We start from the raw sequence: 72,089 nt of genomic DNA, 5'->3' as shown, positions 1-72,089 counted from the left end.
CTGCTCAGGGGCCGGTACGACGGAGGTGAGCACCGCGGCCACGCGTAACTATAGCCCATGTACCAAACTTTACCTTACCTTACCTTACCTTACCTAACCTAACCTAACCTAACCTAACCTAACCTAACCATACCTTACCTTACCTTAGCCCTCCGTTCCTCGGTGTGCCAACTCTCACCACGCCGCTGTAAGATAAGCTAATAGATTGCCTGTCACATTCACCTTTAATATGACGAACTAATACACTGTTACATACATACTGATAATAACACACTCCCTTGCCCTTCCCTTAGCCCTTTACTCTTAAGCGGCCCATACACGCTCAAATTTTTTGTCAAATTTTTTGATGTCAAATTATTTGACGGTTTGACGTTCGCCCTACACGTTCAAACTTCTCATCAAATTTTCAGTTTGCTCCCGAGTGTCATCATGGATGCATATACAGCGTTGGCTCTTGGCTTAGCATTGAAGAGCACACAGAAACGAAAGAGACGAAAGTGGGCCCAGCAATGGTATCTGTGTCGTGAACGATTTGGCCATGTTCCTTTATTAAATGAATTAAGAATTAGTGAACCTGATGTTTTCAAGAACTTTCTTCGCATGGATGGAGAATCATTTGACAAACTATTAGATCTTGTGAGACCATACATAACCAAAGAAAACACAGTTATGCGTAGTGCGATATCACCATTTGAAAGACTCTCAATAACTCTCCGCTTCTTGGCTACTGGTAACACATTCGAAGACCTGAAATTCCTGAGTGCCATTTCTCCTCAAGCCATTGGTGGTATCGTTATAGATACTTGCAACGCCATTAACACATGCTTGCAGTCGTACATAAAGGTAAGATGCTGATTTTTCCAATGCATTTTTATTAGTGAACTAAATTATGAATAACAATAATGAAATGAAATTTTATATAAACATATTCTTGTGCGAGAAGAATGTTAACAAACTGAAAAGATTCAGAAGAATATAGGCCTACTAAGTAAACATAAATAAATAATTCATAAATAAACAATATATATTCAAATGTACCTCATTCTGACAAAAATATGTAAAGCAAAAAAAAACATTCATTACTCGTATAAGTAAATTAGTGTGAATGATAACAAAATGAAAAGATTCAGAAGACTATACTAAATAAACGTAAATACATAATTCTTAAATGAACAATATATGTTCAAATGTACCTCATTCTGACAAAAATATATAATGCAAAAATAAAACATTCATTACTCGTATAAAAAAGTAAATTAGTGTGAATGATAACAAAATGAAAAGATTCAGAAGACTATACTAAATAAACGTAAATACATAATTCTTAAATGAACAATATATGTTCAAATGTACCTCATTCTGACAAAAATATATAATGCAAAAATAAAACATTCATTACTCGTATAAAGTAAATTAGTGTGAATGATAACAAAATGAAAAGATTCAGAAGACTATACTAAATAAACGTAAATACATAATTCTTAAATGAACAATATATGTTCAAATGTACCTCATTCTGACAAAAATATATAATGCAAAAATAAAACATTCATTACTCGTATAAAGTAAATTAGTGTGAATGATAACAAAATGAAAAGATTCAGAAGAATATACTAAATAAACGTAAATACATAATTCTTAAATGAACAATATATGTTCAAATGTACCTCATTCTGACAAAAATATATAATGCAAAAATAAAACATTCATTACTCGTATAAAGTAAATTAGTGTCTTTTGGATCATTCATATGAATTTTACCTATGCATTTGGGTTAAAGTTACCAAAATATTTTCCTTCATAAATTGTTCCATCTACAGCATTACCGAATTATCCGTCACCGAACTGTGTGACATAGGTGTACAGTTCCTTGCAGCCATGTTTGGGTATTGTTGTGGTACAGCATCTCTATAATCACTGTGATGAACCATCGTACTGCTGAAGGGTGGGTTGGAATTAGACCCATAGGGACTTGGTGCATATTCACTGGTATCACTACTTGGTGTCCAACATCGAGTTTGTTGTGGGATGGGATTTATCTGCACAGACTGTCGATGCAGGTTTCCACAAAGTCCCTCGAAGATAATATCGTTTATTCCCTTCTTTGCAAGTAACAATTGCTTAGGATCCATTTTAGATAAATCATTGGCCCAAGCTTTAGCCAATGTGAGAAATTCATTTTCAGGTTTCTGAAGATGTTCACATGCTAGGCCTATCAGTTCGTCTTGGCGATTAGAAAACTTTGCCAATTTCTTACGCTTTGCAGGTTGAGCTGGAACAGTGTGTAGGTTCGTACTTTCATCTACCCTTTCTTGTATGGCTGTGCCTTCCTGGTCATCGCCAATCTGAAATATTAAAAAATCATTTTATTTTTATTTTCCAGATGCCGCAAACTGCTGAAGAATGGAAAGAATTGAGCAACGATTTCAATAAACATTGGAATATACCACATTGTATAGGGGCATTAGACGGCAAACACGTCTCAATTAAAAAACCAATTGGCTCTGGATCATTTTACTATAACTATAAGAAACATTGCAGTATCGTACTGCTAGCAGTTGTCAATGCCAAATACGAATTTATAATGGTCGATGCAGGAATGAACGGACGTGTTTCAGATGGAGGTGTAATGAGCCATACCAAATTTGGTTCTTTGATGGAACATGGCGAACTACAGCTACCAGGAGCCGAACCGTTGCATGAAGGAGACTCTATTGATGTGCCTTACTTTTTCGTGGCCGACGATGCTTTTGCAATGAATGAAAATCTTCTTAAACCCTACAGTGTAATGGGAAACGACTTTTTGGACCAGGAAAGAAGGGTTTTCAATTATCGTTTAAGCAGGGGACGACGCATAGTTGAAAATGTGTTCGGAATACTTGTTTCAAGATTCGGTGTATTCCAGAGGCCAATGTTGCTTTCACCAGAAAAAGCAACGACTGTCACATTAACATGTTGCTATCTACATAACTTTTTAAGGAAACAATCAAGCGGATACATGGCTCCGGGAAGCGTGGATTGGGAGGACAATGTCACACATGAGCTGCATAGTGGGGAATGGCGTTCTAAACAGAGAGAACTAGCAGCCCTACGTCCCATATTCAGCAGGAATTCGTCAGAAAAAGCAAAGTTTACTCGAGATACTATGAAGCACTATTTTTCCACCCTCGGATCGGTTCCTTGGCAGTAAAAAATGGTTTCATAGAAGCAAGCAAAGGGGAAGCAATGTAATTTTTTTTTTATTGATTATTTGTTTCTTTTCACAATTATATAATGTGACATTGACTAATTCTTAGTAAGCTATTAGACAAGAAAGAGTTTATATACTATACAAACATGGTAATAGCTATTAATTTTCTATATCTTTTCCTTAATTGATTAGGGCTTTTGTTTTTGAGTAGCCTACTTTATTTTTTTTCTTATTTTGCGGAGATTTTTTAGTAGCCTAATTATTTTTTCCTTATTATGCGGTGATTTTTTTAATAACTTATTTTATTTTTGTCTTCAAGTGAGCGCTTTTATTTTTTTCAGTTAGGTTATATACTTAGAAGCAAGCAAAGGGGAAGCAATGTAATTTTTTTTATTGATTATTTGTTTCTTTTCACAATTATATAATGTGACATTGACCTAATTTTACTTTTAGATGCAAATAGACATGAATAACTATGAAATTTGTTTAAATATCTAATCATGTTGGATAAGCTGTGCAACTGTCATTGAATGCAGCTAAATACAGTATGCTTAAAATTTCACTTACCTCTTCATTTTGTCCCTCTTCACTCGATTGTATTGTGCTTCGTGAAGAAGCCGGTGTTTCCGTGTCAATCAGGAAAAAAAGAGCATCAAAACACCATAATGACGGCTCATAAATTTCTTCTGCTCCTGCTCCAGATCTGCTTGAGTCTTTGAATTTTTTTAATTCTTTTCGGAAGCTCGTCCGCAGTGAGTTGATTTTCTTCTTCAGCTCCTCCTTCGTCCCTTCCGGATAATAATCACGGAATTTCTGTAACAGAGTCTCATAACCCATTTCTTTTTTATTTCTGTCACTATAGCAGTCACTTTTAACGTTCCAAAGTTGTGGTAAACTTCTATATACATCAATAAGCTCAAGAAGAAATTTCTTTTCCTGTTTCGATGGAGCCATGATGACGATGAGCCGTGCACGTCCTCCTCTGATTATGTCCAATCACTAACTAATTTGCGCAAACTATTGCTAGCTGCCACACACGCACAAATTATTTGATGTCAAATCAAAAAATATCTACTGAAATCAGATGATTAAAAGATTTGACATCAAACCTTTTAGGCCATCAAATTATGCCACACACGATCAAATTCATGTCAAATAATTTGACATCAAAAAATTTGACAAAAAATTTGAGCGTGTATGGGCCGCTTTAGCCTTGCCTTAGCCCTTCGCTCCTCGGTGTGACAACTCGCCCGTCACGCCACTGTTATGACGGCCGTGTGTGTCGAGCAAACTCCCGGCAAACACACGGTAAGCCCAAGTGGCCATTATGTGGAAGCCATTCCTCCCGCACCAGCCTCACCGACACCCACACGCCTCCCGCCGTGACCCCGAGGCTGGGTGTGCGCCGATCACAGTGCCGGCGGTGTCGTGAGGTGTCGGGGAGCTTCATTAGGCATGTGCTTTGGTGAGGGAGACGTAAAGGGGCTTAGATTTGCACTCGTGTATCAGATGCTATTCGTGGCTCTTTCCACATTAACATTAAAGGTGAACATGCTTAACATTTTAGTTTTGGTTCTTGACCCGTCGGCTGCGATTGGCACGGATATGACTTTCACCGGTGGCCTGGTAACATATAGTCCCAGTTCTTTCTCTGCCTCTGTGGTGGATAGTGGAGTGTTTTCCATGTGGTATTGGTGTACTGGATATCCCCTCCCAAGGTGCATGACTTTACATTTTTCTTCATTGAATTGTAGCAGCCACTTTTTGTTCAATCCCTGTAGCATGGTGATGTCTTCTGGTAGAAAATCCGCATCCTAGGAGTTAAGTTGTCTCGCGAGTAAAGTGATGGTGGTTTTGGTGATGATGCGAAGATGGCACGTAAGAAACATTGATTTACACGTACCAGATTCCAGTGGCGTTAATTTTCAGTATCAATAAGAGTGAATAAGAGAGCAGGTCGTGTTATGCATGCGAAGAACTGCTAACAGATAGATAATGGAAGTAACAGAATGGCAACCTAGAAATTATAGAAGTCAGGGGAGACGGAGGACCAGGTGAAGGGGTGGAATTAGAGCATTTACCGGAGCACGATGAGAGAGAGAGAGAGAGAGAGAGAGAGAGAGAGAGAAGATAAAGAAGAAAAAGAAGAAAGGAAATATAAAAACAACGATGAAGAAAAGGAGGTGGAAGAAGAAAAAGGAGAAGAAGATGAAGGAGAAAATGAACAAGAATAAGAAGAAAAAGAGAGTGAGAGAGAGAGAACCTTTACCCTGAAGTAAACTACCAGTGACCGAAGAAAATGAAGATGATGAACGAAAAAGATGAGAAAGAAACATTGGCAGCAGCAACGGCGGCGTGTGTGAATCGAGCCCGAGCCATGAATCACAGTTATTGGCCCTAATGAACATTGATACAGCCGCTACAGGAAACAAGCGTCGCCCGTGATGGATGTGGTTGTGGCCCCGAGCATGCATTGTGTGACGTTGTTTTAGCTTCTCGCGTGAGGCTTGGGAAGGGAAGGAGAGAGAGAGAGAGAGAGAGAGAGAGAGAGAGAGAGATGCAAGGAGGAAAGATGTGGAGAAATGAAGAAAGGAAGGCAGGAAGGAGAAAGAGATGAAGAAGTATAAGATGAAGAGGAGAGGGAAAAAGATGCAAGAGGAAGGAAAGATATGTAGAAATGAAGAAAAGGAAGAACACTGAGGAGGAGAAAAAGGCAGAAACGAAAAGAAAAAAGATGAAGAGGATGAGGAAGAGGAGAGATAGAGAGATGCAAGGAAAATGAAAGATATGTAGAAATGAAGAAAAGGAAGAACGCTAAGGAGAGAAAGATAGGAAGAAAGAGGAAAGAGATGAAGAAGAAAAGAATTAGGAAGAGGAGAGGGAGAGAGATGCAAGAAGAAGGAAAGCCATGGAGAAGTGAAGAGAAGATAAGAGAGGGAGGGGGGAGAGAGTGGCAGGAAGGAAGGAAGAGAGAAAGGGTGGCTGGCTCTCCTCCTCCTCCAGAAACCTGTCTCTTATTTCCTCACCTTGATTTTCCACGTTATAAAATGGAGACTCATTTAGTCATCCATTTTCTCTGTATTTTTTGGGAGGGTCAGTTTTCGTTTTCTTTCATATTCCTTTCTATTTAAATTTAACTCTCTCTCTCTCTCTCTCTCTCTCTCTCTCTCTCTCTCTCTCTCTCTCTCTCTCTCTCTCTCTCTCTCTCTCTCTCTCTCTCTCTCTCTCTCTCTCTCTCTCTCTCTCTCTCTCTCTCTCTCTTCAATAAATATCGTGTAAACCGTAGAGGCGGTGGCGTCGCCCTTTATGTCAAAAGCTATTTGCAACCCACTGACAAAACAACGGGAAACAGTAACGTTGAACATTTGTGCGTGCGAGTAAACATTGCAAAAGTCAATTTAAATATATGTCACCTACAGACCCCCCGGGCAATCATTCGATGACGACATTGAAATGTACAGCGTCTTAAGGCAGTCACTTAATAACAACGACTCACTGATACTAGGAGACTTTAACCTCCCCCATATCGACTGGGCGACACTGTCAGGTACAGAAGGCGAGTCACATAGAATGATAGAATTTCTAGAAGAAAATTATCTCAGCCAAATGGTTTCTGAGCCAACTCGACCAAATAATATACTCGACCTTGTTATAACGACCCAAGATAACCTAGTCAGTAGTGTCACGGTAGGATAACACCTCGGTTCTTGCGATCATAAATTAGTGCGCGTCGACATTAGAGCTCAATCATCAGTGACTGAAAATAAAATAAAGGTGCCCAATTTCAAAAGAGCTAACTTCGTAGAAATCCGACAAAAACTAACAGAAATACAACTATCAGATGACGGCAACGTAGATGAAGCCTGGCTAAGCCTTAAAAATCACTTACTCACTCAGCAGAACACATTCGTCCCCTCGTGCGAGAAGCGAATTAACACTAATAAAAGCCCACCGTGGTTTAATAGCGAAATTAAACAATCAGTCAATGAGAGAAAATTGTTTTACAGGTTAAAGAAAGAAGAAAGCACGCCCGAAAACATTAGACTCTATAATGATGCCAGGCGACGAGTAAAAAGACTAGTAGGTCAGGCAAAGCGTAGATATGAAGAAAATATTGCAGCCAACTGTATAAATAATCCGAAATCTTTCTCCAGTTACATAAACAACAGAAAGGCGATCAAAAGTGGTATTGGACCTTTAACAAACAGCGACGGTGCACTAGTGACTGACAGCCAACACATTGCAAACCTCTTAAACAATTACTTTTCCTCGGTGTTTAATACTAACAGTCTTCCTCTCGCTACCAACAACACCAGTACTATTGTAAATCTCGAGCATGCATTGCCTAATTTTGAAATAACAACCGATGAAGTCCTTAAAGCTCTCCATTCACTTAAAACAAATAAAAGTCCCGGACCCGACAAAGTATATCCTATACTGCTTAAAGAAACAAAGAGCGAAATACTCTCCTCCCTCACTACCGTATTCAATATGTCCTTGCGACAAGGCATCGGATTGGAAAAAGGCTAACGTGACACCGATTTTTAAGAAAGGAGACAAAAAAATACCAGGTAACTACCGACCCATTAGTCTAACTTCAATTGTAGGTAAGCTACTCGAGAGCATAATTAGAGACAAAATTGTGAGTTACCTCGAAAGCCACTCATTAATTGGGGATTCACAACATGGCTTCCGTAACAAAAGATTCTGCCTGTCAAACCTATTGACCTTTTATAACGATCTCTTCTCAATTTATGACGTAACCAAATCATTGGACGTAGTCTATCTTGATTTCCAGAAAGCGTTTGATAAAGTCCCACATCATAAATTACTTTATAAATTAAAGCAAATAGGCATTGACGGTCAAGTAAACCAATGGATCGCGAATTGGTTGAGCAACAGACAACAAAGAGTAGTGATTGACGGATTTAACTCAGAGTGGGCGCCGGTCACTAGTGGCGTCCCTCAGGGCTCGGTTCTTGGCCCAGTGCTCTTCATTATTTACATCAACGACGTGGATGTTGGACTCAATAATCGCATTAGTAAATTTGCAGACGACACAAAGATTGGTAACTCGGTTCTCACTGACGAAGACAGGCAAAGCCTCCAAGAGGATTTGCACAAAATTTCAGCTTGGTCGGATAAATGGGAGATGCCCTTTAACGTAGACAAGTGCCAGGTCCTTCAAGTTGGAACCAAAAATAAAAAGTTCGATTACGAAATACGCGGCGTTAAACTCACAAGTGTTCAATGCGTTAAGGACCTGGGGATTAAAATCGCGTCAAACCTCAAATTCTCACATCAATGCATCGATGCAGCGAATAAAGCGAACAGAATGTTGGGCTTCATTAAAAGAAACTTTTTATTCAAAAATAAAGATGTAATACTTCCGCTCTACAATAGTTTAGTCAGACCCCACTTGGAATATGCGGTACAGTTTTGGTCTCCCCACCATGCAAAGGACATTGCTAAACTAGAAGGTGTTCAGCGTCGAGCAACAAAAATGATCCCTTCCTTGCGCAACAAATCCTACGAAGAAAGGCTTTCCACCCTTAACATGTTCTCTCTTGAGAAACGTCGCCTCCTAGGAAAACTGATCGAATGTTTTAAAATACTTAATGGTTTCACCAACGTTGTAGTGCGAGAATGGAATAAGCTCCCACCATCAGTGGTCCAGTGTAACACGATTGACTCCTTTAAAAACAAGCTCGACCGTCACTTCCTTGAACTTAATATTAACTAGAGTAGAAAAGCAACGTTTTGGAGCCATCTGATTAATGTAATATCACTTAGGTTTAAGGACAGACCACCTAGTCTGGACCATGGGGTCTGTGTGGTCTGATTTTCTATGTAAATCTCTCTCTCTCTCTCTCTCTCTCTCTCTCTCTCTCTCTCTCTCTCTCTCTCTCTCTCTCTCTCTCTCACACACACACACACACACACACACAGCGTATATGAGTAATATTTTGCGTTGGTTGTGGCAGCAAACACTTATAAATTTCCACGTCCTATGAGGTTCGCATTGTCCTGTTTCAGTGTAGACCAAAGCAGAATCAGAATATAAATGGACGTCACTGTTCCGTCTCCTAACAGGTCACAACAAAACCAGCACACGAAGATACACAGCGAGCAAGTCTTGTCGAGCCGGTGTGTGCACGCAAAACAAGGCAGGCAGCCACACCCTCACCTGCACGAGTGTGGCCGCGGGGTGGGCATGAGCCTTAAGCAGCGAGCCCTCGTCCTGTGCTTCCCTCCGTGCCTCCGTGCTGAACAAAGGCAGGGAAGGCAAGTCGTGTTGCCGCAGCGGTGAGTGCTTGCCGCTCACAACACGGCGGCGGCGAGTGAGCGGCTTACTGCTCCGGCCCAGCGTCCTCGTGCCGGGAAGTGTTGGCGGAGGGCGTCAGTGTTTGCCTCGGTGGGGAAACGGCCGCGGGATGCCAGCCACGCGGAGAGCTGGACCCATAATCCCAAACGTCTCGACGCCTTAGTATATCTATTCAAAGAGGCTCTCGTAGAAGTTGCATGTGTGGTTTCATATCTCTGGGGGTAGTTATGCAAAGTTTCTACGCCATGAACAGGTAAAACACGCTTGAGAACCCGATGTATCTTATAATTGGGCTTTAAAAATTATTATATCAAAGAGTCCGAGGCGGTTGAGAATACGAGCCCTGGACCGCAAAACTCAGCTTCACAGGGCCGTCCTCTTAAGCATGCCAGAGCCCAAGTACACATATTTGACAAGGTTTTCGTAGCAGCTGTGTGCCTTTCCAGAGGTAGTTTTATGGCTGGTGGTAGTTTGACCCTTCTTCTGTACCATGAACCTAAAAAACACTCATTAGAACCCGACTGATCATTTTGGCCTTTTGAAATAGATGATGTGAGGGGTGAAAGCATCGGACAATACCGGTCATAGAGTTAGAAATACTAGGATATAAGACGTGGTGTTTGCGTTTAAGGTTTTAGATTAATGGAAAACGAAGAACATTTTGTGGAGAGATATTCATTCGATCTTGAGTGGGAGAGGCTGAGGTTAGGGGGTACGTATGATACTTATTGAGGTTGTCATTCTATATAGACGGAAATAGTAAATGGAAAAGATTGCGGAGTTACATTTACTGGTTTCGTTGTCAGAGATACGTATGATTCTTACTGTGGTTGTCATTCTATATAGACGGACACAGTAAATGGAAAAGATTGCTGAGTTACATTTACCCGTTTTGTTGTCAGAGATACGTATGATACTTAGTGAGGCAATCATCCTCTATAGGCGGACACAGTAAATAGGGAAAGAGAGCTGAGGTACTTGACCCGCATCGTTGTCCAAGGCATGTGTCCTGTACGCTGCTTGTGTAGCATAAAACATTTTAAATATAATTTACTGCCTGTCACCAATGGCACGATTAACTTTGTTACCTACTGAATAATTAATATTTTCACCCGGTATGCATCGTTATTTAAATGCTACACTGTTCACCTCTAACTCTCGTAGACATTGTTTGTACAGGCCGGCCACTGCCCCGCTAGGCCTCTTGTGCCCAGCCTGGAACTGAATTACGAGTGCTGAACTTTTTTGTCGCGCTGTGCATTGCCAGGCCGGAGAGTATTGCAATAGTGGATAAAATCGCTGTATTATTATTGCTATTAGTATTAAAAATTACGTTTTCATTAATTTATTACTCCTATTGTGTGTGTGTGTGTGTGTGTGTGTGTGTGTGTGTGTGTGTGTGTGTGTGTGTGTGTGTGCTTGATTGCATGCGTTATGAAGATCCTTCCTGTGTAATTATTGGGACAGCATAAAATGGATAACTTTTCAAGAGGTGACCCAAAACTTAGCGTTCGTTAAGCACAAGGCCGCGAATGTGATCAGCGCGGCGATAAAACTATTTATAAATTTGCACAAATGACGAAGTTGCCTTGTAACCAGACTGACAAAACCTTGCAGCGTCACTTCGCCCCGTGTCAAGAGCCCTGGAGTGGCGGCACACGCTCGGGCGGCCGCGGACAGAATGGATCCCTGTCCCTTTTTAGACTGCGGTACAATAGATTCATTCAGAAAACAAATACACACTCACTTGTCACCACAACACACCAACACTAACAATTACACTTGATTCACTTCCCTCCCCTGCACACTCGGCTCCCCCGTCCCCCCAACAGCCAACAAATATGCGTGTTATGCACCTGTACGGATGCCCTGCTCATTATTGTCCAAATCCAGATCCAGATCCATTAGTTGATAAGAAACCAGCCGGGCTGTCATTAAGGTCGCACGCCACGCACGCCAGTCTAGGCCGTACGCACAGCAGCAGGAGAGCCCCCTTGGGTGTGCGGGGCGTCGGCGGGCCACTAGCGGGAGGGGCCGCGGCCACCCTGCCCAGCGGGGTCATTGGGAGCTAAAAGCAGCGGAAATCATGCACCATTGGCCACTGTCCGCTCGAGCTCCCGCGGCCCACCCAGCTGGCGTCTTCAGGGCCGAGCCTCGAGGGCTAAGTTGTCTCAAGAGAAAACCAAGACAGCGGCTTCGCAGGACTCCTCCGTCTTCCACAAAAGATAATTTTTGGAGCTCAATTTTCCTGTGCGTGGTATTAATGATGCCTCGCCGGTAAACTGACGCCTCTGATTAATGGTTTGCTGCCCAACTTTTATGCTCAGGTAACAGGAAGCGGCGGCAGCTTTTTCGTGTCGTACTCAACACGGAGGCATCGCACGGCACACATTGCTGCACCGCAGTCATAATACAAATTTCACATTATCGTTTTACAAGCTTTCCAGGAACCTGTTTTGCATTTGCATCGTGTTCTGTGGTCAATTAGCGTCGTGACGGGTCGGTTCGGCGCCGCGGCAGCTCGCATGGCTGTGGCAGAGGGCGCCGATAAGTTACCTTCGTGCCGGCGGCCGCAGACCCACACACTGCCACGGCCCGTTGTGCTGTGGCCAAAGTGTGGCAGTTGTTGTAAGGCGTGTGTCGTTCCAGGGAGTTTTTGGGTCACATTCTTAAACATTTCGTCGCCCAAACACATACATTTTACAAGGGTTTCGCAGGAGTCGTGGGCTTTTCTAGGGGTAGTTATATGAGTCTGGTGCTAGTTTGACAAAGCCTGTGTACCATGAACGTGAAAAAACGCTCATGTGGACGCGTCTTACCTCTTTTTTGGCATAAGAAGTAAATTATGTAAGAGGTGGAAGCGTCTAAGAATGCTCACATATGTTCAGGAATATAATCGTTCATGTTTGACTCATTTATCATCATGAGTGTTAGCAATATAACTTTGATGATCGATGCCTTAGATTGACACGTAAATAAACAGTTCCTGTGCAGTCTTTGTGAAGTTAGTGATGATCTTTATATATATTGCAAGAAGACACTTTGACTCACGTATAGCGTCAGAGCACTTTGTTCCTCGCCTAACCCGCCCGCGTATTTCCCTTCTCTGCACGGGTATGTGGCGCCCGCTCTTGAACAGGGCTTGTTAGGTTAGGTTAGGTTAAGTCAAGTTAAGTTAGGTTAAGTTAAGTTAGGTGTAGGTAGGATGTCTTAGGGTAATTTTGAGTGGGAATTACAATGAGAGTTTTTTCCAGAACATCCCGTGGTTAGTTTCGAAGGTACAGCCGAGCGTCTTCACTCAGGAACCACACACCCTTAGAGAGATTGGGAAGGTGCCGCCCGCCCAGTCCGCCTCGCGTGACGGCGCCGCGGCTCGGGTGATAGTTATTCAGGACTCGTGCGAACCAAAAGCAAAGTTCGGTCGCTGCAAATAATAAGTTGTGATTCTCGAACTGACCGCTTTTAGTCCCCCTGTCTCCCCCGCCCCGGCCCCTCTCGCCCCAACTCCTCTCTGCCCTCTCCAATCCCCTTTCGCCCCAACCTCCCTAGCCCCAACCCCTCTCTGCCCCGCCCCAACCCCCATTTCTGTAACCTGATTCAATGAGCGAAGAGTTTGATAAAATGGACCTGTCTCTATCATGCGGAGTTTCTCTTGTGGCAACTCAGTACTATTTTTTTTTTTTATATGAGCAGTTTTTAGCAGGTTTCTTTTTTTATATTTTTTCCCTTGAGCTGCTTCCCTTACTGTACGAAGAATTAGTTAACCCGGTGCCAAACTACCCACGTCAACTGAAGTGCCCTGTGTCTCGAGGTCAAGGGTACTCCCCCACCACAGGCTCAAAGGACCAACGGAACGGAGATGAGCACCGCCGCCACGCGCAGCTATAGCGTGTGCACCGCCTTTTACATGAGTGTATTCGTAAAACTTCACCTCAACAAACATTATATTTTCTGCACATGTTTTAGCCAACGTCTCTCCTTGCTGTCCTCCGCCTCTGTACAGCGTCGTGACTCCGGCTTGTGTCTGCCCTGCCTTGACTTTTTCAAGGAGTGTATTCGTAAATGAGTGTATTTTTTATTTTTATTTATTTACACCGTTACACAATAAGGGAGTACTACATAATGAATTAAGTTCACATATCACTATAGGCCAAAGACAGCTTCATTACAACTGCCTATCTTAAGGCCTGCCCTTAAAAACATTATTCTCTCTGCACGAGTTTTAGCCAGCGTCTCTTTTGCTTGGAGTCCTTCGCCTTTCTACTTAGCGAGAAGGTCCGGCGAGTTAACGCGTCGCTGGCTGTGTCGTGCATGTGAGGTGGAGGCGGAGGCGGAGGAGCGGGGGGGAGGGAGGGAGAGAGGGACGGAACAAGGGGGCCAGGAAGTGACACAGGCGGCCGGGAAGCGACTTAATTACAGGTCCTCCTCGGAGCGAAGGTCTGGCCCAGGGCGCCGCCACGCTAACGATGCTGTCACACTGCCGCGGGCAAAAATACCCCCGTCTCATTCTGCTAATTAGGCAAGAATGGAGCGGGTGGTGAAGGCCGTGAAATATGAGGCTGATTATTATTAACGACGCCCATTGCTTGGTGTTGTTGCTGTCCCCTGAGTAAAAGGAAGGTAGAGAGGTTAAGGAAGGAGGCTCAGTACATGTTGATTATCACTGTTCATCTTTCTCAGAGGTATAATAAGTAAGTAAAGTGAAGTTTGGGGCGTACGTTATAGCTGCGCGTTGCCTCGGTGTTCATCTCCTTACCCTTAATCGTCCTCAGAGGTGTGGTATCCACGTGTTTGGAGTAAGCTGGTTGGTCCTCTAAGCCCCGAGGTGTAAGGAACCATTCTTTAAGGGGCTATTACACTGGCCAAATTTTCCGTGGATCTTCAGTCAAACCACGATATCCGCTGGCGTGGTTTTCATTTGTTTCTTGTTATTGCTGCTGCAGATGATGGTGAGTGATACCGTCGTCCTTCAGCCTCGAGAGATCGCGGACACGTCAGAAAAACACCGGAAATACGAGATCAACGCCAGCAGAAATCGTGGTTTGACTGAAGATCCTCGGAAAATCTGCCCAGTGTAATACCCCTTTTATTCATCCTGGCTCGAGTGTGAAGGCCAGGCGTGTGTTATAGTGGTGAGGGCTGACTCGTCCTCTATTCATCAGTGGGTTATGAAAGCTTTGTTGTGTGCGATTAATTTATAAGGATCTGGGCCCATATTCTCAAACGTTTCGACACCTTAGTACATCTAGTTAAAAGGCTCTATAGTAAAATTTATAGGGATTTTTATGGGTGGTTTCAGGACTCTGGAGGTAGTTTTGCGAGGTTTCTGTGCCATAAACGGGAAAACACTTATGAGGAACTGTCTTAGCTTCTTCTTGGCCTTCAAAAGTATTAGTATTAAGAGCCTGAAGCGTTTGAGAATACGAGTCCTGATTAGTCAGTGGCTCTTTGGAACGATGAAGGGAAGGGAAGGAAGGAGTGAGGAACCAGAAATGGAGGAAAGAACAAAGAGCTAAACAGGAGGAAGAAGGAAGAATGAGGAGATTAACAAGGGAAATTTTGAGTGCGTGAAAGAGCCTAGCGTAGCGTCGGGTTTTAGGTGTAATCCCGCGGGTACAGACGAGGTGTACCAAGTTGGACCGCTTGATGCACCGCCTGCTTACAACTCGCACCACAGTAAACACCGGCCCGAGGAGCTTCAGTAAATGCATGTGTCTTTGTGAATAGCGTGTGTGTATGGGGGGGGGGGGGGGGGGCTGTATGTGTGTGTGTGTGTGTGTGTGTGTGTGTGTGTGTCTGTGTGGATTAATTTTTGTGTAGTTTTTGTATATGTTGGGAGTTTTTTTATGATATTCACAATTTGATGTTAAACTTGTAATGTATTTTGTGTAATGGTTTTACACACACACCAGCAAAACATACAGGCGGTAGGCAGCGCTGACAGCTCTTTCGTCGACCCTTCCGTGGCCCATCTCACTAAACTGCGCCCGTAGAAACGCTGCCCTTAATTAAACTCGCCCACACGGCATTTTTTTAGCTCTTTTTTGTGTGTGAGTGCTGTGTTGATACCCACGGCGTGTCTGTCTATGTGTGTGTGTGTGTGTCTGTCTGTCTGTCTGTCTGTCTGTCTGTCTGTCTGTGTCTGTCTGTCTGTCTGTCTGTCTGTCGCTCGCTCGCTCGCTCGCTCGCTCTCTCTCTCTCTCTCTCTCTCTCTCTCTCTCTCTCTCTCTCTCTCTCTCTCTCTCTCTCTCTCTCTCTCTCTCTCTCTCTCTCTCTCTCTCTCTCTTTCTCTCTCTCTCTGGAAGCGTCTGAAAATACCGACCCTGGCATATCCACTGCGTCTCTCCCTCCGCAAGCCGCCCAAGGGTCTGTCCGCCGCCCGCCGCCCACCACCTTTGTTCCTAATCAAATCCTTCCACCGCCACTCAGGGAAGATTTCCTGTAAGTGGCAGCTCTAAAAAATTTGCAGTTTTCTTCAAAGCGGAGCAGAAACTAATCCTATTATAAGATTAAGGTATTATAGGTCTTTTTTTGTCTGGTAATGAAGCTCATCGTGTTTTTTTCTCTCTTTTCAGGTAAATGATGATTCAACTTATAAGATCCTGGAGCAGTTTGGCGTTAGTGAAGGTAAATATTACTTAGAGTTTGCGAGATTGCTTTTGAAAGGGTGTGCATGAAAATTAAACTACGAACACTGGGCGTTTCGACACCTTAGTACATCTAGTTAAAAGGGCTCTTGTAGAGGTTGTAGGAATTTTTATGGGTGGTTTCAATTCCTTGGTTGTAGATTTCCAAGGTTTGTGCCATGAATGGGGAAAACACTTATGAGAACCTGTTTTGTCTTCTCTGGGGCCTTGAAAAATAGTAGTGACAAAAGCCCGAAGCGTTTGAGGGTACGAGTCCTGGTCTATAGCGACGCGTAGGTTTACTACACACCAACACATAAATGCTGCCTACACAGTACAACATTCACACACACGCATATACACACAAACATGTTTCCTAGGTGTCTCGTTTGTGCCCATGACCTGTGTATGTTTTTGTGAATAAAGTAACCCTGACGGATATTGACTTTCTGGTCGTATTTTAAAACATTTCGTCGCCCAAGTTCACATATTTGACAAGGCTTTCGTAGGTGTTGTGGGCATTTCCAGAGGTAGTTTCATGACCCTGGTAGTAGTTTGACCCTTCCTCTGTAGCATGAGCCTAAAGAAACACTCATTAGAACCCGATTGATCCCCTCTTTGACCTTTAGAAATAACTGATGTGAGAAGCGAAAGTGTCTTGTAATACCAGCCTCTCTATCCGTGAACCAATTAGCGCTTAGAACACTCACTGCCGCCAACAGGTCCGTATTCTGAAGCGTATCCGTCTCCCTTTTCGACTACTTCCCAAGGCCACTGAGAAGACTGACCGGGTTTTCATGGGTGTTTTTTTCCGTTTTAAGATCCATAAGCCGCGTAAAACTATCCCCAGCATCACGAAACAGTCCATGAATACAGACATCGGCGGGAGTTCTTTTTCGAATTGTTATCCGCCACTGCAACAACCTTCCTTCACCAGTAGACAGTGTGAAAAAGATGATTAACTAAATGAAAATCGCACCGATCTTTATCCCAGCAACTTCTACTACGTGAGGCTTTTCAAACAGGGGAACTGAGGCGCTGATATGTGTGGAAATACTGGGTGCAGTGTTTTGTATAGCGCTGGCTCAGGACAAACACGAGGAGGAGGAGGAGGTGGGAAATGAGAAGGAGGAGGGGAGGGCTGGGTGCGGAATGAGGAGGACAAGTAGGAGAAGAAAAGGTTAAACCCGAAACATTAAACGGAGGAGGAGGGAAGGCACTCGTTTTGACCATATTCCCGCCACGCTCGGCTCAAGTGTCCCCGTCTGTTCCCGCCACCGAGGAGACTGCAGGAGCTGTATTCTCAGACGCTTCCACCCCGCACACCAACTACTTTCAAAGGTCAAAAAGGAGATTAAGTGGGTTCTCATGAGTGTTTTTTAGGTTCATGGTACAGAAAAAGGGTCAAACTACCACCAGGGCCATTAAACTATCCCTGGAAATACCCAAAACTCCTATGAAAGCTTTGTCAAGTATGTGTGTTGGCCGCCGAAAGGTTTGAGAATATGGCCCAGGACGTATTTTGTTGACAGTTCACGATTTTGCTTGTGAAAGGATGTACATGTGTGAACTGTACGAACGCTGGTCTCTATAATTACCACAGAATGCCGTGTTGACTACAGTGTTGGCTGACTAATTGCCTGATGCTGTGTTGTCATAAGTTCATTAATTCATGTACCTGTTTTTCACTTTGATGGAACACTGAGCAGCAGCTGAGTGAGTAGTGTGTTCCATCGTTCTCTGTCGTGGTGGATGTAGTGTTATGACGGATATATAGCGACGTCTTGGAGATGGTACGACAGCCTTAAATTAAACGGGAAGACCAAAGGAGATTAAGAAAAGGAGGAAAAGGGATCAAGGTTAAAAATGATAGAAAGAGAGCAAAAAAAAAAAGATAAGCAGGAGAAAATTGAGGAAAAGGAATAGAGTAAGAAAATGATGTGAAGAAAAATATTAAGATAAGGAGAAGAAAGGGGAAGAGAAGGATAAGAGTGTAAAAAAGCAAATAGAAATAAAGAGAAAGAAAAGAAAGAAAATTAGGAAAAGGGGGAAGGTCCATCCTCCAGAAGCCTTGACATCATAAAAGAGAGAGAGAGAGAGAGAGAGAGAGAGAGAGAGAGAGAGAGAGAGAGAGAGAGAGAGAGAGAGAGAGAGAGAGAGAGAGAGAGAGAGAGAGAGAGAGAGCACCGTGAATGGGGTATACCCGGAAGAGTACAAATATCAGTAGTTATACAAAGTCTCTTACTCTGCCGCATTCAAGACACAGATAATCAAAAGGATAAAGATTGGGGAGCAGCGACGTAGCGATCTTTTTTTTTTCTGTATCCTCTTATTTTGGCCCTTGAGCTTTCTGTCTTCTGTGTTGAAAAAAATAAAATAAAAATAAAACTGCCAAGTCCTTACCTCATCGATTTCCATTTTTTTTTAGCAAACTCTTTATCATTGTTAGCTACCATTTTTTTTTAATTTTTTTTTTAGTAGACACTTTTCTTCGTTTTATTTATTGGCTGCAGAGGGGGAGGGGGGAACCATTATAATCCAAATTCTTCCTATTACTCTGTCCTGCCTCCTCCCTCCCTCCCTCTTCTTGCCTCCCTGCCCCCGTCCTTCCCTTCCAGCTCAAGGTCGGACCGGAACTTAGGACTACACAATGAAAAAAAAAATTGTGGCAGGAAAACGTGTAGGTGGAACTGACCATGACTGATGACGGACTAGATAAGTAAACAAATAAATAAGATGAACAAATAAGATAAACAAATAAAGGATATAGAGATAGAACTTATTTTTATTTATGCGGATTTTTTATTTATTTATCTACTTTTGCCCTTGAGCTGCTTCCTTAACTGCAATAAGAAAAAAACGATGGATAGATAAACATAATGATAGATAGCCATGCAGATAAATAGATAAAGAGTCAGACAAATACATGTTCGATCGTTAGATCCAATAGTACCCTTGTATAGTACCCTTAGTTAGATAGGTAGTTAGATAGGTAGTTTAATAGTTAGACAGTTTGAATTAGTTAGTTCGTTAATTTTACTGTATTCTGTATTTGTTTATTTATTTATTTATTTGGATTATTTTTTTTATTTTTTATTTTGGTGTTTTTCTTTTTCTTTTTTGTTTCTTTTTCCTTTTCTTTTCTTTATCTTTTTCTTTGTTTTCTTGCTGTTGTTTTTCTTTCTTGATGTTCTTTTATTTCATATCATCCTCTTGTTGATGTTCGTTGGTCTGGGTGAGCCGCTTTCCTCCCAGAAGAGACCCACCCATAATTTTGGTGATGTTAGTTAGGGGCCGAAAGGTGGATGATGTTTCTTATATTTTTCTTCTCTTGATGTGTTTTTCTTCTTGTTTTTCTTTTCCGATGTTTTTTTCTGTTCTTTTTCTTCTTATTTCTTTTCTTCGTGTTTTTTAATGTTCTTTTATTTCATATCATCCTCTTGTTGATGTTCTTCGTTGGTCTGGGTGAGCCGCTTTCCTCCCAGAAGAGACCCACCCATAATTTTGGTGATGTTAGTTTGGGGCCGAATGGTGGATGATGTTTCTTTGTATGTTACTTTTCTTGACGTTGTTCTGTTATTGTTGTTAATTTTCTCTTGCGATGTTTTTTTCTCTTTTTCCCATTTTTTTGGTGTTCCTTTCTATATCATCCCTTTTTGATGTTCTTTGGTCTGGATGAGCCTCTTTCTCCCCAGAAAAGACTCACCCATAATTTTGAAGATGTTAGGGCCTGAAGGTGGATGATTTGTGTTTTTTATTTTATTTTCTTGATGTTTTGTTACTATATTTTCCTTTTTCTGGTGTTCCTTTTTATTTTCCTTTTCTTTGGTGTTCCCATCACGTGGATTGTCTACGACATCTAACGAGCACCACAAGCCCCGGTTTATTGTTCGGAGTTTGCTCTCCTAGGCAGACTGCCTACCACGGCTGACGAGCTCCACCTGCCCGGGTTTATTGTTCGGAGTTTGCTCTCCTAGGCAGACTGCCTACCACGGCTGACGAGCTCCACCTGCCCGGGTTTATTGTTCGGAGTTTGCTCTCCTAGGTGTATTACCTATGACGGCTCACGAGCCCAACCTGCCCGGGTTTATTGTTCGGAGTTTGCTCTCCTAGGTGTATTACCTATGACGGCTCACGAGCCCAACCTGCCCGGGTTTATTGTTCGGAGTTTGCTCTCAACGGTGAATTGCCTACCACGGCTAACGAACCTCACCTGCCCGGGTTTGTAATCGGAGTTTGCTCTCCTAGGTGAACTGCTTTCGCTAACGACCTCCACCTGCCCGGGTTTGCAATCGGAGTTTGCTCTCCTAGATGAATTGCTTTCGCTAACGACCTCCACCTGCCCGGGTTTGTAATCGGAGTTTGCTCTCCTAGGTGAACTGCTCACGCTAACGACCTCCACCTGCCCGGTTTTGTAATCGGAGTTTGCTCTCCTAGATGAACTGCTTTCGCTAACGACCTCCACCTGCCCGGGTTTATTGTTCGGAGTTTGCTCTCCTAGGTGAATTGCCTACCACGGCTAACGAGCCCCACCTGCCCGGGTTTATTGTTCGGAGTTTGCTCTCCTAGGTGTATTACCTATGACGGCTCACGAGCCCAACCTGCCCGGGTTTATTGTTCGGAGTTTGCTCTCCTAGGTGAATTGCCTACCACGGCTAACGAGCCCCACCTGCCCGGCGTTGTAGCCGAAAGATCTCCGGCACCTCCGTCGGGGTCCCGATGGACGCCGAGGCGCCCTACCTGGAGCCCTTCAGTTCTGCCATGCTCGCCTGGTAGACCTTGGGCTCGCTGGCGCTCCACCCCCCCGCCGATTCGAATAGGGCGGATGCAAGAACTCGCTTCTTAAAACTACCAGACTGGATTATAAAATTAATCATAAATGCCGTGAAGGCGCCGGTCACCGCGTTTATCGGTTCTTGGATGAAGGACCGATGGGCCTCGGGGACGCGCACAAGCATCATAAGGAGTCCTCGACGCGCCTTCCGGCGCAGCATCCTTTTCCCTTTTCTTTCTTACTTCCAATTTTTCTTTTCAATTATATTTTCTTTCTCTGATTGACTGATTGATTGATTTTACATAGTAAGAATTGGTTCACCAATTAACGTCTTTCAGGTCCATTGCATTCACACATCTGCTGAGGGAGAACACCAGTGAGCGTGTTGACTCACGAGGACGGCCCACTAAAGTTTCCTAAGATTTGTATTGGGCTGCCACTTCTCTTTAGTCGTCTGTTCCTCTATTTTTCTCTTCTTTATTTCATTCTATTTCTGCCTTTCTTTCATCCTTGCTCTCTATACATATATTTCTTTCAAACTTCTTCATCAGCCCCCTTTCCTTTCCATTCTCCCTCCCCTTCATCTCCCTCCATCCCTTTCATCCCCCTCGCCTCCCGCCCTTTGCTCTTTTTCTGTTATCATCACGACAGCTGTTTAACTTCTCTGCGGGGACTTTTTTTTTATGTTCGTGGATGTGACATGCTTCCCGGGGCGTCCATGTTGTTGCACAGCACCCTAGAATATTTTTGGCGAAGTGCTTCAAATTTTTGAAGCTTTTTGCATCACGCCAGTACCTCAGTGGATTGACATCAAAAGTCAAAACACCTTCTTCTAGGTACGTTTCAAGCTCTGCCTTCACCACTGTAGTGTCATTTGTTGATGCACTTGCCATCATTTGCCCAGCTGGAGGCATGTAGGCAAAAAGACGAGGTCGTGTTGCACTCATGCCAGCCGAAAAGACGAAAGGCACACTCTCTTGAAATGTTTTCTTCTTCAAGGTCGACTGAGTTGACTCGGAAATAATTAGGTCCACAATCTTGGAAACCTTTTCCTTTTGCATTTTCTTACATGGCATCCATGCCAGCTTAAACCTGGGGCCCATGACAGCTGCGGCAATGACATCAGTCCGCTCAAGAAATGGATGCAACCTCTTTTTGATAAGTGACTGTATTGCATATGCCAAGTTAAAGCAGTAGATCGGTTTACTGTCTCTCTCGTCGTCTTCACTCACATCTCATCCCCTACGCCTCCCATTTCCGTGACGTCACACATTTTTGCGGGCGGATCCTTCTTCCGAGCCACCCATCCCTCAGTAACTCCCTAAATCCTCTCCTACTCCTCCCCCATGGGACCTGAAGTTAATTTCCTCCTTACTCCCCACCCTTAATTTTTTTTGCTCCTCCGCCTTCAACCTTAATGTTCTCCTTACTCCGCTTTCCCCGTGATCTGACGTTAATCCTTTCCTCCTTCGCCTTCAACCTTCATCTGTTTCCTCCTCCGCCTTAACGCGGCTTAACATTATTTCTTTTTCTATTTCCTTAACAGTATTTATCCTCCTCAAATGGCTTTGACTCGAAATATAAATACAAATACAAAATACTTTTTTTCTGGGTGCCAAAATACAAATACAAAATACTTTTTTTTCTGGGTGCCAAAATACAAATACAAAATACTTTTTTTTCTGGATGTCAAAATACAAATACAAATACAAAATACTTTTTTCTTGGTGCCAAAATACAAATACAAATACAAAATACTTTTTTCTCTGGATGTCAAAATACAAATACAAATACATTAAAATTGTATTTAAATACAATTGAAATACAAATACAATTGTATTTGATCCACCCCTGATTGTGGCGGGGGTCTACATTAGTGCTTTTCCTCCCGTCCACATCTTGCCCTCCCTCGACCCTCTCCTCCTCGCCTCTTCCACCCTCCAAGTCTCGGCCGCCGGGAGTGGATTTCAGCGCCCCGTTTCGAGCACCCTTTTCTGGAGACTCCCGCCGCCTGGTCCGCCCTTGTATCCGCCTGCTGGGCCCGGCAGCATATATTCACTCTGTATACTCCACTCGCACTCCTGCGAGAACGGTAGGCAGACGACTTTAGGTAAGGGGTGACTCCAACAAACTTGCTGCGCGCTGTGATTCTCGCCGTTCTTAGAGGTTAAGGGGTGACTCCAACAAACTTGCTGCGCGCTGTGATTTTCGGCGTTCTTAGACATATCACCTGTGTGTGTGTGTGCGCTCGCCGTTATTTGTGTGTGAATGCACGTATCCGTCGTGTGCGTTGTGTCATGCTGTATAGTGTAGTTATTTTTTCTCAAGGTAAATATTTAACGTGAAAGGGCTATATATAAGAATTTATCATGTTTTATTTCTTTATCATGCTAAGAATAGGTATATCTATGTGTCTGTCTGACTCTGCGTCTCTGTCTGATCGTGTAGTAATTTTTTCTCAAGGTAGATATAATATAATGTGAAAGGCTTTATATATGCACTCATCATGTTTATTTTTCTTCTTCATGGTAAGTATATGACCCCTCTCTCTCTCTCTCTCTCTCTCTCTCTCTCTCTCTCTCTCTCTCTCTCTCTCTCTCTCTCTCTCTCTCTCTCTCTCTCTCTCTCTCTCTCTCTCTCTCTCTCTCTCTCTCTCTCTCTCTCTCTCTCTCTTCTGCGAACTACTGCATTAGTTTCTTCACTCATTATATATATATATATATATATATATATATATATATATATATATATATATATATATATATATATATATATATATATATATAATGGGGGTGGAATTAATGAATTTTTCTTAAACCAGTTGAACATATATTATTTCACACACAGTAACTTACTTATGGTCAAAAGAATACGTACTATTGTCTCAGTGGCCAGTTCCATGCGACTTTGCATTGGCTACGTTGTCGGCAATGTTAGCTGACAAATTTCGTGGCCGTTTGGTTTTGCGGTCTTTTGCAACACCACTGGCTCGGCGTCCTTTTCCAAGAGGTGCTGCTCCTCTTGGTTTGCCTGGCCCTCGCCGTGAAACCGAGCTTGGCTGGCACGGAATTTTTCCTCGGCCAGCTCCATTAGTGCATAGACCGCTACCTACACTGTACAGTATGCTATTGAGCATGTTTGTACTCTTTACCATGTTCAGTCTCTTTATGGCTGTTTTGAGGGCTGAGCCAGTGTTTTCATCCCCGTATTTATCATTTAGAGTTTGAAGAGTTGCCATGAATTCATTCAATTATCCACTCCGATTATTAGAACTCTTCACTTTACGATCCAACATTGGCTGGTCGTGCATAGCACTAAGCTCTGCAGCTGTAGAAATGGAGTCATTTTCCAACAGTGGTTGGTCATACATACATTCTGCAGCTGCAGAGGTGGAGTAATTTTCTTTATGCACTTTTTTTGGTGTTTCCAGCAATCCCTCGAAAAAACTTGCTGGAGATGTTTTTTCCTCGCCCACTGCCACAGACGCCAGCCATCGCCTGTTTTCACTTGTGGCAGTGAAAACTTGGGGCAGAACTACCATGCTGTGCTCTGCACACGCGGCTTGATGTTTGCGGAGCGAGCCAGTCTGTCCCACAACGCACTCACAAAAGCCAGTTTGCATGTCCAATTTGTATTGAACTGAAGCCTTAGACTGACTTGCTACTTGAAATTTTCCTCCTCCTAGGGGGGTTACTGCATCCAGGGAAAGTGTGCCCATACTGATGTTCTTCACTTTCCGTCTCCCTAGTGCAACGTCTACCAGTCTTTTTTTCATGTAGCCGTTGAATATTTCGGCCATGAAAACAATAAGTTGCACAAGGTTGTATGCCTTGCATCTGAAATAATGAAACAAAATATGATATACACACACACACACACACACACACACACACACACACATTGCAAACTAATTCATAAACCACAGTCGACATGTATTCATTAATACTTCCTTCAATGATAGTCTTACATAAATGAAACTAATGTATTTGTTTTAGGAAATCAATAATTGCATTTAAGCTATGTGCATGCTTTTCCAGCAGTCATTTGACCTGGGGATAAATTGTAATACCCCACGTATACAAAATGCAATATTGAAAATAATTGTCTCCCTTAAATGCTTACCTGTTAAGAACAACTTCCTTTATGATGCACATGGTTGCCTCGCAGAGATTGTTCGTATGGTGACCCCGTAGCATTGCACCTTCCCTGAACGCAATGGCCCACTCTTCCCTCCTATCCATTAATGATTGTAGATAGCTGAAAAGCGAAGAAAGAATAATATCAATAGCTTAATACACCAATACACCAAAATGTATAAGTTCATTGTAGGTAACAATTGCTACTGCATAGTTTTCTGAATAGATAGTGATGCTTGTGGTATCTATGATAATTATTATTATAGTTGTTGTTAGTGTTATTAATGAGACGCCTGCTGCTACTATAGTATAGTATACGCTACTACTGCTACTACTACTACTACTACTACTACTACTACTACTACTTATTAGTAATATTAGTATTAGTAATATAATGACGTTGAGAGGTATGATGATATGCTCATGTGCTTTTCTTTTAAAAAAAACTTTTGTAGCGAATGAGATTAATAGAATTTAACAATACCTGCTGAAGTTGGTGTACCTCTGTGAAAGAGGATTAGCTTTGAACTCTTGCCAAGCTTTGAAGAAATCACCCTTCGATGATGCATATACCAGTGACTTCACGGTAGCCATCATCTCCTGGCGATCCTCCTTTTTTATGGCATGTTTGGAGTCTAGTAGCCATCGCCACACTTGCTGGAGTACGTGAAAAACACACAAAAACTGTCGAGCTGCAGGCCAGGTTGCTGCCAAGGCTCCTTTCATAGCGCTGCAGTTGTCGGTCATGAACGTTTCTGGTGACTGTGTCCCATAGAACGCATTTTCTCCGACAGCTAGTTTTACCATACGAAAGCCTGTAATGAGAAAAAAAAGCGGTTACAGAAGTATACGAATCTCTCTCTCTCTCTCTCTCTCTCTCTCTCTCTCTCTCTCTCTCTCTCTCTCTCTCTCTCTCTCTCTCTCTCTCTCTCTCTCTCTCTCTCTCTCTCTCTCTCTCTCTCTCTCTCTCTCTCTCTCGCAAAACACACACACACACACACACACACACACACACACACAACGGGATAATACAGGTGCTCGGTAATTGTGTTAGGCTGAACAATAGACAAGGAAACATCACGCTATACATTTGATAAACATGCTCTCACCTTTCGTAAGCATTGCTGCATCTAGGGAAGATGTAAACAGCAGAGCAAGAGGAGCAGCTCCTGCTGGTCCAGCGCAGAGGAAGGGTATCACAGATGTATTGAGCTGATCAACACATCCTGTGCCATCCACGAAGACGATTTCTCCAGCCTCTCTGAACTGAGTGTGCACTCTCCTCATGAAAGGAGTTACCAGCACCACAGAAAAGCGACTTTCTTCTATGTCCTGTATTATTGTCACTTCTGGGTTGTTTGCGGCATATTTGCTAATGCAATCTGCCATGGATAAGTTATCAAGTCCCCCATGTTGTTCATTGATCCATCGTTGCCTCATGTGATGTAGAGCTCGGACCGATGGGTTGATTGCATGATTTGCCTGGCCATATAGATCATCACACAGCCCCAACTTTAGTACATGATGTCTTGATGCTTGAGGTACTGACATTCCTGCAAATTGTACAAGGGAAATGTCAATATTATGCACTGGCGCACACACACACACACACACCTCGATAGTTCAGACACCTCTCGATAGCTCAGTGGAAGCGGATCGGCCTTGCGTCTCGCAGAGCCGTGTTCAATTCCCGCAAACCCAAGTGGGATTTTTCGCTGACACTGCGAGGGGTTACTGTCCCCTGGGTAAGGGATGGGGTGTGTGGTGGTCTCGAACTTATCAAATCAGATCGGAAATAATGAGCTCTGAGCTCGTATCTGTAAGGTAACGTCTGGCTGTCGTCAGAGGCTGCAGCCAAATGAAAAACACACACACACACACACACACACACACACACATATATATATATATATATATATATATATATATATATATATATATATATATATATATATATATATATATATATATATATATATATATATATATATATATATATATATATATATATATATATATATATATATATATATATATATATATATATATATATTAGTACAGTTATATAATAACACAATTACCTTGCTCAAAATACTTGATGAAAGTTTCTTTTGTTTCGGGAAGAATCCTAAGTTGGTTGAGGGCTTCTGCAGACTGAAGAGAGTGGTTGTGAAGACCCTTTAGCGTTACAAAGCATGGATACTTTTCCATCAGTCTGTCTTTTTTCACTTTGTCTTTCGTCGTCAGCCGGATGTAGACATTCAAAGTCACAGGACACCTGTAATTACGTATAATAAATATCAAGGCTATTATAGGGAGAAATCGCGTTTAGAATCATGTTTTCTATCTAGAAGAAGCATTCGTGACTGGAACTGTGAGCTGTCCCCCTTCTCTCTCTCTCTCTCTCTCTCTCTCTCTCTCTCTCTCTCTCTCTCTCTCTCTCTCTCTCTCTCTCTCTCTCTCTCTCTCTCTCTCTCTCTCTCTCTCTCTCTCTCTCTCTCTCTCTCTCGCGCGCGCGCGCGCGAAATTGCCGAACTGTAGGGGTAGCTTACTTATTACGAAAAGCAATAGTTGGGTTTTATTTCTGGTGATCTTGTTCCCAACACCCGAGTGCAGGTCATTTGGTATACAGGGGCAATCTGACAGAACGGCAAAGAGTATCTATCTCAAATCACAGCTGAACTAAATATTTGTTTACTACGACTATTCCATAACCCGAATGTATAGCCATGCGGCATGGACATATAACTATCTCAATTCCATAGAACTGACACTGAGACAGAAACACATGGTTTGACAGATATCCGCCATTTTGGAGGCGGTAATTTGACAGTTCTACCGCCTCCGCCCACTATCTCCAATGCTACACTTACGACTACAGACGAATTTAGTACTTGGATCCGACACACTTACACCCACCCACACACACACACACACACACACACACACACACACCTCTCGATAGCTCAGTGGGAGAGCATCGGCTTCGCGTCTCGCTGAGCCGTGTTCAAAACCCGCATGACCCAGGTGGGATTTTTCGCTGACAATGCGAGGGGTTACTGTCCCCCTTGGGTAAGGGGATGGGGTGTGTGGTGGTGGTCTAAGACTTATCCAAAGATCGGAAATAATGAGCTCTGAGCTCGTTCTGTAGAGTAATGTTTGGCTGTCTCGTCAGAGGCTGCAGCAGACAACGGTGAATTACACACACACACACACACACACATTCCGTAATAGTGATATATAACCTTTAGTGCTGGTACCCTCTCGGGGTCTGATAGCATTTCTCGTACCCTCTTTCAGACTAACAGGAGTGAGACTCACCAGTGAAAGAAATCCAACTTTCAGAAAAAAATATATTTCCTTGAATCAAAATCTAGGCATTGTTACTGAAAGAAATCCAACTTACAAAAAATACTAGATTTCCCTTAATCTAAATCCAGGTTTTGCTACTAAGCCCATTCTTTTTCATAATGTCCCAACATGACAATAACAAAACCAGCTCCATTCAACGGTGAGAAAAGTAAACGTTAAGTTATGAAAAGAAACAACAGAATTTGGAGTGAGGACACCAAACAGAAAACAATGTAGTGTAGTGGTACGGAAATAACATCAGTGTATGGGATTAAAAGGTTAACAATATGAATATGTTATAGGTGTACTCCAGGATATTTAACACTACTGAGTGTGCACGCACTCAGTGGAGAGAAAGAAGGGAGGGGTACACTGCCATTGCTATAAGTAATGTACACGTTTGCCTAGGAGAGATGTCAGATGCTATTTAAAAGTTTTCCAGCATGTTTCGTTAATTAAGAACTACTGTTGTAAAGGGTGATGCATTTAGCGGTCGCGAGTCCAGCACATATGATCAAATCTGAGTGCATCTCTCTCTCGCGTCAGGGTCAAAATCGCGTCAAACCTCAAATTCTCACAGCAATGCATCGATGCAGCAAATAAAGCGAACAGAATGTTGGGCTTCATTAAAAGAAACTTTTTATTTAAGAATAAAGATGTAATACTCCCGCTCTACAACAGTTTAGTCAGACCCCACTTGGAATATGCGGTACAGTTTTGGTCTCCCCACCATGCAAAGGATATTGCTAAATTAGAAGGTGTTCAGCGTCGGGCAACGAAAATTATCCCTTCCTTGCGCAACAAATCCTACGAAGAAAGGCTTTCTACCCTTAACATGTTCTCTCTTGAGAAACGTCGCCTCCGAGGAAAACTGATCGAATGTTTTAAAATACTTAATGGTTTCACGAATGTAGACAGATCAACATTGTTTATGATCGATGACACTTTGCGCACGAGGAACAATGGCGTAAAACTCAGATGTAGACAAGTAAATTCAGACTGCACCAAATTTTTCTTCACCAACGTTGTAGTGCGAGAATGGAATAAGCTCCCATCATCAGTGGTCCAGTGTAACACGATTGACTCCTTCAAAAATAAGCTCGACCGTCACTTCCTTCAACTTAATATCAACTAGAGTAGAAATGCAACGTTTTGGAGTCTTCTGATTAATGTAAAATCACTTAGGTTTAAGGACAGACCACCAAGTCTGGACCATGGGGTCTGTGTGGTCTGATTTTCTATGTATGTAAATCTCTCTCTCTCTCTCTCTCTCTCTCTCTCTCTCTCTCTCTCTCTCTCTCTCTCTCTCTCTCTCTCTCTGTGTGTGTGTGTGTGTGTGTGTGTGTGTGTGCCAGCGAATGCGTTTCTCTCTCTCTCTCTCTCTCTCTCTCTCTCTCTCTCTCTCTCTCTCTCTCTCTCTCTCTCTCTCTCTCTCTCTCTCTCTCTCTCTCTCTCTCTCTCTCTCTCTGTGTGTGTGTGTGTGTGTGTGTGTGTGTGTGTGTGTGTGTGTCTGTCTGTCTGTCGAGACAGCCAAAGGGTGCAGCAGATCCGAGGTGTGTGTGTGTGTGTGTGTGTGTGTGTGTGTGTGTGTGTGTGTCTGTGTCTGTCTGTCTGTCGAGACAGCCAAAGGGTGCAGCAGATCCGAGGTGTGTGTGTGTGTGTGTGTGTGTGTGTGTCTGTCTGTCTGTCTGTCTGTCTGTCTGTCTGTCTGTCTGTCTGTCTCTCTCTCTCTCTCTCTCTCTCTCTCTCTCTCTCTCTCTCTCTCTCTCTCTCTCTCTCTCTCTCTCTCTCTCTCTCTCTCTCTCTCTCACACACACACACAAAGAGGTTTGACCACATTTCGTAGTATAACGTCTGGTTGCCTGGAATACAGGAAGAAATGGCACCGGAAAAAATGCCACAGGGAATTATGGCGCACACACACACACACATTTATTTATGATATGAGCCATATATACAACTATATTCACCATACTGAAAATAATTACTTAGAATATATACTGTACATAAACAATACATACCCAGTATATGTCTTGATTCTTCCCTTGCTGCGAGCATCACCATGTAGACAGACGAACGTCTTGTGAAACAAATTCCACTTCTTGCAGGGATACGAACGCTTCACGTTCAAACACGTGTTATTTTCTTTCATATAAAGTTCTTTCCACAGTTGGAACTCATCGTCACTTTTCACATTTAGCCGGAAATGTACTGTGTCTTCAGTTTCACTAAGTATTACAGAATGAAAGCCTTCTGTCTCAAATTCTAATACGTCTCTTAGACTTGCCATGGCGAAGTGAAGAGACTAACTGACCTCTCAGCAGACAGCAACCAAGCATTACACTAACCTCACTGACCTCTCACTCCCCTAAAGTCTGCTCCTTCCCCCTTCTTTTTTATAATCCTTGCACCTCCACCTGTGGTCAGGTCACACTAACCTCACGCATCCTAATCCTCTTCAACCTGACCTCACACCAAACACCTGGCAAGAACAACTTAAACCTCTTCATCACTAAATGGTGCAAACGGCACTGAACACTTGTGTCCAGCCTGTCTGTGCACATCAAGATTCGCAATGAGCCATGACGCAGTATATGTATTCTGGGATATATTAAGGGCAGCGATAGGAAGCAATATATGCGGCCTAGTGTTGAAGGCGTTAACTTTAACTTCCTGTGCTTACACAAACTTAATCTGACGTGTCAGGCTATTCCAGGTCAATGATATAAATTATTACAAAACAGATGATGTTATAGATATATATATATATATATATATATATATATATATATATATATATATATATATATATATATATATATATATATATATATAATGAGTGAAGAAACTAATGCAGTAGTTCGCAGAAGAGAGAGAGAGAGAGAGAGAAGAGGGGGTCATATACTTACCATGAAGAAGAAAAATAAACATGATGAGTGCATATATAAAGCCCTTTCACATTATATTATATCTACCTTGAGAAAAAATTACTACACGATCAGACAGAGACGCAGAGTCAGACAGACACATAGATATACCTATTCTTAGCATGATAAAGAAATAAAACATGATAAATTCTTATATATAGCCCTTTCACGTTAAATATTTACCTTGAGAAAAAATAACTACACTATACAGCATGACACAACGCACACGACGGATACGTGCATTCACACACAAATAACGGCGAGCGCACACACACACACAGGTGATATGTCTAAGAACGCCGAAAATCACAGCGCGCAGCAAGTTTGTTGGAGTCACCCCTTAACCTCTAAGAACGGCGAGAATCACAGCGCGCAGCAAGTTTGTTGGAGTCACCCCTTACCTAAAGCCGTCTGCCTACCGTTCTCGCAGGAGTGCGAGTGGAGTATACAGAGTGAATATATGCGGCCCGGCACCTGTCCAGCGGAGGCGACGAGCGGCCCCTGACGGCTCTCCAGATGTCTCCAGGAAGAAATTGAGTGAATTCCTGCGAAGACTTACGAGCTGGTTGGTGCCTTCCTTCCTTCCTCTCGCTGGCTGAACTCCTTAATCTTTAACCGCGTGTGTTGGTCTTTTGGTGCTGCTTGTGGCTTGAGGCGGTGGTGTGTTTGCTGCGTGGTGAGAGTGTGTGTTGTTACTATTGCTTTCGTGCTGGCCTCCTGGTGACGCGGTACAATGAGGTGGCTGGTTTGTTTGTGAGTGTGGTCCGCATTCTCAAACATCTCGGGGCTTACACACCTACATACGGTACGGCTTCCGTAGAGGTATAGTCTGTTCACTTAAGTCTGACCCAAGCTGACAACATAAACCTAAGCGTGTTCGTAAGCACAGTGCAGGTTAGCAGAAAGTCCTTCGTGAGATAAACACAAACAGAGGTTAAAGAAAACTTGGAAGCCATAGCAGTAGCCAATCAGACCTCAGCTTGCAAACACGCTTAGGTTTATGTTGTCAGCGTGGGTCGGACTTTAGCTATTTCCAATGTTGATTTGATGTTGTTCTTGTAAGTCTTTTGAAAGTGAGTACCGGAAAGAGTGAAAGTGAAAAGCAAGACGTATTATATAAGTACTCATACACCGGAGATCGTGGGGCTTAGAAGACGGTGAATACAGTTTTAACCCGGTAGCAGCGACGGGCCAAATTTGTGGCTCTACCGTGTAGCAGCGACGGGCCAAATTTGTGGCTTTACCGTGTAGCAGCGACGGGCCAAATTTGTGGCTCTACCGTGTAGCAGCGACGGGCCAAATTTGTGGCTCTACCGTGTAGCAGCGACGGGCCAAATTTGTGGCTCTACCGTGTAGCAGCGACGGGCCAAATTTGTAGCTTTACCGTGTAGCAGCGACGGGCCAAATTTTTGCCATGATATAAACCCCCCAAAACAGATAATACATAACCTGATCACAAATACTTTGATATATATTATGAAATTGTTTGTGTGAGGGGTGATTTTTTCTCTTTTTTTCTCGCTTGGAGGGACCATTAAGAAACATGATCCCCGCTGTTACCGGGTTAAAGCAACTCAGTTTATTAGGTGGAAACTCCTTTCTGTACACACGCATTGCAGGATTCCGGGCCTTTGAAGGAGCATCAGGAGTCATAGCAAGCCTCACGGAAGCCACGGAAGCACTCACTGGAGGCCGAAATGAACAGCGTACTGGAGACAAAGGGACAGTTTTACAGCCCAATACAGCAAGTTCGTAAGCTTCCCAACCAAGCACACAATACGACGAAAATTCCTTGAAGCTTTAGCGTTTGGCGTTGATATAAAAATGAGGAGGGGATTTTAGGACACTACTTAGGAAGTCTCTTTATTAGTATCTGGTATGGAGTAGAAATAACGGATCATTGTGGGGAATATGGTTTGGTTTCCGTAACAATGACTGTGTTGGACCGTCGAACTGGCCAAAAGAGTGTGAGGGGGCACGGCCTTCGCACGGAGATAAATCAAGGGAAGGAACGGCCCTCCACGTCCCGGTGTATGAAGCTGGCAATGGATGGCCGGCCAGGCAGACGAACAGCGAGCCCGGAATGGAAAACAGAACCGAGACAGACTGAGAATAAAGTAGAGGCGAGATTGGAAAAGTCGCCGGGCTGAATGGGAAAGGATTAAAAGCAGACGGAAGTGAAGGGAATGGAGGAGGGCAGGGCGGAGTGGGGGCAGGGCGGGGCGGGTTGGGGCGAGGCGGGGAGGGGCAAGGTAAGGCTGTTGTGTCCCGCTGAATGATCGCCGCCAGCCAATTAGTTCAGTGACTGCGATGATCTGCGGCTGGAAAGTCTTGGATATAATTATACGTCCGTTTGCTGGATTTACAGAAGGGAGTGAACTTGTATTTATGATTTTTAGAACGTTTGATAATATGGTTGTGTTCCTTATCTTTCATATTTAGTTCAGTGACTGCGATGATGTACTGCCAGAAAGTCTTGGAAATGGTACGTCCGTAAATGTTCGTTATTTGGTTAATCATATTCCTTGTTTTTCATATTTAGTTCAGTGACTGCGATGATTTAGTGCCGGAAAGTTTTGGAAATAATGCGTCCGTTTGCTGTGTTTACACAAGGGAATGAACTTGTATTTACGATTATTAGAGTGTTCGATAATATAGTTGATTGTATTCCTTATCTTTCACAATTAGTTCATTGACTGCGATGATCTAGTGCCGGAAAGTCTTGGAAATAAGTGTAGCCTACGTCCCTCAGCACTAACGGAACCGTCACAGTAAATGTGGACAGCATCACGCGTTGGTAGTGTTCCGATTAGTTCGTTGAAATTAGTTTTTAAATAATCAAGTATATACATACATTTCTTTTGCTTTAGCTCCAGTATTACAATATTTATGTTTTTCTCCTCCCATGGAGCACATCTATCCATAGTTGTATCGAGCGGTGTGCAATAATTAAATAACATGTACAACGACAGGTCTTCATGTAATACCTTAATAGCTTCAGGTTTCCCCGTCCTTTTACCGCATACCTGTCCCAAAATGTCACTCCCATGTCCCGCTCGGATCAATTTCAAGTAATTTTTGGTATTCAATGCGTGTATTCTGTCATTGACTGTGAGAGAGAGAGAGAGAGACCTCGATGTAATAGTAGTTTAAGGTCATAAAATAGCCACATCAGGGTAGCGAGAGGGAGACGCCTCGTTATAATAGTAGTCTCAGGTCATAATATAGCCACATCAGGGTAGCGAAAGAGCGCCACCTCGATATAATAGTTAATCAAAGGTCATAAAATATTCACATCAAGGAATGCAGGGGCAGGATTAGCGTATTTTATATTTTAATTTAGTTTTATTTATTTTATTCTTGTTTGTTGACCTTGAGAGAGAGAGAGAGAGAGAGACCTCGAAATGCGAAACCTGGAGTTATTACAGCCATATTTAGACCTTGTATATATTTTGCATTTCTCTCAGCATCAGCCGCGGCGGTGAGGGCAGGGCCAGGCGTCTGCTCGGCGAATAATCCCATTCAATACTTGGATTAAAACTTAACCTCCATCGCTCGAGCAGTCTCGGTAAGTCGCTTAATTAACGTTTGGGAAAGAAGGGTGTTAATATTTCTTTTCTCTCAAACTTAAGGTGTTTTGGGAATTATGGCCGACAAGTTCAGACGTGGTAGTCGTACTCGCAGGGAGGAGATGGTTTGCTCTGCCTTCAGGGGTCGATCATTCATTATTCCAGGGCTGTGGAGGCGAGTATAATGAATTCCGACTCCGACTCTGACTCCAGGAAATTTTAAGGTAGCGATTCAGACTCCGTTTCCACCCGTCTCCCCCTTCCCCTCTGCTGCAGTACAGCGGTAAGCAAATCAAACCCAGCCACACCACCACACTCCACACCACCACACGCAACACCACTACACCCAGCCACACCACCACACGCCACACCACCACACAACACACCTCTACACCCAGCCACACCACCAGACGCCACACCACCACACGCCACACCACCACACCCAGCCACACCACCACACGCCACACCACCACACCCAGCCACACCATCACACCCAGCCACACCAACACACGCCACACCACCACACCCAGCCACACCACCACACCCTGCCACACCACCACACGCCACACCACCACACCCAGCCACACCACCACACGCCACACCACCACACGCCACACCACCACACTCAGCCACACCACCACACACCACACCACCACACCCAGCCACACCACCACACGCCACACCACCACACCCAGCCACACCACCACACACCACACCACACCCAGCCACACACACACACCACCACACCCACCACACCCAGCCACACCACCACACGCCACACCACCATACCCAGCCACACCACCACACCCAGCCACACCACCACACGCCACCAGACTCAACACCACACCAAGCCACACCACCACACCCAGCCACACCACCACACCCCGCCACACCACCACACCCAGCCACACACCCACACCACCACACCACCACACACCACCACAGCCACACCACACACCACCACACCACCACACCACCACACCCAGCCACACCACCACACGCCACACCACCACACCCAGCCACACCACCACACGCCACACCACCACCCCCAGCCCCACCACCAGACCCAGCCACACCACCACACGCCACACCACCACACCCAGCCACACCACCACACCAGCCACACCACCACCCAGCCACACCACCACACCCCACACCACACACCACACACACCACACCCACCACCACACCCAGCCACCACACACCCACACCACCACACGCCACACCACCACACCCAGCCACACCACCACACGCCACACCACCACACCCAGCCACACACCACACCCCACACCACCACACCCAGCCACACCACCCCACGCAACACCACCACACCCCCCACCACCACACCCAGCCACACCACCACACCCAGCCACACCACCACACGCCACAACACCACACCCAGCCACCACCACACCAGCCACACCACAACACGCCACACCAACACACCCAGCCACACCACCACACCCAGCCACACCACCACACGCCACACCACCACACCCAGCCACACCACCACACCCAGCCACACCACCACACCCAGCCACACCACCACCCAGCCACACCACCACACGCCACACCACCACAACCAGCCACACCACCACACGCCACACCACCACACCCAGCCACACCACCACACCCAGCCACACCACCACACACCACACCACCACACCCAGCCACACCACCACACGCCACACCACCACACGCCACACCACCACACCCAGCCACACCACCACACCCAGCCACACCACCACGCCACACCACCACACGCCACACCACCACACCCCGCCACACCACCACACGCCACACCACCACACCCAGCCACACCACCACACCCAGCCACACCACCACCACAGCCACACCACCACACCCAGCCACACCACCACACGCCACACCACCACACCCAGACACACCAACACGCCACACCACACGCCACACCACCACACGCCACACCACCACACCCAGCCACACCACCACACGCCACACCACCACACCAAGCCACGCCACCACACGCCACACCACCACACGCCACACCACCACACGCCACACCACCACACCCAGCCACACCACCACACGCCACACCACCACACCCAGCCAACCCACAACAACCAGCCCCACCACCACACCCAGCCACACCACCACACGCCACACCACCACACGCCACACCACCACACCCACACCACCACACCCAGCCACACCACCACACCCAGCCACACCACCACACGCCACACCACCACACCCAGCCACACCACCACACGCCACACCACATTCAGCCACAGCATCACACGTATCGTAACGGAATCGGAGTCGGAAATATTTTTACCCACTCCGACTACAGACAAAAGTAGGCGACTCCGGTGACTCCGACTCCACAGCCCTGCATTATTCCGACACGTCCATAACACCCCATGAATCGTGTGTTTATTCCATGCTTGGGGATGCCTGGGTCGAGTGTTTGCTGCATTATACTCGCATTGGCATCGAATCACATGATTTCGACGAGTTTTAGAGACGCGGATCTATTGGCAACCTTCAAGCGCACTTTTCCAAATAATACTGCGCTTGGCGATTGAATCCGGGTTGGAGCTTGATTGAATTAAAATACTTAGTTTGATTTCCTGATTTCGTTTGTGAAGAGGACAAACTAGGATTTTCTTTTACCGTGTTGATGCGTTGATATGTAGCAATAAGTCGTGGTTCAGGGCGAGGCAGATCCGGGTTTAGCTGAGCGGGCAAGAGTTAATATTAAAAACTCATTCACTTTGCAGGAACTGGATTGTAATTTTTTTATATTTTCTCAGGAGTAGTCCACAGAGAGAACCATTTTATATTTACTGTGTGATTTAACATCTCTCTCTCTCTCTCTCTCTCTCTCTCTCTCTCTCTCTCTCTCTCTCTCTCTCTCTCTCTCTCTCTCTCTCTCTCTCTCTCTCTCTCTCTCTCTCTCTCTCTCTCTCTCTCTCTCTCTCTCTCTCTCTCTCTCACACACACACACACACACACACACACACACACACACACACATGCTGTTCTTGGGGAATAATTTTGCGTATTTGAATCTATGTATTATGTAAGTATATGTGTATGCGTATGTGCATACGTATTCATATGTCCGTATTTTTTGTATACAAAGTCTCTATTTATGTACATGTGTATGTGTAGGTATAAAGAGTGTACCTAAGTAATATCTACTTTGTTAATCTACTATATTTGTATTATATTAGTTTTGCCTGTGCTGCCTGTTAAACATTTCTATTACAAACTCGTCTGTATAAGAGCTGCTGCTGGACAGCCCTTGTAAATATTGTTCATTATTGTTATTTATTTGGGTCATGTGTAAAGGCAATACATTTACTTTACTTTACACACACACACACACACACACACACACACACACACACACACACACACACACACACACACACCACCACTCAATACATCACAAACATCTTCCCTCCCTTGACGTGTACACTCCCGACCCTTCACGCCGTGCATACTGACGCTAACTTTCCCCCCAGCCGCCTCGAAGCACTCCAACTTGGTAATTCTTTAATGCATACCACGGCGCCTCCTTTCCCCTCCTTCCTCGGCCGTCTACACCCGCATAGCTACAGTGCACGGAGGGGCTCTTGAGTGTCATATTCTTCAAACATTCCTGCGCCCAAGCTCACATAGCTGACAAGGTTTTCGTAGGAGTTTTGAGCATTTTCATGAGTTGTTTTATGGCCCTGGTGGTAGTTTGACCCTTCTTCTGTACCCTGAACCTGAAAAAAATACTCTTTAGAACCCGACTGATCTTTTTGGCCTTTGGAAATAGTTGATGTGAGAAGCGGAAGCGTCCAAGCTGACATATTTCACAAGGGTTTCATCGGAGTTTTTAGCATTTCCAGGAGTAGTTTTATGGCCCTGGTGGTAGTTTGACCCTTCTTCTGTACCATGAACCTAAAGAAACACTCATTATAACCCAACTGATCTCCTTTTTGACCTTTGGAAATAGTTGATGTGAGAAGCGGAAGCGTCTGCGAATTCCATCCCGTCTCTCCCTCACTTCGCCTCTTGCCCGCCCGGTCCACTTCCCTCGACAACACTCACCGCCATTTGCATAACGATAATGACTTGTCTCCCTCGTAATGGAAAACTGTGTCTGCTGGATATGCTTAGCTCGAGTTTTCCTGCTGTTTGAGGGTCGTTCGAGGCAGCAACGGCGGCACTCAGCACTCAGCACCAGGGAACTTTGGAGCGAGATAATCAGCATTTTTCGCATGATTATCAGCCTCCCGGGGCAGTGTAATGGTGGCTGTAACCTTAACTCGGGGCAGTGCTCGTTGGCGTTAGTGTTGCTAAAAGTTCCAGCGTTTACTTAATTAAAAGGAGAACAAGAAGTGAGAGGAAAAAAGAAAAAAAAAAGAAAAAAACAAACGATGGAAAAGAAAATCATAAATAAAGAAACAATAGGATAAAGAAATACCGAAATAAATTATGAAAAGAATCAAGGAAGGGAATTATACACAGGATCACAATATCAAGCAAAAGAATGAAAAGAAGAATTAATTAACGATATAACCGTTGATGTGTACTTTCATTTCTTCTGAAGGCCAATACGATCCTAATGTTACTGAAGCATCCATGTCAGCCCTTTTCTTTTATACAGTAAAGGAAACAGCTCAAGGCAAAAAAAATAAAAACAGTAATGAAAAAAAAAGCCCGCAAATCACTGCTCCTACAAAAAGTTAAGCCTATGTAACTACGTCTCAATAACAGTTCCAGACCTCTCCAGCTGTGATAAGGATTTGGGTGTGCGAGTGACCTTTTACCTTGACCCAGAAATCATTGTATTACCGCGCATATGCCAGCCTTTGATAGAATGAACTCCTAAGTAACTACACATTTAATAACAGTTCTAGACCACTCCAGCTGTGAAAGAGATTTGGGTGTGCGAGTATAGCTGTGTGGGGGCTTGCTCGGGGGACCGTCAGGGGTGGAGGCGGCGGGTGAGTGAAGCGACGCGGCCCCGGCATATGCTCCCCGTTAGTTAGTTAGTAATTGAGCTTCTACCTTCGACCCAGAAAGCATTACATCACCGCCAGAAACATCATAAATAGAGTCTTAAGTTTTATTTCGATAAGAAACATAATAGGGTTGTATTATAAAACATTTCGTCGCCTAAGCACCCGTTTTTGACAAGGCTTTCGTAGGAGTTGTGAGCATTTCCAGGGATAGTTGTATGACCCTGGTGGTAGTTTGACCCTTCTTCTGTACAGTGAACATAAAGAAACACTCATGAGAACCCGATTGACCTCCTTTTTGGCCTTTGGAAATAGTTGATGAGAGGGATGGAAGCGTCTATTAATATCGACCATAGTGTTCAGTTTTCTCTTTCCTATAATTACAGTTCTTGACCACTCCAGCTATGAAAGGGGTTTGAATGTGCCTGTGAGCTCTGACCTTTAACACAGAAATCACTGTATTGCCCCCACAAACCGCACAAATAGGTCGGTATTCTCAGACGCTTCCGCCTACGTCAACTATTTCCAAAGGCCGAAAATGAGATCAGTCGGGTTCTAATGAGTGTTTTTAACGTTCCCGGTACAGAAGAAGTGTCCATCTACCATCAGGGCCATACAGTTACCTCTAGAAATGCCCAAAACTCCTGGGAAAGCCTTGTCAAATGTGTGTGTTTGGGCCCTGAAATTGTTAAGAATACAGTCTTACATTTTATTTCGGAGAGAAGAATTTATAGCATTCAGTTTCCTCTCTCCTTGCTGAGGGGGAAGCGACCGTCAGGATAATTTTTGCAGCGTGAATATATTTCCAGATTTATGCAATGTAAAACTCTTGCGAGGACTTATCTCAAACGTGGTTTCCATGAACCATTTCTTCATACTTGTGTGAGTGTATTCGGCCTCCTCAGAGTGGTCAGGGAAATAGCTTGAGTCAGGGTCAGCGCAACTTAACTCCCTCAACTTAATATTTACTAAAGTAGAATTGCAAAGTCTTGGCGGCATTTGAGTGATGTAACTTCACTTCGGTTTAAGGACAGACCGTCTACAAGTTTGAACCATAGAGTCTGTGTGGTCCAAATATCTATGTAAATCTATGCATCTCCGACCCGCCACCACCACCACCACCACCACCACCACCACCACCACTACTACTGCTTTTACCACAACCTCTACCACCATCACCACCACCACCACCCCCACCACTGCATACTCTGGCGCAGCACAAATTAAGTGAGACTTTTTCACTACCATTCCGCCGGCCTGTGTGTGTTTGTGTGTGTGTGTGTGTGTGTGTGTGTGTGTGTGTGTGTGTGTGTGTGTGTGTGTGTGTGTGTGTGTGTGTGTCTGTTAGATTGCCTGTCTACCTGTCTGTCTGTCTATTTGCTTGTTGGATTAGATGGCCGGGGTGAACCTCTCTCTTTTTTTTACTCTCTCTCTCTCTCTCTCTCTCTCTCTCTCTCTCTCTCTCTCTCTCTCTCTCTCTCTCTCTCTCTCTCTCTCTCTCTCTCTCTCTCTCTCTCTCTCTCTCTCTCTCTCTCTCTCTCTCTCTCATATCTTTATTATTTTCATATTCTCTCTTCCTCTCCCTCCCCCTCCGCCTCTCCTCCTTCACCCTTCTCTCCCGACTCATAAATCCCCTCACGACTGATTATCTCCCAGGAACTAATTTCTTAACTGCTTTCCGCTCCCGCTGCTGCCGCCTCCTCCAGTGTGCGGGGGAGGCGTCCTGAAGTGATTCCTTTCCTTATTACTTTGTTCCTTGCACTACAACGGCACAGCCCCGGGGCGATATTCTCAGACGCTTCCTCCTCTCACGTCAACTGTTTCCAAAGACCGAAAAGGAGATTAATCGGGTTCTAATGAGTGTGGTTTTTCACGTTCATGGTCCAGGAGAAGAGTCACACTACCACCAGGGACATAAAACTACCTCTGGAAATGCCCAAAACTCCTACGAAAGTCTAGTCAAATATGTGAGCTTGGGCGCCGAAATGTTTAAGAATATGACCCAAACAACCCATCAGGAGGCCGAAAAGAAGATCAGTCGGGTTCTAATGAGTGGCTCCTCAGGTTCATGGTACAGAAAAAGGGTCAGACTACCACCAGAACAAAACTACCCCTGGAAATGCCAAAAACTACGAAAGCCTTGTCAAATGTGTGAGCTTGGACGCTTTCTCCTCTCACATCAACTATATCTAAAGGTCGGAAAGAGATACATCGGGTTTTCATGAGTGTTTCTTCACATTCATTGTACAGAAGAAGAGTCAAGCTATCACCAGGGACATACAACTACCTCTGAAAATGACGAAAACTCTTACGAAAGTCTAGTCTAATATGTAACCTTGGGCGCCGAAATGTTTAAGAATATGACCCAAACTACCCATCAGGAGGCCGAAAAGAAGATTAGTCGGGTTCTAATGAGTGTTTTCTCAGGTTCATGTTACAGACGAAGGGTCAGACTACCACCAGGAACAAAACTACCCCTGGAGATGCCCAAAACTACGAAAGCCTTGTCAAATGTGTGAGCTTGGACGCTTCCTCCTCTCACATCAACTATATCTAAAGGTCGAAAAGGAGATAAATCGTATTTTCATGAGAGTTTCTTCACGTTCAGGGTACAGAAGAAGGGTCAAACTACCACCAGGGACATACAACTACCCCTGGAAGTGCAGCAACCCCCCACGAAAGCCCAATTAAATGTGAGCGTTTGAGCGACGACGCGTTTAAGAAAGTGCTCCCTGGCATTTTTAAACGGGCTAACTCCTGCGCCGCCCCCTTATCCCGCCCGTACCTTTCACCTTAGTCTCGCTCCCTCGTCCCAGCCTCCGCCGCTCCCCCGCGTCTCATTATCTGTTCAGCCACGTGGATTCACCCTTAGACCCTCGCTCCGTCCTTCCTCATATATCACCCTTCTCTTCTCATTCTCTTTCCCTTCTCCCTCCTCTTCAGCCTTCTCTCTCTCTCTCTCTCTCTCTCTCTCTCTCTCTCTCTCTCTCTCTCTCTCTCTCTCTCTCTCTCTCTCTCTCTCTCTCTCTCTCTCTCTCTCTCTCTCTCTCTCTCTCTCTCTCTCTCTCTCACTTCTTCCTCCCTCTCTTTCTCTCCCTCCTCTTCTGCCTCTCTCCAGCAGTCTCTCTCTCCACTTCTTTCTCCCTCCTTTCCTCCCTTTGTTTCTCTCCTTCCTCTTCTGACTCCCTCCTTCCCTTCCTTCGTTTTTCTCCCTCCTCTTGTTCCTCCCTCCTTCCATCTCTCTATCTCTCCCCGTCTGCCTCCCTCCTTCCCTCTTTATATCTCTCCCTTCTCTTCTACCTTCCTTTTTCCCTTTTTTTCCTCCTCTTCTTCCTCCCTCCTTCCCCCTCTCCCTCTCTCTCACTCCCTCAGTAAATCAAATTATCCCTCTATGCCACAATCACGGACCTCGACTCAAAAATTATATTGAAATCATGGCCCCGTTATCCGTAGACTTATTTTGCTTTTGGCTCCTGATTATTATTAATTTCGTTACCTGTGTGTGTGTGTGTGTGTGTGTGTGTGTGTGAGACACACACACACACACTTACACACACACACACACACACACACACACACACACACACACACACACACGCCTCTTCGTGACGCAACTGGTAGAGCGCTGCGCTGCCAGGCTTCACGGTCTGACAGGGCGGCGGTTCGAGCCCGCTCAGGCCGGATTCTTTCATTTGGCTGGAGTAGGTTGGAAGACACCTACCGAACGGGCGCAAGCCACTCCCGGTGAGGTATATATGGGAGGTGTGAAGGGAGCTGAAGCCCTCCAAAGACCCTTCCCATGTCCTCACTAACCGTTTCCCTATTGTCTCACCAACACCGGAGAGTAGTTCAGCATGCTCTCTAAAGACAGATCCTCTCTCTATCCACACCACACTACATTCACACAACATATACACCTTTTCCCAAAATTCAAATTTCAAAATGGCGCACCTACATCAAGCTTCGGAGTCCCCGCCCGTGGGCGGGGACTACAAATTCCCCCAGGGTGGACTCTCCTTCTGGCTGCCGACCCGAGAGGTGTCTTGATAACTCCTCGAACCTCTTTCTTCTCAATTTTTGCAACATTCGCGGTCTTCGTTATAATTTTCATTCTGTGGAACATCATCTCTCCTCCTCTAAACCTCACCTTCTCTTCCTTACCGAAACACAGGTTTGTGAGGCTACTGACAGCAATCTCTACTCTGTTCCCTCCTACTATCTCTATCCTAAATTTCAATCCAAAGCTGGATGTTGCGCCTACGTGCGCAACATCACTTGCTCGCGCCCACAACCTTGACTCTTTTGAATTTTCTACCATCTGGCTAAGACTTCATTGTCATTCTATTACTAAATATATCTGTGCTGTTTATCTCTCACCTAACTCTACTAACTATGTAAAATTCTTTGACTATTTGAATTCTAAAGTGAAGCACATCTTGACCCACTCTCCCTTCGTTGAAATCTCCATCCTAGGAGATTTCAATGTTCACCACCAGCTTTGGCTTTCATCCTCTTTCACTGACCATCCTGGTGAACAAGCCTACAACTTTGCTATTCTCAACGACCTAGAGCAGTTGGTCCAGCACCCTACACGTATTCCCGACCGTCTTGGAGACCGGCCCAACATCCTAGACCTTTTCCTTACCTCAAACCCTTCTGCTTATTCTGTCAAACTGTTCTCTCCGTTGGGCTCCTCCGATCACAATCTTATTTCTGCATCCTGTCCTATCGCTCCTGTACACCCTCTAGACCCACCGAAGAGGCGATGCTTCTGGCATTTTGCTTCAGCTCGGTGGGACGACCTGAGGATGTACTTTTCCGATTTCCCGTGGAATGATTATTGCTTCCAGGATAGAGACCCCTCTGTGTGTGCTCAGCGCATCACAGAGGTGATTGTCTCTGGAATGGAGGCATACATTCCTCGTTCTTTCTCTACTCCTCACGCTAAAAAGCCTTGGTTTAATCACGCTTGTTCTCGTGCTGTCAATGATAGAGGCAGCTCACAAAAGGTACCAGAGCCTTCAAACTAATGCTAATTATGAACTTTACATTTCTGCCCGGAATCGTGCCAAATCTATTCTCCGACTAACCAAAAACTCTTTCATTAATAGAAAATGCCAAAACCTTGCTTTCTCTAACTCTTCCCGTGACTTCTGGCATCTAGCCAAAAACATCTCCAACTTCTCTTCTTCATCTTTCCCTCCACTCCTCAGTCCTGACGGCAACACTGCCGTCTCATCTATCTCTAAGGCTGAACTCTTCTCTCAAACTTTTTCTAAAAACTCCACTCTGGACGATTCTGGGCATATTCCTCCTACTCATCCCCCCTCTGACTCCTTTATGCCTGTTATGAAGATTCTTCAAAATGATGTTTTCTATGCCCTCTCTGGCCTCAATCCTCAGAAGGCTTATGGACCTGATGGAGTGCCTCCTATTGTCCTTAAAAACTGTGCCTCCGTGCTGTCACCCTGCCTGGTCAAACTCTTTCGCCTCTGCCTGTCAACATCTACCTTTCCTTCCTGCTGGAAGTATGCCTTCATACAGCCTGTGCCTAAGAAGGGTGACCGTTCCAATCCCTCAAACTACCGTCCTATAGCTTTACTTTCTTGTCTATCTAAAGCTTTTGAATCAATCCTTTCCAATTCTGACCTTCTATCTGATCGCCAGTATGGGTTCCGCAAGGGGCGTTCTACTGGTGATCTCCTAGCCTTCTTAACTGACTCTTGGTCATCCTCTCTTAGCCGTTTCGGTGAAACCTTTGCTATTGCGCTGGACATATCAAAAGCTTTTGATAGGGTCTGGCACAAATCTTTGCTTTCCAAACTACCCTCCTACGGTTTCTATCCTTCTCTCTGTACCTTTATCTCCAGTTTCCTTTCTGACCGTTCTATTTCTGCTGTGGTAGACGGTCACTGTTCTTCCCCTAAATCTATTAACAGTGGTGTCCCACAGGGTTCTGTCCTATCTCCCACTCTTTTTCTGTTGTTCATTGATGATCTTCTTTCCAAAACGAATTGTCCTATCCATTCCTACGCCGATGATTCCACTCTGAATTACTCAACTTCTTTTAATAGAAGACCCACCCTTCAGGAACTTAACGACTCAAGGCTGGAGGCTGCAGAACGCTTAGCCTCAGACCTTAATATTATTTCCGATTGGGGCAAGAGGAACCTGGTGTCCTTCAACGCCTCAAAAACACAGTTTCTCCACCTATCCACTCGACACAGTCTTCCAAACAACTATCCCCTATTCTATGACAACACACAGCTATCACCTTCCTCAACACTAAACATCCTCGGTCTATCCTTAACTCAAAATCTCAACTGGAAACTTCATATCTCATCTCTTACTAAATCAGCTTCCTCGAGGCTGGGCGTTCTGTACCGTCCATATACAGGGGCCTTGTCCGCCCTCGTATGGAATATGCATCTCATGCATCTCATACAGCTCTTCTGGACAGAGTGGAGGCTAAGGCTCTTCGTCTCATCAGCTCTCCTCCTCATACTGATAGTCTTCTACCTCTTAAATTCCGCCGCAATGTTGCCTCTCTTTCTATCTTCTATCGATATTTCCACGCTGACTGCTCTTTTGAACTTGCTAACTGCATGCCTCCCCCCCTCCCGCGGCCCCGCTGCACTCGACTTTCTACTCATGCTCATCCCTATACTGTCCAAACCCCTTATGCAAGAGTTAACCAGCATCTTCACTCTTTCATCCCCACGCTGGTAAACTCTGGAACAATCTTCCTTCATCTGTATTTCCTCCTGCCTACGACTTGAACTCTTTCAAGAGGAGGGTATCAGGACATCTCTCCTCCCGAATTTGACCTTGCTTTTGGACACTTCTTTTATTTATTTCTTAGGAGGAGCGAGTAGCGGGCTTTTTTTATTATTGTTTTCTTTTTTTTGTGCCCTTGAGCTGCCTCCTTTGTTGTACAAAAAAAAAAAGGAGGTTACTGCCCCCTTAAGCAAGGGGATGGAGTGTGGTGTGTGAGGTCCTGGCAGTACCCAGAGATCGACTAAATGAGCACTTGCTCTGTGGGCAGGGTACCTGCTACCGATTACGATCATTACCTGCTGCTCGCGATCAGGCCGTGGTGAATTACACACACACACACACACACACACACACACACACACACACACACACACACACACACACACAGTTAGCGAAATCGATAAAAATCAGGAGGCAAAAGTACAATAAGTCTACGGATAACGGGGCCATAATTTCAATACACACTCTCTCTCTCTCTCTCTCTCTCTCTCTCTCTCTCTCTCTCTCTCTCTCTCTCTCTCTCTCTCTCTCTCTCACACACACACACACACACACACACACACACACACAGTTAACCCGCTTTTCTGATTAAACTCTTCTTGTAACGCTCTGGTATATACATGATTTGAGGCGGGCAAGCTTGTACGCGGAAACTGTCCTCTAAGGCTTCATCTTTTCCTTTCATGCCCTCTCTCTCTCTCTCTCTCTCTCTCTCTCTCTCTCTCTCTCTCTCTCTCTCTCTCTCTCTCTCTCTCTCTCTCTCTCTCTCTCTCTCTCTCTCTCTCTCTCTCTCTCTCTCTCTCTCTCTCTCTCTCTCTCTCTCTCTCTCTCTCTCTCTCTCTCTCTCTCTCTCTCTCTCTCCTGTTCATTATTTCACGCACAGTTTTCTTTCTCTCTCTTTCCGCTCACCTTTATCAAGTATTTCATTCTCTCCCTCTTTCTCATTTCCTTCTTCCTTCTCCGCCCCCTTCGCCGTTTTCGTTTCTTCCTTTCCTGTCTCTTCCTCTTTATCGGTTATTCTATTTCACTCTTTCTTTCCTTCCTTCCCCTCGTCCTATACTGTGTTTCTTTTTTCGTCTCTCTCGACCCTCGCAGAAATGATATCATGTTCGGGTTTTTCTTTTCTCAATGTTCTGGTCTTGTTTTATATATATTTCTTTAAGGTGTGTGTGTGTGTGTGTGTGTGTGTGTGTGTGTGTGTGTGTGTGTGTGTGTGTGTGTGTGTTTTCTTTCTTACTTGCGTGCCTACTAAATAGAAAAGGACGTTCTGATAGGTTAATAATATACCCAAATCCGTTTTTTTTTTTTTTTTTAGAGGAGTTTTCTCGCGCCCATTTTTGTTAACGTTTCCCTAGATGATTTATGCGCCCAAGACCATCTCACTCCTTCCTCCTCCTCCTCCTCCTCCGTCTCCTCTTAATCGTCCTCCTCCTCCTCATACTCTTCCTCCTCGTTCTCTTAGTCCTCTTCCTCCCCCTTCTCCTAGTCCTATTTCTCCTCCTCCTCCTCCATCTACTCCTCATCCTTCTCATTCTCCTCTTCCTCATACTCCTCCTCCTCCTCCTCCTCTTCATCATCATATTTATCATCACCCTCATCCCCATCTTCCTTCTCTTATGTCCCCTCCTCCCCCCCCCCCCCTGCCTCCTCCTCCTCCTCCTCCTCCTCCTCCTCCCGTGACCCTCCTCCAGTACCTCTTCCGGGGCTCTTGGTCTGCTCATGACGTGGCGGCGGATTATTTCTGAACAAGTTTCCGAAGAGGTGCAGGTTGTGGGAGGGGCTTGGAATTCCATCTCCTCCTCCTCCTCCTCCTTCTCCTCCGCTGCCTCCGTCACCATCTTCGTCGTCGTTTTTTTCGCCTTCTATGGTGTCGTTGTTGTTGTTGGTGGTGGTGTTTTGTTTATTTATTTTTGGTTGTACTATTTTCTATCATCTTTACTACTACTACTACTACTACTACTACTACTACTACTACTACTACTACTACTATTATTACTACTACTACTACTACTACTACTACTACTACTACTACTACTATTACTACTACTACTACTATTATAACTACTACTAATCCTAAGATGTGACATGTATATTATTATTGATATATTGAAGATATGCTGATCAATGATACATTCGTCAAGTCAACAGGTGTGTGTGTGTGTGTGTGTGTGTGTGTGTGTGTGTGTGTGTACGGGTGAGCCTCGTCGTTGTTAATTATTCACTCTGATGTTTTTAGTCACGGCCGTCGTGCGAGTGTCTATCTGAAGTTCCAGGAAGCGAGCGAGTGTTTTATCTGGTCTTCTTTCTCTCTGTTTGTGTTGCCTTATTGTTATTTCCCGCATGTTTGTTGTTGCCGCCGCCTGCCTCGTCGGAGTGGCTGCCGACGCGTCCTTACCGTGTCGGAATCCAAAATTGGGTGAAGCCACGACGACACAAGTCACGCCGAACACTGATAACAAACGCGCGTCTTGCCTCGCCTCGCCCCAAGCCTTGAGTGGATACGGTCGCGGCGTTTCTCTGAAAATATTTCTCGTGAAGGGAAGGAAGGTGGAAGTTTCAATAGGAAGAAAGCTTGACACAAAATAGTTTTCTCTAAGTTTCGAGAAATGCGTTTTATTAAGTGGAAAATAGATAACCGTGCACTTTGTAATGAGGGGAAAGAGAAAACATGTCATAATAAACTAGCAATATATAGACTTCATTAGAGCTGATGAAGTTTCCAAGCGTGATTATGTCTGAGTGTGTACGTTGCCGGAGGTTCATTCCCGATGTCGTCGAGTGATAAGTCTTATATAATACACATGTTAGCCTGGCGGCACTCAACCCATGTCTGCCAAACGTGAGCTGAGCAGGAGTGCTTGACAAAGACCCGAGGCACATAGAAAGAAGAAAACAGAGACGGTAATTGTTGTGTAACTTCAACGCGGGAAAATTGAATATTGGCAATCGATATTTTAGGCGCCTCCGTGGTCTAGTGGTCAGCGTGCCTGTCTACTATTCCGCGGGCCCGGGTTCGAATCCCTATCCGGGCAGTCGGTGTGCAGCTCACCCAACTTTTCGTTCTCCTGCGGGACGCGCGTTTCTTTGCAGTGTTCGGCGTGACTTATGTCGTCGTGGCTTCACCTGATTTTGTATTCCGACACGTTCCAGCAGCCGGCAAGGACACGTCAGCAGCACACGCAGCCACTCCGACGAGGCAGGCTGGTCGATGAAGGGGTGCCCGGGGAAACCTTGGGAAGGTAAACTGTGGCAATCATGAATTTCACATTGGCCCGTGTCCCGGGGTGACTGGTTCTTACCCACCACCACAGGCTCAAATGGCCAACGAATCGGAGATGACCACCGCAGTCACGCGCAGCTATAACTTATGCGCCCACCTTTGTTGTGCCAGACCCGCCTGATGGGCGAACCTCCCCTAACTCAATCTGTGAGTGGGTACCTCTTTGGCCGACTGGTTAAAGAGTGACTTTACCATCTCGTTGTCGTGGGTTCGATCCCCGGCGCCGGCAAAACCCTTTCCTTGCCTGGATTAATTTATCGTGTTTCGTGACACGCTGTGATTATGTAGAGATATAGTGGAGCGGAAATTCGGGCAATACACCTTCACCTTAATTGATTTCTGGCTGAAGTGCGTAGCAGCTGACAAAGGAGAATGAACAGGAAACGAGAGGAAGAGGAATGAGAGTAAATGCGAACGACTGAGGGGGAAAAAATCTCTTGGAAATACGACTTTTTGAGAAACCTCCGCACTCCCACACTGACACAACTTCCTACTTAGACGAGGCCTCCGCTCCTTGCCTCTCCTCTCCTCTCCTCTCCGCCTACCTTTCCTCCTGCACTCAAACATAAGCCTCCCTCCCTCCCTCTCCACTTTTTGCTACTCTTATTCGCTCCTCCTTTTCCGTCTCTTTATCGTTTTATGCTCCTCCATTTCCTCTTACTTCTGCTCCTCGTCCTCTACCTCCTCAACCTCCTCCTCCTCCTCCTCCTCCTCAACCTCCTCCTCCTCCTCCTCAACCTCCTCCTCCTCCTCCTCCTTCTTTTCCTCATCCTACTCATCCTGCGCCTCCGCCTCCGTCTTCTCTTCTGCCTCCGTCTCCTCCTCCTCCTCCTCCTCCTCCGTCTTATCTTCCGGCAGCGTAGTAAGAAAAAAAAGTAGCCCTAAAAAATGGTAAACGAGATTATCAACAAAAAAAAGGCCACAAGTAATAAGTTTGGTCGAGTGTTTTCAGACTTGGGGATTTTTTTCTTTATCGTACAATTAACAGCGAAAGGAACCTCGGCCAAGAGCTCTAAGCCAGCCTTCAGAGAGATAGATAGATAAATAGATAGATAGATAGATGGATAGATAGATAGATGGATAGATAGATAGATAGATAGATAAGTAGATTGATAGATAGATAGACAGATAGATAAATAGATAGACAGATAGATAGATAGATAGAGAGAGAGAGAGAGAGAGAGAGAGAGAGAGAGAGAGAGAGAGAGAGAGAGAGAGAGAGAGAGAGAGAGAGAGAGAGAGAGAGAGAGAGACAGACAGACAGACAGACAGACAGACAGACAGACAGACAGACAGGGGGAGAGAGAGAGAGAGAGAGAGAGAGAGAGAGAGAGAGAGAGAGAGAGAGAGAGAGAGAGAGAGAGAGAGAGAGAGAGAGAGAGAGAGATCGTGTTCTCATGAGTGTGTTTTCACGTTCATGCTACAGAAGCTTTGTCACACAACCACCAGGCTCACAAAACTACCCACGGAAAGGCCCACAACCCATACGAAAACTGTCAAATATGTGTGTGTGCTTGGGCGCCGAATTGTTTAATAAGAATATTACCCACTACTGGCTCCGACTATTGGGAGGCTGCAAGGTGTATTGTCTCCCATGAAGGTTGTGGCAGAGGAAGTCGGAGGAAAATATCATATTGAACTCCCGGTGATGGAAGCATTATTCTCTCTGTTGGGAAACGTGTGGGAAGGAATTGGTGGCAGTGTAGTGGCTGGTTTGGTTTGGTGTGTTGGTTTGAGTGAGTCCGTACGAGAGGATTATGGGGTTGTCAACGTGGTGCTGTGAGTGAGTGGATGTCGGGAATGGTAATGGATGGAGTGATGAGAGTCTATGGGCTTGTAAAGAAGAGAAGCGGTAAATACATAGGTGGTTGTGTTGGTTTGCTGTGTTGGTTTGAATGAGTTCGTACGAGAGAGTCGGTGAGGTTGTGGGACGTGGTGCTGTGAGTGAGGGAATGGCGGAGAAGGTAATGGATGAAGTGGTAAGAGTCTATGGGCTTGTAAAGAAGAGAAGTGGTAAATACATAGGTTGGTTTGCTGTGTTGGTTTGAGTGAGTTCGTACGAGAGAGTCGGTGAGGTTGTGAGACGTGGTGCTGTGAGTGAGTGGATATCGGTGATGGTAATGGAGGGAGTGTTAAGGGTCTGTGGATATGTAAGGAGGAGAGGCGGTAATGTGTAGTTGGGTGAGGCTATTTGGTGTGTTGGTTTGAATGAGTTTGTACGAGAGAATCGGTGAGGTTGTGGACGTGGTGGTATGAGTGAGTGCCTATCGGTGATGGTAATGGATTGAGTGATGAGGGTCTGTGGGCCTGTACAGAAAAGCGTCGTGAAATCTTGGCCATTGGAAGAAAAAGTTACTGTGTTTACCGGTGTTGGATGAAGGCAAGAGCCATGGAATAGGTGGACATAGATAGAAAATGTTACTGGGTTTCCGTTGTTCGGGGGAGAGAGTTAGACAAAAGGAAGAGGCGTAAAATACATGGCCAGTGGTAGAGAAGGTTACACTGTTTACTGGTGTTAGGGGGAGTGAGGGAGATGGAAGAGGCGACTTACATGGCCAGTGGTAGAGAAAGTTACTGTGTTTTTCGATTGTAGTAGAGAAAGTTAGACGAAAGAAAGAGAGGCATGACATACGTGGCAAAAGGTAGATAATGCTACTGTGATTCCGGTGTTAGGAGGAGAAAGTTAGATGAAAGAGGGGCGGGAAATACGTAGCTGATAGTAGAAAAGGTGTAATGTGTTTATTAGTGTTCGGGCGAGGACGTTACATGACACCTTTGCATATTTAAACGTGACCTTGATTAGAGATGAAGGAGATGAAGGAGAAAAGGTAGAGAAAGGTCAGCATAGAAGTAAACTGAAAGCAGATAGAGATTTTGGTGGACTTTTGAGTGAACAGAAACAGACGATTTTAAAATGAGATATACATAGAGGAGGAGGGAAAGAACGTATTGGATAATGCTGAAGAGGGTTAGCTGTATGTAAAAAACGAACTATCAAAAGAATGGGCGAGGAAGAGGTAGAGGATGGTCAAAGTAGAAGCATATTGAGGGCAGATTTTGGTGGAGTTTAGAGTGAATAGAAACAGAGGCTTTTGAAATGAGATACCAAAGAAATAGCAACAAACCAAAGAAATAGACCAAATAAACCAGAGAACATCAAAACGAAAAGAAGCAATATGGAACGTTCTTTGTACTGGAAAAAAAAGAATATCTCAGGGTGTGGCGCGGTGGTACATGCAAGGGAACAACAACTATAGTCCGACACATTTATGAAGTCAGTCTGGGTGTGGCCCGAGCCTCTTCACAGCGCTGCCGCATCACCCCGAATACATCACTCTCTCCCTCATGTGTCACCTACGTACTACTTCAAATTTGTCAGCGCTGCGGCCAGAGAACTCCCCGAGCGAGCCACGACTAAACTGATGTAAGAGCTCAGTCGGCCTATAAGATTGTAGGCCTATGTGTAAGCCAATTTCCCTTTCGTAAGCCTTCATATATCCTTCTGTATCCGTGTGTCTATATAATCTTGTGAGGTAAGTCATGTTAAAACGCATTTGTATTGGGAAAGACTTACATAAGGAGCGGCAGTGTGGCGTGTGGGGAATAACAACTAAGAAGGTACTGCCACGTGTAAGCCGAGTTGCCTTTTGTCAGCCTCCACATGTCCTTCTGCAGCCATGTGTATATATATAATCCTGTGAGATAAGTAAAAGCGAGAGGTGCGTGATCCCCTTTGAGCGTGAAATACAGGGTAGAAAGGGACAGGGACAGAATAGGCGAAGGGGAGTAATGTGGCGAGTGAGAAATTACTCTGAAAGGATTATATGGAGCGTGACGAGAGGAGGGTGAGCGAAGTGTTGAGGAGAGGAAGGGAGAAGAGGCTAGAGTATTTGTTTAGCGGCACTAGCGCGGGCTGGACGCATAGAGGAGGAGGGAAAGGACGGGATGGGCGATGCTGGAAATGGATAGATTTGTGTAAAAGCGAATTATAAAAAGAATAGCCAGAAAAAAAAAGATAAATTGAAAGCAGATATAGATTTCGGTGGAATTTTGAGTGAATAGAAGCAGAAGCTTTTGAAATGGTAAACCAAAGAAACGTAGTAGATGACAATTAAAAGGTAGAGAAAGGTCAGAATAGAAGCAAACTGAGAGCAGATAGAGATTTTGGTGGACTTTTGAGTGAATAGAAACATTCGCTTTTATAATTGGATACACATAGAGGAGGAGGAAAGAACGTATTGAATAATGCTGAAGAGGGTTAGCTGTATGTAAAAAACGAATTATCAAAAGGATGGGCAAGGAAGAGATAGAGGATGGCCAAAGTAGAAGCATATTGAGGGCAGATTTTGGTGGAGTGTAGGGTGAATAGAAACAGAAGCTTTTGAAATGAGATACCAAAGAAATAGAAACACACCGAAGAAATAGACCAAAGAAACCAAAGAAAACCAAAGAAACCAAAGAAATAGACCAAACCAAAGAAAACCAAAGAAATAGACCAAACCATAGACTCGTATCCTTGACGGGTGTCGGGAGGGCTTTGCCGCAACAGGTCGCTGGATAGGCGGCAACACTCGCGCATAGTCGGTTAGTAACGAACACCCAGTGCTTCAAGTAGGTAGTAACCCGTGTTACCCTCCCTTCCTGCCGCTGATATTGTTTTATTGTTTCTTGCTTCTAATTCAGCGGTTCTTAACCTGGGGTCGTGATCTCCTGGGAACGAGGTGAGTTGTTTCGAAGAATATTGGATTTTATTCGTATGGTGTAAGGTTTTCTGCATGTTATACCGTATCTACAACTTCTGTGACAGATTAAAAGTGGAAAGAGTTTTACAATCTGTAATAACTTGCTAATAATATTACCCAATGAATTAGTCAAGACAAATACATTATAATTTTACTGTGTACACTAGCTTATAATTTTGCATTTAGTTAAACCAGGCTATTATTTTGCATTCATGAACTATTATTTAGCATTTAGGAATAATATGCTATTAATTTGAATTCATGAACACTAGGCTATTATTTTGCATTTAGGAACACCAAGCAATCATTTGGCATTTACGAATACAAAGCTATTATTTTGCATTTAGGATACTAGGCTATTATTTTGCATTTAGGAAACTAGTAAGCTATTATGCATTTTGGAATACTAAACTATTATTTTGCATTTAGGAAAACTAAGCTATTATTTTGCATTTAGGAATCTAGGCTATTATTTTGCATTTAGGAATACTAAACTATTAATTTCCATTTAGGAAATACTAGGCTATTATTTTGCATTTAAGAATACTAGCTATTATTTTGCATTTAAGAATACTAAGCGATTTTTTTGCATCTATGAAACTATATAGGCTATTATTTTGCATTTACGAATACTAAATTATTATTATGCATTTCAGAAAACTAGGCTATTATTTTGCAGTAACTTTTTTTCTTAAGAGAAATAATTCTCTCTCTCTCTCTCTCTCTCTCTCTCTCTCTCTCTCTCTCTCTCTCTCTCTCTCTCCACTTGAGGAATTCCACCTACAACACTGGTTTCCTCACATCCTTAATAAAATACCACTATCTCTTTAAATTCTTCGTGGACTTATGAGTCAATAATGTATTACAGATAGCTATTCAGAACTGGAGTCTAATATAAGTAACAGGGAGCATGAAACTGGATAAGCGGTAAGGATAATAAGGGAAAAATAAAAAGTATATCTATAAATGCACTCACCGCAAAAGAAATCGGTCTGGAGATGCATTAGGCTAACATTTTTTAGTATGACTCTCTCTCTCTCTCTCTCTCTCTCTCTCTCTCTCTCTCTCTCTCTCTCTCTCTCTCTCTCTCTCTCTCTCAAGCAAGAGTGGCTTTAAAAAGCAGAAACTGAACGGGCAGAAGAGATGTTATAGTGTTGTGTTTTAGCGATGCTTAAGTTTTTTTTTCATATCTTATTGATACTAAAACGAACTGAAATGAAATGTGACTTCATGGGTCCATGCGCATTACCAGTGGGGGGCTACATGCAAAATTTGGTGAGGCTAGGTAAAAAAACAAAGTCAGGACGCCTTAGTTTTGTTTTGAGAGTTTGCCCGCCTAATATTTAGGCGGTTCCGCCGACACCCGTCAGGGATACGGAGTCTATGACCAAACCAAAGAACACCAAAGAAACCAAAGAAATACACCAAACCAAAGAAAACAAAGAAAACCAAAGAAATAGACCAAACAAACCAAAGATATAGAAACAGAAGGTTTTGAAATGGGATACCAAAGAAACGCAGTAGATGAAGAAGAAAAGTAGAGAGAGGTCCAAGCAGAAGTAGACTGAGACCAGATACAGATTTTGGTAGACAGTTTGGCGACGAGTTCACTGATAGAAACATAAACTTTTAAAAACGGTATGATGAAGAAACGATGTACATGAATCTTGGGGGGAGAAACTACGATGAAACAGGTTTAGGTTAGATTGTTGAGTGACGAGTTTTTATTGATAAGAAACGGAAGCTTTTGAAACGGAATACTGAAGCGAAGAAAATTAAACCAGGGAGGGAAATGATATGAAAGAAGGGGCATTTTCAGAGGAATACTGGAAAAGTGAAAGAAGTAGCATTTTAAGAGGAATTCTGGAAAAACGAAAGAAGGGACATTTTAAGTGGAATACTGAAAAACGAAAGAAGGAGCATTTTAAGAGGATTACTGGAGAAATGAAAGGAACATTTTAAGAAGAATACTGAAAAAATAAAAGAAGGAGCATTTTAAGAGGATTACTGGAGAAATGAAAGGAGCATTTTAAGAAGAATACTGAAAAAAATAGAAGAAGAAGCATTTTAAGAGGAATACTGGAAAAATAAAAGAAGGAACATTTTAAGAGGAATATTGAAAAACGAAAGAAGGAGCATTTTAAGAGGAATACTGGAAAAACAAAAGAAGGAGCATTTTAAGAGGAATACTGGAAAAACGAAAGAGGGAGCATTTTAAGAGGAATACTGGAAAAACGAAACAAGGAGCATTTTAAGAGGAATACTGGAAAACGAAACAAGGAGCATTTAAGAGGAATACTGGAAAACGAAAGAAGGAGCATTTTAAGAGGAATACTGGAAAACGAAAGAGGGCATTTTAAGAGGAATACTGGAAAATAGAAAGAAGGAGCATTTTAAGAGGAATACTGGAAAAACGAAAGAATGAGCATTTTAAGAATAATACTGAAAAAAACGAAAGAGGGAGCATTTTAAAAGGAATACTGGAAAAACGAAAGAGGGAGCGTTTTAAGAGGAATACTGAAAAACGAAAGAAGGAGCATTTTAAGAGGAATACTGGAAAAACGAAAGAAGGAGCTTTTTAAGAGGAATACTGGAAAAACGAAAGAGGGAGCATTTTAAGAGGAATACTGGAAAAACGAAAGAGGGAGCATTTTAAGAGGAATACTGGAAAAACGAAAGAGGGAGCATTTTAAGAGGAATACTGGAAAAACGAAAGAAGGGGCATTTTAAGAGGAATACTGGAAAAACAAAAGAAGGGAGCATTTTAAGAGGAATACTGGAAAAACGAAAGAAGGGGCATTTTAAGAGGAATACTGGAAAAACAAAAGAAGGAAGAATTTAAAGAGGAATACTGGAAAACAAAAAATGGGAGCATTTTCAGAGGAATACTGGAAAACGAAAGAAGGAGCATTTTAAGAGGAATACTGGAAAAACAAAAGATGGGAGCATTTTAAGAGGAATACTGGACAAATGAAAGAAGGGGCATTTTAAGAGGAATACTGGAAAAATGATAGGGGAAACATTTTAAGAGGAATACTAAAGAAATTAAGTAGATGTATATTAACAGGAGAAAATGAGATGAAGGGGTGATGTTAAGAGTAAGTGTGGCCGGGAAGAGTTGTGGAAGAGAATGTTGTTGCGTGACTGAGGAACGAAGCAACACACGTCGAGGCAATAGTGACGCTGAGGGGACTTTATGTGAACGGACGCAGAGATGAGACTCGCATGTCGACGGGAATACATGTGGCGTAACAGGAGATAGAGGAGACGAGAACAGTAGCTAGATGGTGGACACTGGAATCACCCAGCCGTTGTTCATTTATGGTTGTGGCAATGCTCGGTATTGTTAGACGCTTCTGCCTCTCACATCAACTATTTCCAAGGGCCAAAAAGGAGATCAGTCGGGTTCTTACGAGTAGTATTTTAGGTTCACGGTACAGAGGAAGGGTCAAACTACCACCAGGGTCATAAAACTACATACCCCTGGAAATGCCCACAACTTCTACGAAAGCCTTGTCAAATATGTGTGCTTGGGTGGCGAAGTGTTTTATAATTCGATCCTGTGTAAGAGAGGAAGAAAATAACGTTGTAACTAAAGCAAATCGTTGGGTCAGTTTAGATATTGGACGATGAGACAGAGTTTAGAAATAGCAACATTCACCTTCTCACCACATATTTAGCTCCATGTGTTGCTCTAATAAAGACAGACACAATCAACATAGGATCAAAACATATATTAGCCTGAGCATGGACGCGGAGAGTGTTGAGAAATAGCAACATTCTCCTTCCCACCTCATCTCTATCTCCTTGTGTTGCTCAAGTAAAGACAGACACATCACTGCCCGATCAAGACATATATTAGCCTTCCGCTGTGTCTGGTGGAACTGCTTTCTCATGCGGTGACAGAGCTTAGAAATAGCAACATTCTCCTTCCCACTCCATCTTTATTTCCATGTGTTGCTCTAATAAAGACAGACACACAATCAATGCCGGATCAAGACATATATTAGCCTTCCGCTGTGCCTGGTGGAATTCCTTTCTCATGCGGTGACAGTTTAGAAATAGCAACACTCTCCCTTCCACTCCATTTATATTTCCATGCGTTGCCCTAATAAAGACAGACACACAGTCAATGCCGGAGCAGACATATATTAGGCTGCCGCTGTGCCTGGTGGAACTGCTTTCTCATGCGGTGACAGAGCTTAGAAATAACAACATTCTCCCTTCTACTCCACCTTTATCTCCATGTGTTGCTCTAGTAAAGACAGACACACAATCAACATAGGATCAAGACATATATTAGCCCTCCGCTGTGCCTGGTGGAGCTGCTTTCTCACGCACTCTGCGCCCAAAATTGCACGACGCCGGAAGTCATTTATCCATTTGCCAGATTAGCTTCCCGGCAACACGATGCGGGAAGGATTTGCGCACCGATATTAAGGTGGCCGACGCTCCCGCACGGCCGCTCCGGGATATAAGGTCTTGCGGCGAGGCTTGGCGGGGATTTGCACGGGGCTCAGGCGAACACAAGTGATTTGCAGCCGCGGAATGTTTACAGGCAGCGCTTCGACGAGCAGACTTCAGCGCCCTCACGCCGGCCACGCCACAATACCCAATGCAGTGGTCGCTTGTGATTCTAACTTGCTGACGTTGAGACCGGCTGAAGACACACACACACCCTCACGCCAGCCACACCACAATACACAATGCAGTAGTCGGTTGCGATTCTAACTTGCTGACGTTGAGACCGGCTGAACACACACACACACACACACACACACACACAGAAAGACAGAGAAACAGACAGGACAGATAGATGCACACACACACACACACACACACACACACACACACACACACACACACACACACACATACACAAAAGAAATAATAGTAACAATAATTCAGTATAAAGCCCGCTAATCACTGACCCTATAAAAAAGAGTATAGAAGAGTATCCAAAACAGAGGTCAATTTCTGGAGAAGAAGTGTCTTGAATCCTAACCGCTAATCACACACACACACACACACACACACACACACACACACATAGATAGATGTTAAGTTTATTTACCTCGGTATGCAGATATAGATGTTGATATTACATGATCCTTAAATTAACTTAACTAAACTTAATCTTTAAAAACTAAATTAACATAAACATTAACACTCATTTTTTTTCATATGCTTCTGCCCTCGAGCTGCTTCATTTGTTGTCCCATCTTTAGTTCCTATATTTCCTGGATTGGTTTGCTGACGTTTACTCTCCTATTAAAAAAATGCAGTTTATTTTACTTTTAGCCTTTTTTTTTCTTTTTTTTTCTTCCATACACTTTGCTTTCATAGTTTCCTTTCTTTTGTTTCCTGGATTAGTTAGCTGACTTTAGCTCTCTCATTAGAAAGATACCGTTTACTTTTAGCTCTATTTTTCTTCCATTCACAAAGCTTACACAGACTTTTATATCCCTATCTTTTCCTTTGTTTCCTTCACTGTTAGCCCCGCCGGGTGACGATCGATATCCAACCTCCTCAAAAATAAGGAAGGATCTCTGCGCGTCTGAGAGTAAACACACACACGGCCTTTCCACACTCCAGGCAGCTGACAGGCGGGATGCAGTGGAGTCACGGGGGACGCGGCCGCCGAGAATACGTGTATGCTCGCCTCCCTTTACGCCGAGACGTTTGCCCACTTTATGTTTTCGTCTTATTTGCAACACTTGCAGAAAAGCTATAACACGACGCACTTTTGCTCGTCTCTTTGTTTCGTGCGTTTTTCCTTTGTGCATATAAAATCGTCGACTATGTGGCTGACTTGTACTTTCCCATTAGCAAGATATTTTTCCCTTTCCTTTCCCAAAAGCAGGATATAGTTTACTTTTAAGGACATAAGGAGACTATAAAAGGCCAGACGGGCTACACAAGACAGCTCCTGAAGACAAGTTGCTCACCAAATTCCCTTCCCGTCCATAAATGCATCTAGTCTCCGTTCAAGGTTTCATTTGTGTTTGCCTCACTGTTACTTTCAATTACTTTCTTAAAAGCAAGATGAATATATTAAAGCTGGGAACATATGCTAGAGCTGCGCGTGGCGGCGGTGCTCATCTCCGTCCCGTTATCCCTTTGAGCTTGTGTGGGACAGAACCCCTAACCCGACACAGGCCCAAAATAAGAGTTCTTTTATTTTATTATCCTATAAGCAAGACATAGTTTACTTATTTTAGTTTTCTATAAGGAAAACACAATCGAAAAAGAGTCGCTTACATGGACGCTTCGACGTAGCACGGATATCCTCTTTCCTTCTGTGTTTTTTCCTTTATCCCTCGGCGGCGGAACACGGCAGGGAAGTGGTATATGTGTTAGATTTTTTTTTTACAGAAAATGAGACAGTTCAAGGGCGTGAAAAAAAAAGAAAATAATAATTGAAAACAAGCCCGTTACTTACTGCTCCTGAATAGAGTAAAGAGGAGTGGCCAAAAAGAGAGGTGTCCAGATACCCTCCTCTTGAAAGAGTTCTAGTCGTAGGCAGGAGGAAATACAGATGAAGGAAGATTGTTTCGGAGTTTACCAGCGTGAGGGATGAAAGAGTGAAGATGCTGGTTAACTCTTGCATAAGGGGTTTGGACAGTACAGGGATGAAGCCCCGTGTAATTTGTATCACAAGGCCCCGCTGAAAAATGTCACTCCCGGAGCCACTTTCATGACACGTTTTGGCTCTTTCCTCTCTTTATATGTTTCGCACTTTTAGCCGTTTTTCATTCATCAACGTGAAGCCAAATTTTCTTTCAGAGGCTTCAGTAAAAAGCCTATTCAGTATTGATCACAAGGCCTTACTGATGAAATACTGTCACTGTAGCATATGCCTTCAACCTTTCTTTCATGTCCTGTGTTACTCGGTGGAGCAGTTACGTTAATATTACCGTCATGCCATTTAAGTTTTCCTCTTGCACCCATAGTTCATCTTTTTCAGTAACATTCTTTCACTGCAACGCCTATGAAGCCCTTGCAGTATATATAGACCACGTGTAGAGCCAGATCAGAGAGAGTAAAATCCACCGTTCAGCTGTAGATCATCAAGACGTATAGACTGATATTTTACATTCGTTTGCTTTTTGTTATTTGCGAGAACTGACCGACTGACTGATCTGCCCACTGTTTGTCCGTCACCGCGGCTCCCCCTTTTGTGTTTGCTTGCCATGAGTGATGTTTTGAACGATCTAGTGACGAGAGGGAAACAACTATGGCCTTAGTTGTTTAGTAATGATAGAGTAAGTGTTTTGAAATGTGACTTTAGGAGAGTAATTTGTTGCGTATTGTGACTATTGTAAGTGAAAATGGGTCTGACATCTCCGTAGAATTTTTGGTACTAGTCGTTTTAACACACACACACACACACACACACACACACACACACACACACACACGTACGAACCGGGAAATTTACTCGGAGGCCATCCGGAAAGAGGAAATGTCAATGTAAGTGCAGGAAGGGCGAGGAGGAGGAGGAGGAGGAGGAGATGGAGCATGAAGATGAGCTAAGGAGGTTGGAGAGGAAAGGAAAAGTGCCGAGAGGAAGCTTGTGATGGTGGAGACGTGCTGGGAAAGGAAAAGACTGGGAAATTAAAGGAAAAATAATCAATAATAATAATAATAATAATAATAATAATAATAATAATAATAATAATAATAATACGGATATTATTATTGAATGATTTGTAAGGATGGTTTCAGATTTTTCTCAATGGAGTCGTTGGGCGCGCAAGGGAAATATTGTGTATGTCTGTTGATTCACTCTAGTTTCTCTTTTCATTTTTCGCTTCCAAACACTCGACTTCTGAACCGTTTTTCTTTGTTTGTTTCCTTCCTGTCTGAGCGAAACAACGTGTAGCTACGTTACATGTTTATTAATTTTTCTTTCTTTCTTCACCCGTCGCTCCAAACACCCAACCCCTAAATCTTGCTTCGGTCCTCTTTCTTTTAATTTCATTCTTCCTTATAAATCCCTCAACTTCGGGCTGGGGCCAACTACTAGTACTAGGCCCCACCAAGAAAGCCTACGGGCACCATAGGGAAAACGTAAGAAAGAAATAAATGAAAATCCGTGTTCCCTCTTTTCGTCCTTGTTAAAATAAGAAGCTTTCGGTGAAGGTCGCTATAGCAGCTTTTAAAGACGCTCTTGAGACATTACCTGAGCACGTCTTCCGCGAACTAAACCCATTCAGTGAGTGACCGATTGTGAAGCTAGAAGAGCGATTGATAGAGGCCTGAGGGTTTTTTTTTTCTCCCTTTTTTAGATTTCCAGCCCGAGAGATCTTAAGTGAATGGGATGTTGGTAAAAGGGGTGAATAGGTACTCCCTGCTCCACTTTTTAATTGGGTTCGTCGGAATTTGAGCCGCGTCGAATATTTCTTGAAGACCATAACGAGAATGTTGATGAAGGGGAAGTCTACCAGCGAGTCTTGAATATTCTCAGCGCGAGGGGAAGGAAAGAAGGAAGGGAGGGAGGGAGGGAGGGTGACCCGCTCTCTCATGCACCTCGCTCGTAATTTTGCTTTCTCCGCATTTTTCGCGAGAGATTTTTCATAGTTTAATTTTTTGCTATTTTTTTGTTGTTTATTTGTTTGGGGGTCGAAAAAATGCGGTCGTACCTACACATTGCGTTTAAAAGATATGGATAGAAAGACAGCCATAGACAGATAGCCCGATAACAGATAGATAAATATAGATAGGTTGATTCAAAAGTATACAAATCCTTTCACATAGATAGATAGATAGATAGATAGATAAATAGATAGATAGATAGATAAAAGAATATTTGGAGTGTTACAGAAGTTGATCAGCAAATAGATGATAATAGATAAGAAAGAAGGTAGGTATAGATAAGCGGATGAATAAATAGAAAAAGATAGAGATAGATAGATTGATAGATAGCCGAATAGATAGATAGATATTTCGATTGATGTATATATTGATTAACAAATAAATGATGATAGTAAATAAATAAAATAAAATATAATAATGAAAAAAGTAAAATAATTAAAAATTAAAAATGAGAGAGAGAGAGAGAGAGAGAGAGAGAGAGAGAGAGAGAGAGAGAGAGAGAGAGAGAGAGAGAGAGAGAGAGAGAGGACGGTGAATTATGAGAATGGAGGAGCCTCGAAAATTTATGGAGGCTTTTTTGGCATATAAGTAAGTCCGCCTCTCTCCTGCACTTTTCCGAAAGGCTATTACGAAGGGAATCAGGCTATTCTTTTTATAACGAAGGAAGGAACATTTTTTTCTTGCCATTTACTGAACTTTATTTTATTATTTTTATTTTCATTCATTTATTTTTTACTTCTTATTCCGGTTCTTATTAAAGTTTCGCTTCTACACTTGTTTTGGTTTCCTTTTTCTTTTATTTTTTCTTCATTATTATTATCACCTTCTTCTTCTTCTTCTTCTATTTACTTAACTATAGATTATATTTTTTTCATTCTTGTTTATTTCATTATCTATTTTCTGCTTCTTTTTCCCCTTCTTCTTCTTCGTCTTTATCTTCTTCTTCTACTTCTTCTTCTTCTTCTTCTTCTTCTTCTTCTTCTTCTTCTTCTTCTTCTTCTTCTTCTTCTTGGTGATGTAAGATCGAATGTATTAGTAATATATTCTTTCTGCCTTCTTTTCCGTGAAGAATATCGTCCCATTGTGTCTATTATGTATTGTTCTAGTAATATATCTTTTTCTTGTGATATAGATAGAGATAGATAGACTGATAGACAGATGGACATATAGATGGATAGATAGATAGCAAGACTGATAGATAGATAAACAGATAGATGGATAGATAGATCGATAGATAGATAGATTCATAGATAGTCGTTCTTGTAGTAATTTATCTTCTGCTTGGAATATATATGGAAATAGATTTAGAAGAAGATACAGATACAGAAATAGATTAATATATAGATGGATAGACAGATAGACAAATAGATAGATAGAGTGATAGTAGGTAGGTAGACAGATAGATAGATAGATAGACTTATATAACGTAAACGGATAATTATTTAGATCCTCGTGTTGCCTGGAAATGACCAAAGGAAGCAAAAGAGATGAAAGCGAGGCACCAAATCCTATCCGTTCCTCGGGGAACGTGTGTTTTCAGAGGCACGGAAAGACACTTCACCTCCCACCTCTGATATTACCTAAATTCCCTCTTATTATCATTTATCACCTTTATTTATGTCACCATGCGGTTGGGGGAAAGGATGTGTGCGTGTGTGTGTGTGTGTGTGTGTGTGTGTGTGTGTGTGTGTGTGTGCTCTTCATCGCTCCTCTCTTCATCATTATTCCGCACACTCGCGTCTTCCATTGGCAGGGAATATTATGTCTCTGTGCTCGGAGCTAAATCGCGTTAGGTCGATGCCGTGTGAGACGTGAGGCAAATTCTTCTTGTTAATTTGATTTCCCCGCGCGAAGGGAACTGTAAATGGACTAATTATCTCCCCGCACTGAAAGAGAGAGAGAGAGAGAGAGAGAGAGAGAGAGAGAGAGAGAGAGAGAGAGAGAGAGAGAGAGAGAGAGAGAGAGAGAGAGAGAGAGAAGGGTGGCCAGCTTCCTCGACAAAAAAGGGAGGCTGTTGCTCTACAAGGCCCACATACGGCCTTACCTGGAGTACGCTGCCCTCTCTTGGATATCGTGTGCTGCCTCGCACAGCGGGAGACTCGACGCCATCCAGAGACGGGCACTGCGACTGGTGGATGCGGCAGACCCCCCAGCCGGGCAGGAAACTCTCAGCTCCGTCGACTCCTTGGAGCACCGCAGGGACGTAGCTGCTCTTGTGGTGTTTCACAAGGCACAAGTGCAGGGAGTGCCACATCTGGCGGGCTTACGCCAACCTCCGAGAGTCACCACGTGGGACGCGAGAACGGTGCTATCCCGTGGTGACGCAGTGGAGGTGCCGTGTTCCCGTACCAGCCAGCACCAGCGCACCTTTTCGGGAAGAGTCTGCCGGATGTGGAACATGTTCATGGCCTGTGTACCAAACATCCGGGAGATGAACACCCAAAAAATAAAACTCTCGGCCTACCACTGGAGGGGCTCACTCCCCACTCCACTGACACGCGTTATGGAGCAGTGACACGAGTGCAGTGTGCAGTGCGTACACATATATTCTGTAGTGTAGGTTGTGTTATTGTATATATATATATATATATATATATATATATATATATATATATATATATATATATATATATATATATATATATATATTTTTTTTTATATAGTTTATGTAGTTATTTTTTATATAGATTTTATTCTGCCCTTTGAATAGGCAGCACACGACAGTGCACCTTTGGGTATGTAAATAGTATACATGTGCTTATGTTTAAATAAAGAGAGAAAGAGAGAGAGAGAGAGAGAGAGAGAGAGAGAGAGAGAGAGAGAGAGAGAGAGAGAGAGAGAGAGAGAGAGAGAGAGTAAATGGATGTGTGTGTGTGTGTGTGTGTGTGTGTGTGTGTGTGTGTGTGTGTGTGTGTGTGTGTGTATCTATATATCTGTCTGTGTCTTTCGGCGTGTATGTCTGTGTGTGTGTGTGTGTGTGTGTGTGTGTGTGTGTGTGTGTGTGTGTGTGTGTGTGTGTGTGTGTGTGTGTGTGTGTGTGTGTCTATCTATCCTTCTGTTTGTCTGTGTCTGTGTCAAGTTGTTCCATATGCTGCGTGAGCTGGGGTGCGGCGCACGTATGTTAGCAGCGCTGGTGGCGATGTACTCGGTGACTGTGGTTATTATTGGTACAACTGTATTTTTTTTTTTTATAGCAAAGGAGACAGTTCAAGGGCACACAAAAAGCAAACATTAATAAAAAAAAAGCCCGCTACTCACTGCTCCTTAAAAGAATCCAAAGAGGTGGCCGAAAGATAGGTCAGTTTCGGGAGGAGAGGTGTCCTGATACCCTCCTCTTGAAAGAGTTTAAGTCGTAGGCAGGAGGAAATACAGATGAAGGAAGATTGTTCCAGAGTTTACCAGCGTGAGGGATGAAAGAGTGAAGATGCTGGTTAACTCTTGCATAAGGGGTTTGGACAGTATAGGGATGAGCATGAGTAAAAAGTCGAGTGCAGCGGGGCCGCGGGAGGGGGGGAGGCATGCAGTTAGCAAGTTCAGAAGAGCAGTCAGCGTGGAAATATCGATAGAAGATAGAAAGAGAGGCAACATTGCGGCGGAATTTAAGAGGTAGAAGACTATCAGTATGAGGAGGAGAGCTGATGAGACGAAGAGCCTTAGCCTCCACTCTGTCCAGAAGAGCTGTGTGAGTGGAGCCCCCATACAAATGAGATGCATACTCCATATGAGGGCGGACATGGCCCTTGTATACGGACAGCAACTGTGCGGGGGAGAAGAACTGGCGGAGACGGTACAGAACGCCCAACCTCGAGGAAGCTGATTTAGTAAGAGATGAGATATGAAGTTTCCAGTTGAGATTTTGAGTTAACGATAGACCGAGAATGTTTAGTGTTGAGGAAGGTGATTGCTGGGTGTTGTCAAAGAATAGGGGATAGTTGTTTGGAAGATTGTGTCGAGTGGATAGGTGGAGAAACTGTGTTTTTGAGGCGTTGAAGGACACCAGGTTCTTCTTGCCCCAATCGGAAATAATAGTAAGTCTGAGGCTAAGCGTTCTGCAGTCTCCAGCCTTGAGTCGTTAAGTTCCTGAAGGGTGGGTCTTCTATTAAAAGAAGTTGAATAATGCAGAGTGGAATCATCGGCGTAGGAATGGATAGGACAGTTCGTTTTGGAAAGAAGATCATCAATGAACAACAGAAAAAGAGTGGGAGATAGGACAGAACCCTGTGGGACACCACTGTTAATAGATTTTGGAGAAGAACAGTGACCGTCTACCACGGCAGAAATAGAACGGTCAGAAAGGAAACTGGAGATAAAGGTACAGAGAGAAGGATAGAAACCGTAGGAGGGTAGTTTTGAAAGCAAAGATTTGTGCCAGACCCTATCAAAAGCTTTTGATATGTCCAGCGCAATAGCAAAAGTTTCACCGAAACGGCTAAGAGAGGATGACCAAGAGTCAGTTAAGAAGGCTAGGAGATCACCAGTAGAACGCCCTTGCGGAACCCATACTGGCGATCAGATAGAAGGTCAGAAGTGGAAAGGTGCTTTTGAATCTTCCGGTTAAGGATTGATTCAATAGCTTTAGATAGACAAGAAAGTAAAGCAATAGGACGGTAGTTTGAGGATTGGAGCTGTCACCCTTCTTTGGTATAGGCTGTATGAAGGCAGACTTCCAGCAAGAATGAAAGGTAGTTGTTGACAGTCAGAGGCGTAAGAGTTTGTCCAGGCAGGGTGACAGCACGGAGGCACAGTTTTAAGGACAATAGGAGGCACTCCATCAGGTCCATAAGCCTTCTGAGGATTGAGGCCAGAGAGGCATAGAAAATATCATTTTGAAGAATCTTTATAACAGTCATAAAGGAGTCAGAGGGGGATGAGTAGGAGGAATATGCCCAGAATCGTCCAGAGTGGAGTTTTTAGAAAAGTTTGAGAGAAGAGTTCAGCCTTAGAGATAGATGAGACGGCAGTGTTGCTGTCAGGACTGAGGAGTGGAGGAAAGATGAAGAAGTGAAGTTGGAGGAGATGTTTTGGCTAGATGCCAGAAGTCACGGGAAGAGTTAGAGAAAGCAAGGTTTTGACATTTTCTATTAATGAAAGAATTTTGGTTAGTCGGAGAATAGATTTGGCACGATTTCGGGCAGAAATGTAAAGTTCATAATTAGCATTAGTTTGAAGGCTCTGGTATCTTTGTGAGCTACCTCTATCATTGACAGCACGAGAACAAGCGTGATTAAACCAAGGCTTTTTTGCGTGAGGAGTAGAGAAAGAACGAGAATGTATGCCTCCATTCCAGAGACAATCACCTCTGTGATGCGCTGAGCACACACAGAGGGTCTCTATCCTGGAAGCAATAATCATTCCACGGGAATGGAAAAGTACATCCTCAGGTCGTCCCACCGAGCTGAAGCAAAATGCCAGAAGCATCGCCTCTTCGGTGGGTCCAGAGGGTGTACAGGAGCGATAGGACAGGATGCAGAAATAAGATTGTGATCGGAGGAGCCCAACGGAGAGAACAGTTTGACAGAATAAGCAGAAGGGTTTGAGGTAAGGAAGAGGTCTAGAATGTTGGGCCGATCTCCAAGACGGTCGGGAATACGTGTCGGGTGCTGGACCAACTGCTCTAGGTCGTTGAGGATAGAAAAGTTGTAGGCTTGTTCACCAGGATGGTCAGTGAAAGAGGATGAAAGCCAAAGCTGGTAGGAACATTGAAATCTCCTTGGATGGAGATTTCAGCGAAGGGAGAGTGGGTCAAGATGTGCTCCACTTTAGAATTCAAATAGTCAAAGAATTTTACATAGTTGGTAGAGTTAGGTGAGAGATAAACAGCACAGATGTATTTAGTAATAGAATGACAGTGAAGTCTTAACCAGATGGTGGAAAATTCAGAAGAGTCAAGGTCGTGGGCACGAGAGCAAGTGATGTCGTTGCGCACGTAGGCGCAACATCCAGCTTTGGATTGAAATTTAGGATAGAGATAGTAGGAGGGAACAGAGTAGAGATTGCTGTCAGTAGCCTCAGAAACCTGTGTTTCGGTAAGGAAGAGAAGGTGAGGTTTAGAGGAGGAGAGATGATGTTCCACAGAATGAAAATTAGAGCGAAGACCGCGAATGTTGCAGAAATTGAGAAGAAAGAGGTTCGAGGAGTTATCAAGACACCTCTCGGGTCGGCAGCCGGAAGGGGAGTCCTCCCTGGGGGAATTTGTGGTCCCCCCCCCAGTCGGGGACTCCGAGGCTTAGTGTATGTACGCCATTTTGAAATTTTGATTTTGGGAAAAGGTGTATATGTTGTGTGAATGTAGTGTGGTGTGGATAAAGAGAGGATCTGTCTTTAGAGAGCATGCTGAACTACTCTCCGGTGTTGGTGAGACAATAGGCCACGATTGGTGTCAGGCAGGGCTCACCAACATTCTGCCTACTGTTTATATTTTTTTGTGAATTTCATGATAAGTTTGATAAAGTCCAACTGCAGTCCAGACGGTTTCTTATAGTGGCGTCATCTCCTCGTCCTTATGGATGATACCGTCCTTCTCTCGACGACGCGCCACGGTATGGAACGAAAGCTTGCAGTACTAAATCAGTTCTTCGTCAATAATGGCATGCTTGTGAATAACATCAAGACCAAGTTCTTTGCTATTTATGCTTCTGTGGGGGATCGTGAACCGTTCCGTGTCGGCGAGATGGAGGTGCGGTGGTGCGATAGTTACGTGTATCTGGGCAGTGTGTTTACGAGTAAGGGAACCCTGTCGTCTGCTATTGCCGCCCACGCCCAAGCAAAGATGTGCCACTTCTTGACATTTGTGTCATCTTTAAGGAAAAATGTTGATATACCATTTTAAGTTAAAAAGAAAATGTTTGAGGCAGCTTTGATGTCATCCATTCTGTATGGCTGTGAGTCCTGGTTCAATGGAGACCAGAGACCCGTAGAAAAAAACTGGAGGTATAACTTGGGTATTAAGCAGTTGCTTGGGGTCCGCATGACGACGTGTACGGACATCTGTTACTTGGAGCTCGGGTATCCGCCACTAAAATCCTTAGTAATAGCAAGACAGAGGAAACTTTTCCGGCGAGTGTGGGCGGAGAGACGAGGTGTGCTGGATGACCCGTGGCGCACGCCGTCAGGCTCACTTTGGCGACTAATACACCCACAAGTAAACACATGCTGAATTTGATTAATGTGGCTGTTGATGATACTGGAACAGGCATTCAAACTTTGAGACAATCACTTGCTAATTCAGCGTCGTCTAGATGACAAACGTACTATATATTAAATCCCGCCCTAGCAGTTCATGAAATTTATAAACGCCGCGGTCAAACCAATGAGATGCACAGACTATCATTTAGTCGGTTGCGGGTCGTCGGTCATAACCTTGCGATCGAGACGGGTCGCTGGAGCCGGCGTGGGCGGGGACGTCTGGAGGTGGCGGAGCGGCTCTGTCCGTGCGGGGCCATGCGGACAGAGTTGCACGTATTTGAGTCGTGTCCCCTGACACAGGACATACGCCCAGATATAATTTTACCTCCTGGACTCAGCTGATTGATGATGATGGCCAGTTCCCTATTGCGTAAATAGTGTATTAGGCTCTTCCTTGTTTTCCTTAGGATGTCTAATGTCATGTTGTCTGACGGCCTGTAATTGCAACTCTTCCCAAGGTATTATACTTTTTCTGGTTCTTATTGTTTTCGTATTAGTAAAGTTGTGAAAATATTTTGTATGAACTTCAAAGAAATGGAATTTGTGTTGTTGCCAGGTATTGTGGTGACTGGAACTATAGTTGACGTATTATGTGATGCACCCAATATGCCTTTAGTGATGGTTATTAAATATGGACCACAAATGTTTGATGATTCGTGATTTCCGAATTTATTATGCTAAAGATTTAATTACTTGAAATCTTGTATATATATAATTGTAAATTGTGGTCAATAAATGTTTACTTACTTACTTACTCTGTTTGTCTTTGTTTGTCTGTCTGTCTTTTTATTCTGTGTGTAACTGTGTGTTTGCATACCTATGGAGGGGGGGGGGGGAGTGTGTTATCGTGTGTGTGCGTGTGTGTGTGTGTTGAGGTCGTGTCGCCGGCCGCGTCATAACCAAAGCGGCAGTGCATACATTCTACACTGGACACGTGCGCGCCTCGGCGGGAATCTTTATGAAATCATTGTGAAGACAGCGGCGGAGGAAGAGGAGGCAGGGGTGCGCCGCGCCGCCACTCATTAACGAGGCCAGGGTGCTCCTTACTCCCCGCTGAGGCGCGCCGTTACTCGGGCTCCCACGTACTATTAGAGGCTACAATCTCGCTGCCAGATGATTGTCCGCGCTTGGGTACTAATAAAGGCACCTGGATTATTCTGAAGGGGTGAAACTATCAATGTTCTGGCTTATATCTCGAAATCATTTAGTATTCTTTTCCTACACGGTATAATCTCGCTTCTAGCATTCACGTACTCTTAGAGGCTACAGTCTCGCTGCCAGATGATTGTCCGCGCTTGGACACTGTAATAAAAGCACTTGGATTATTCTGAAGGGGTAAAACTTTCAATGTTCTGGCTTTTACCTCTTGAAATCATTTAGTGTTCTCTTTCTACCCGGTACAATCTCGCTTTTAACATTCACGTTCTCTTACAGGCTACAGTTTTGCTGCCTGATGATTGTTCGCCTTTGGGTGATGTAATAAAGGCACTAGGCTCATTCTGAAGGGGCAAAACTATCACTCTTCTTTATCTCGTTTCTTTCTTTTGTCTTTTCTTTCTTAAACGGTATGAAACTCGCTGCCAGCTGATTGTTCTCGCTTGCCTACAGT

At 44.0% G+C, this 72,089-nt stretch overlaps 3 long non-coding RNA genes across 9 annotated transcripts; 1 reads left to right on the top strand and 2 right to left on the bottom strand.

Annotated features, from left to right (window-relative positions):
* Positions 1–19,435: 19,435 nt before the first annotated feature.
* On the bottom strand, positions 19,436–20,817 carry LOC126992853 (uncharacterized). Of its 4 annotated transcripts, none has more exons than XR_007747130.1 (2): positions 20,675–20,817; positions 19,436–20,286 (listed from the first exon to the last, which is right to left on the bottom strand). It is a non-coding gene; the product is annotated as an uncharacterized LOC126992853 (long non-coding RNA). The 4 variants fall into 4 exon arrangements; XR_007747133.1 differs by having other exon boundaries at positions 20,743–20,812; XR_007747132.1 differs by having other exon boundaries at positions 20,607–20,749.
* On the top strand, positions 20,051–20,829 carry LOC126992852 (uncharacterized). 4 transcript variants are annotated; one of them, XR_007747129.1, is made up of 3 exons: positions 20,051–20,186; positions 20,453–20,642; positions 20,711–20,829. It is a non-coding gene; the product is annotated as an uncharacterized LOC126992852 (long non-coding RNA). The 4 variants fall into 4 exon arrangements; XR_007747126.1 differs by having other exon boundaries at positions 20,120–20,254; XR_007747127.1 differs by having other exon boundaries at positions 20,120–20,254; positions 20,390–20,642.
* Positions 20,830–25,548: 4,719 nt separating this feature from the next.
* Positions 25,549–27,451, bottom strand: LOC126992861 (uncharacterized). The gene is made up of 3 exons (XR_007747144.1): positions 27,133–27,451; positions 26,161–26,604; positions 25,549–25,866 (listed from the first exon to the last, which is right to left on the bottom strand). It is a non-coding gene; the product is annotated as an uncharacterized LOC126992861 (long non-coding RNA).
* Positions 27,452–72,089: the final 44,638 nt, after the last annotated feature.

The sequence above is a fragment of the Eriocheir sinensis genome, unplaced genomic scaffold, assembly GCF_024679095.1.
Source record: "Eriocheir sinensis breed Jianghai 21 unplaced genomic scaffold, ASM2467909v1 Scaffold51, whole genome shotgun sequence".
NCBI lineage: Eukaryota > Metazoa > Arthropoda > Malacostraca > Decapoda > Varunidae > Eriocheir > Eriocheir sinensis.
Note: the sequence above shows the minus strand (reverse complement) of the source record. Positions and strands in the feature narration are given on the sequence as shown.